General features: G+C 36.5%; 4 protein-coding genes across 4 annotated transcripts; all 4 read right to left on the reverse strand.

The window, feature by feature from the left end:
• Nucleotides 1-5,855: 5,855 nt before the first annotated feature.
• On the reverse strand, nucleotides 5,856-21,127 carry LOC104111278 (pentatricopeptide repeat-containing protein At5g04810, chloroplastic). Its single transcript, XM_070175258.1, is given in 13 exon segments — nucleotides 5,856-6,338; nucleotides 6,340-6,693; nucleotides 6,696-6,746; nucleotides 6,748-6,783; nucleotides 7,224-7,353; nucleotides 7,545-7,840; nucleotides 9,447-9,875; nucleotides 10,652-10,711; nucleotides 11,194-11,347; nucleotides 11,583-11,669; nucleotides 16,847-16,987; nucleotides 17,641-17,768; nucleotides 20,171-21,127. Coding segments are annotated over 13 exon segments (2,859 nt in total). The 5' UTR covers nucleotides 21,071-21,127; the 3' UTR covers nucleotides 5,856-6,245.
• Nucleotides 21,128-25,544: 4,417 nt separating this feature from the next.
• LOC104111288 (small ribosomal subunit protein eS17) lies at nucleotides 25,545-27,585 on the reverse strand. Its single transcript, XM_009620964.4, has 2 exons — nucleotides 27,445-27,585; nucleotides 25,545-26,230 (listed from the first exon to the last, which is right to left on the reverse strand). Exon 2 carries the CDS (start codon nucleotides 26,204-26,206, stop codon nucleotides 25,769-25,771), a length of 438 nt encoding a protein of 145 aa, XP_009619259.1. The 5' UTR covers nucleotides 26,207-26,230; nucleotides 27,445-27,585; the 3' UTR covers nucleotides 25,545-25,768.
• A 703-nt stretch (nucleotides 27,586-28,288) lies between these two features.
• Nucleotides 28,289-33,736, reverse strand: LOC104111295 (pentatricopeptide repeat-containing protein At5g04780, mitochondrial). Its single transcript, XM_009620973.4, has 2 exons — nucleotides 31,297-33,736; nucleotides 28,289-28,978 (listed from the first exon to the last, which is right to left on the reverse strand). The coding sequence occupies exon 1, from the start codon at nucleotides 33,555-33,557 to the stop codon at nucleotides 31,683-31,685; it is 1,875 nt and encodes a 624-aa protein (XP_009619268.1). The 5' UTR covers nucleotides 33,558-33,736; the 3' UTR covers nucleotides 28,289-28,978; nucleotides 31,297-31,682.
• A 26,891-nt stretch (nucleotides 33,737-60,627) lies between these two features.
• LOC138893058 (uncharacterized) lies at nucleotides 60,628-63,301 on the reverse strand. Its single transcript, XM_070176827.1, has 6 exons — nucleotides 63,086-63,301; nucleotides 62,527-62,756; nucleotides 61,826-62,280; nucleotides 61,654-61,711; nucleotides 61,275-61,500; nucleotides 60,628-60,954 (listed from the first exon to the last, which is right to left on the reverse strand). The coding sequence occupies exons 1-6, from the start codon at nucleotides 63,299-63,301 to the stop codon at nucleotides 60,628-60,630; spliced, it is 1,512 nt and encodes a 503-aa protein (XP_070032928.1).
• Between the last annotated feature and the right edge of the window lie 8,788 nt (nucleotides 63,302-72,089).

Consider the following 72,089-nt stretch of genomic DNA (forward strand, 5'->3'; position numbering starts at 1 on the left):
GCAAGATCGAGCTCACAGACAAAAGTCATTGCAATCCCACTAGCGAGAATCTTGGCATAAATTGTGGAAAAACTGATTTATCATGGGTCTCCCACTTGAGTATTTTTTTATTATGCTTAGAGCAAAGTCCCTCTACTATAAAGGGAATGGTTATCATTTATGAAAAAAGGAGTTTTTCGAGGCTTACATTATCATAAAAATACTATATTCTCCCATAGTAAATAGTCGTTTCTTTCAAGTTTCTTAAATTGATTCTACTTGTTGAGTGCTAAGATTCATTTTCTTTACAACCTTATCTATTTCGCATTCTCTGCAATCCATATTTATATTTCTATTTATCCGTATAATTTGTATTAAGTTACGCCACATATCCTTGAAACTACATATAAATTCAACTCTATCCATTTTTCGAGTAAACATATATATAACAATATATAATAACTTTTGGTGCCTAAAAATTTGCTAGGCCTAAAGCAAGTGCTTTCACTTGCTTGGGGTTGAGCCGATGCTAAAACAAGAAACTTATGATTAAGGGTAAGAGAATTTCCAACCACTAACAATTTATCTCCCCCTCCTGTTTTTCTTCTTTCTTTTTTTAAAGAAAAATATTAACTGTAGGGAAAAAGCAAACAATGAACCAATAATGTAACAACTGTCAAGTGTGCATGTTTTAGGACAAATCACTATCAAATTTGTCCCCAACTCCCCATCATACACTAATTAGAGGGTACAATACGTAATACTGACAATTATTCATCATCTTACTATCCACCTACTTTTTTTTATATGAATATAGCTCGACGATTATCATTAGAAAGGTATTTGAGCATGGAGCAAATGCATACAACTGACAAAAGACAAGAAAAGCTAAAGAGAAACATCTTTCAACAAATGTTTGCACATACAGTCGATCATGTGCAATTCCCTCTATTGACATTCAATATCCTTCTTTCTTTTCTTTTTTTTGTTTCCCATAAGATGTACACGTCAGGGTTTGATTAAATTTAGATTTGTACCGAAAAATCCCATATTGAGAGATAAAATGCTTTCTAACAAAGGCAACTCCATACCGAGGGCCAGAGACGGAGTCCGGATTTGAAATTCATGCGTTCAAGATTCTAGTTTGTTTAAGTTATTGGGTTCTAAATTAATAATTTGTACATATTCAATAAAAATTTTAAGATAAATATAGAGTTTGGACCATAACTATTGAATTCAGTCGAACCCGTAATCCATATTCTAGCTGTGTCCCTGCCCAGGGTTCGTGTACCCGAAACCTCTAGTTAATCCACTTTTGTGTTAAAAACTTGTTAAGAAAGACAAGAAGAATGGGGTCCTAAGAGCAGTTATGGAAGTCATTATCATCAGATATTCATGCATGCAAAATAAAGATGATTAAACGCAGAAGAAAACCAACTATGTTAATAAAAGGTTGTCATCATTGAAAAATGGAGTCTAGCCTAGTAATAGTGAATCAACAAGTTTTGTTGCAACGTAAAACACACAGGGTATTTCTTTTAACTAATGGACAAATTAAAATACATGTGCCCCTGCGCCCACCTTCCCTCTTTGACATCATATACTCTGATATAAGTAATTCTCTCTCTTATAGAAGCGTGTAAATTCTCTAATAATTGCCGTTTGGACATCAAATATAATTATTTCAATTTTCAAATCGATTGTAAATATTTGTAGTATTAATTAATTCAACGAGTATCAATTTGATTATCATAAATAGAGTCTTTTCTGAGATGCTAAAAGACTACTATTACAAGATAGGTTAAAGCGACTAGCTTCTATTAGTTGGATTAAATATATGTTTACTTATAAAACGGTACATTTTAAATTTATAACGTGGTTTATAAACAAGCGAATCGATTTAATCCCAAAATGATAAATAAATTAAATAAAATATAAGAATTAGCATTGAAATCGAGATAAATCAACAAATAGCTTGATTGCGGGAGAAGAGCTTCCGAATGTAGTAATAAGAATATCATTAGACAAGAAATAATGTGTTATTGAGCTTAGAATAATGTGTAACATAAATTTGTCAGAAAATTCGTGTCCAATAATGGTTGTTGAAATCACTATTTATAGCTCCACCTAGGGAACAAGGTCCTAGGATCAAACCTCTCTTAAATGACAATTATGGGGCCATTGATGAATGTGTAACGGCAGGCTATGAATGCCAAAATTCTCTGTAATGGATTGTGTATTTAATACTGGAGAATATTCTTCATTGAATGTCATCGGGTGGCAAACATTCGTTTGTCTTCATTAGCGATATTCCCTTCAGGGTTTTCCCGATACTAACCAAAGTTGTTGTCCCCGGTCTTGATTTTCACTTACATCATTTTTCGTCTGTCTCTGGTTCCACGTGTCACTCTATTATTCAAGTATTTAATACGAAGATTTTACCCATATAGATGGAAAATCTAGAGATATATCGTAGGAGATAGAAGTGAGAGCAGCAATAGATTGGAGAATTTCCATCCATTTATTGATTCCTTTGCTACTTGAATTTCAGTTTCCGAACGAATGGTGAGATTTTGAAGTATAACTTGAGAAGTATCTCAGGTGAAATAATGGTTTTCACTCACAAATCTTCAAGTTTTATAAAAATAATTTTCAATTAAAGCTCAGCCGAGCTTCAAATCTCAAATATTCTTTTCCACTTTAATTTCATTTTTTTAACTTCAATCATAGATGTTCCGAACTCCTATTTATGCATGTAATATATGTCTACCTCCATTTAAAAAAAAAAAAAAAAAAAAAAAAGGGAAAAAGGTATGTCTACCTAGCTAGAGAAAGCCCGTGTGAAATTATAAGTTATTAAAAAATTAAGGTAAAAGAAGGAAAACCGTACCCTTGAAGATTGACACTTAATGAAGCAGAAGACAAGAAAATAAATAAATACAAGAAGCATGCATTTTCTTTCATTATAGGAGTATCTAACGTTTGATACTTTCTAATCCATACACATATCTGTTCAACTAGAATATTTGGTTTCTCTTTATTCTATTTGATCTAATATTGATGGAGGTGCTTGTGAATTGTGATATCAAGGGGTATATATCAGGCTAACTAAAACTAAATAAGAAATATGCCAAATATATACACGGACTCTAAAACTTGTCTGACTTTTTCAATTACAGCTTGATTGGATGGTTATTAATTACATATTGTATCGTATCGTATTATTATTTTAAATAAAATATTTATTTTGATTGTTACTTAAATTTTATTGTATCATATCGTTAAATTCGTTATTACGTAACGACGAAAAATGTCATTTTGTGTAACGACCGATTTGGTATGGTCGTATCGTTACCTTGACTTTTTCTCTCATTTCGCTCTTCATTATTATTAAATAATTTTATTTTATCTTTTTCCCTCCTTTATATAATAATTTTATCCGTGTCATAATTTTTTTTTATGATATTGCAGGTTTATTTATCATATTGTTGGTACTTGATATCATGAAACGACGACAAACGATACAATCTATTCAAACATTATATTCATCAAACGATACAGTACAATATAATACAATACGATACGATACATTATGAAACGATATGTAACAACCATCCAAACAAGTTGTTAGACACTTGAACTCATGCTAATACTTATTGAACACCTAAACTCCTCCAAAATGTATCAGTTAAACACATTTTTCTGAGACAGCCAAAACATAAAATGCGAGGATTATATCTAAGTGTCAAGTTCCAACAAGATTTTAGACTATTTTATTGTAGTCTCAATTATTTTTCAATCGATAAGAGGTTTCTCCTGATCCTTCCCTCGTGTGATTAGAAGATTTTCTATTGGAATATTTGATATTCTTATCTTAATAATCTTATTTTTTATGGCAAAAAATGTATGTATATGAACTGTTTTGTCCCCTCTCTACCACTCTTCATGACTAGTAGAAGTACGTGCATTGACAATGGGGTGGGGTACATGGTATATTGACCTTGTATGATTGAAGTTCAATTATAGCTTTAAACTCATGATTTTCAATTAATTAAAAAGATATTGAAAGATTAACCATCATTTCATAATGTCCCCTTATAAAGACGTGCATTATCAAATTCTGATAATCATATATGTTCCGTACTATTAACAATAGAAGTCAATTAGGGGTGGTATAATTAAGAAATCTGAGGTCTTACTTAGCATGCTTTAGGAAAGTAGTACTTATCGGGTAGTTCTTAATTATGAAACGTAATGAGTAATTGTTAGTAATTAATTGAGAAAATAACACTGTATAGGCGCTCTCAAAATAATAGTCGAAAATTTATATTTTTTTGTATATATATACATTATGTATGTTATATACAAAAATTATACAAATTTTATATATTTTTTCGGCTACCGAATATAAATAATTTCTGGCGGGAACTGAAAGTAATAATACTCCTAATTAGTTATGACTATTTCAGGCAAATGTCATACTACTTGTTTTCTCCAAAACTCAATGTCAGTAAGTTAGCATGATTAGTTGTGTTTGTTAGTCCATCAATTCCCTTTTGTTTTGATATAAGTAGAATATAAGGTTGAAAAAGCTTACATGCACATTCATGACTCTAGGAGAAACATTAGGACGTGAAATATTCTTTTTACATAAATTTCTATTATTTAATCATGGTTAGTTAATTTATATTTTGCACTTTGTGATAAATAGAGATCTAAGAAACTAAAATTTTCATAATGCGTATTTACTCTTCAACTGTTGGAATAAAACACCTTAAAACTCGTAGCAACGATTAATGATCTATGGGAAAAAAACATAACGTACTTTTTACTTCTAATACCATCCCATTTCAACAGAAAATACAATCTTTTGAAATATATTTATCTTCTTTTTTACATTCGTGATGTCAAGTGCACCTCGATAAATTACTCGAAATATTCTATTAAAAAAATCACCTAATATTTTTGTCGCAACTAATATTTAAATCTGACACCTCATAATTCTCAACCCTCTTCGTAACCACTGTACTACATCCTTAGTGCAATCAAAGATATCTATCTTTCCAAGAGCAAATTCATTAGTATCTTTTCACTCAATATATCCATGTGACCACCCAAAAGCACCGCACAATTTTTATTATTATTTATTTTAATAATCTTCTGGTATTCAGTATATGCTGACTCGGTTAATTCAGATTCGCATTCATCAAGCACTACAAGATTTATATAGTACACGTTTTCTTAGTTTAGACAAAGGAAATTATTCCTGCATCTAACGTAGTAAAATCCAAGAGGAATATTCAAATTTTTAGTATTTCAATCTGATACCAGAAAACAAGAAGGTGTGCATAGTACCTAGTAGACAATTTAGTACAGCAAGAAATAAAAGGCATTTGGTCTTTGGTTCAGACACCGTCAACAGGGGCTTCTGCTAGTATAGAAGAACATTAAAAGTACAAACAGGCTTCAGACAAAGCAAGTTTCTGGTACCCATAATTTGATGGTTTCCTATTACTGTTTCTGCAAATAACATTTTCAGTTTGGAATGTTGGAAGTTGGAAGTTGGAATCCACTACAGTGATCTATGATAGTACACAGTTAAAAAGCTACGTACAATTTATCCAGCAAAGCTCAGAAGCTGGGAAGAGTCGATAATAATTAAGTATATCGCACCCAACAATCTGACTTAACGGTCAATGAATCATGAGATACCAAAGTTTAAATCCTAGCGAAGACCGAAAAGAAGAAATATTTCAGGTTGAAGACTGAATTCTGCTGGCTACAATGTCTCCAAGATATCTGGTAAAGGGGCATTTGCAATTCCTTGTGCCAAAACAAGAACATAGCGAATTTTTCGATCTTGATCGGGCATCATCCAGAACCAACAATGTTATAGAAAGTTAAAAAAATATCATACATATATGAATTTAGTACTATGATAATCAAATTGCAATTTTAAATAACTAATTTCATCATCTAATATACAACAATGCCGATATTAATCCAACTCCTCTAAGTTGAGATTCAACGAAGACAGTTTTTCATCTGGCTCAAACTTTAGCACACGGCTTCACCTATGAAGCGATAACCCCCTCCCCTCGCATGCATTCCTCACCTTAGGCGATGATGCAACGGCTTTTTATAACACAGGACCCAACTAGTGTCAAAATTCCATTTACATCTGAGACCTCTTTTCTGTATTTTCTACACAAATAGCTCAACCTAATACATATAAACGGATTGGAGTGAGTGCTAATTGAATTTCATCAAGCTACCTTCTGATTACATCGTAGGGGCATTTGTATCATCGTCACCGTCGCTGTCACTGTCAATCTCATACAAAGGACCATCGTCGTGATCACTATCGTTTAACCCTTCGTTATTCCCGGTATCATATGAAGCTGCATTAAGATTTCTGTGGGAATTCCAATCAGGAGGGAAGGTCTTCTGAAGAGCTTCTGTTATATCACCTCCGGTTCTCTCAATCTTCCGCAAGCATCTGGACCAATGAACTGCAGTTCCCATATCAACAGTCAATCCAGATTCCACCATCTCTTCACAAACGCGGTGGATCCCTGTTATTATGTAATCTTCAGCAACTGTGGCTCTTGACAACAGTGATGTCATTAAACAATGATATACGGCTTTGTCCGGCTTCAAACCAGATTTCTTCATCTCTTCAAAGCATTTTAAAGCCTTTTCTGGAAGCGATGCCCGTGCCCAACCGTGTATGAGAGTGGTATAGGTTTTAACATTGGGTTTAACCCCAACCCTTTTCATCTCTTGAATTGTGTTCGTTGCTTTCTGAAACAAAACAAATATTGATTGTAGTCCTTTGACTATTTGAGGAAATAAAAATAAACATTTTTTGGGGCAATGAAAAGCTACCATTAGGCAGAGCATATGATATGACTCAAAGAAACTAAAATCAAATTCCAAGTAGTGTCTGATGCAAATATATGGAGCACGGTAAGCATTATTAGGACCACGGAGTTGGTAACATAATGCTACATGACTCATACATATTTCAGATAGTACTCAATATGTTCCAGAGAAGCATAATGCACATAGTAGACATTAGTAGAAGTTAGTTGTCTTTAAATTCTAAACGCGAACAACCTCAATTGTATAGAACAGTACACAAAGCAACATATGAGATCAACATATCCATTTTCAGGCATTTTAGCAAAGCTGAATTAGCAATATAAATGCAGCCAAAGTTGTATATATCATCACACAGATACCTGCATGTCTCCAGCTTTACAACAAGCATTTACGAAAGAAGTATAGGTATGGATGTCAGGTTCAACCCCTTCTTGCCTCATTTGTTGCATCAAATCAGCAGCCTCCCAAACATCACCTCTTCGAGCCCATCTGCACAGAGTAGGAAAATAGAGCAAATATGACGGGATACAGTCCAAAAGTATACCCATACAGAGGTAAAATACCATCAAATAGAAGAGGGTATATCCGTTAAAGGCAATGTGCTAATCAGCATTTATTCCCCCCTCCTCCCCCCAAACAAAATAGTTGGCAACCACCGACCCAATATGAAGAGGCCATACCCGTCAATTAATATGTTGTACACAAAGGTATTCCTGGGAATTTTTTTGGCATTCATTTCTTTTGTCACTGCCAAAGCACTTTGCATCCTGCCTGATTTACAACATGCCTTGAGCAATGCCTCATATGTATATACATCAAGCTCCAGACCCTCATCTTTAATTCTTGAAAAGTATTCAAAAGCTTTTCCTGTATCACCAAGAGATGCATAACCATCCATAATGGTTGTATATGTACGCTCATTTGGCCTAATTCCTGCAAGCAACATCTCATCTACAACTTCCACAGCTTTGTCCATCTGCATCAAGTTAAATATAAAGCAAACAAATCAAAAGGGTTCTACACAGTGGCGTATGCAGGATTTTTCGTAAGTGGTGTTACACTTTAAAAGTGAACAAATAAACAAAATACTACTAATAACATCCTATAAAAAAAGAACACAACTCCTACAAATCTTTTCGATGAGTTTCGTTTTTTGAAAGGTATTCAAAAGTAACCTCATTAGAAATAATAATAAATACTATTTTTCTATATAAAGTACCTAATAATCACTAAAAGTTCATCATTTATTTGATTTGACAAATCGTTCTTAATCAATTTTATTGGCAAGCAAGAAGATGAAAGGAAAAAGAAAAAGAATAGCACAACAACTAATCATGGAAGTAGCAGCTAGCATCCTTTTCAATTACTGTAAAAAATTATTGTCACTAGAGTTCACAGAAGTGACTCCTGATCGAATGGCTAAAAATTTTGTTAGCTTCTAAGAGGTCAATGGTTCGACCCCTGTTCAACACAATGTAATCTTTTTTTTGTAAATGAGGCACAAAAATTTTGAAATAATAAATGAAGCTTCCAAGCTTCGAACCCACGACCTATACTGGAAGACTGAGGCGCCTGACCGAAAGAGCTACACAATTGTTTGTGTCAAGTGGCGTCACTTTATTTTATTTATCCTCATATTTGTTTCTTCCTTTTAATTAAATATACATATTTAGTATAATTTTCCGACCAAGTGGTGTCACACCTCATATTTGTTTCTTCCTTTTAATTAAATATACATATTTAGTATAATTTTCCGACCAATTTTCCGACCCAGCGGTGTCATGTGACACCACTTGGCCTAAGGTACATCCGCCCCTGGTTCTATGGAAAGAAGTTCAATAGGCCTGAAAATTTTCAAACACGGAAAGAAAGAGGAACAAAGAGGATGTATGTGAAATAAAGGGTGATCCTATTAATCCTTCTAAAAGTACATTTAACATTGTAAGCCATCCAGCAATTCACAAGCGCGTTGTTTTAATAGGACACCAACATCTGCATATTTGGTTAGCCAAATTCAACTTCGGTTCTACAAGATTACCTAACACAAACGTTGCTGACCCTTAACATCCATATTTCATGCTAATAATGTCCACAGTCTGACACGTCTACTCCAGCTATAGATCAGTTTTTTCTGTTTGAATATGTGGAAAGATATTCCAATATGTAGATGCAGCAAGTTTACAAACGAGAGTGACATGTAGAATCAGCAATTTGGCATGTGAATTCATTTGCTAGAATTGATCATTTAGATCTTAGTCTAACTCTGCTAGTTTACTATGCATAACAGGGCGATAAAGCAACTTATTTCCATTTGATTGGTTCTACTCCTTCTAAGTATACTTCTTGGTCAACCCAACCAGGATGGGTAACAGCAGAAAGCTAATGTATTTTCATGTAAATTCAACACTTCGACACTTATCTTGCATTTGGTGGTTCATAATTGGTCTTTTAGGTAGTTACTGAAAACTTCAGTACACGTGCCATGTCCATTGCCCTTTATAGAAAATGGACAGGTAACAGGTCACACACAAACAAGCGCCACCTTTTTAAGTTTATCTACATGCAATGGAACTTAGATTTACCTGACGCTTCTCAACAAGGCCAAGGATTAATGCATTATAAGTCTGAACAGTTGGGATGCACCCACTCCTTCTCATCATATCAAAAACGTCAAGTGCCTTTCTTATTGCTCCAGCTTTAGCAAAGGCATGTATAATCGGCATAAAAGTCCGCGAGGTAGGTCTATGCCTCTCCTTTTTCATTTGCTCAACAATACGTAAAGCACGGTCCATGTTACCCATGCCACAAAATGCTCTGATAATGTTATTATAAAGCACCACATCTGGCTTCAAACCATCTCTTATTACATCCTCAAAAATTGCAAAAGCATTTGCCCAATCTTTCAAATAAATAAAGCCGTTGATCAACATGGAATATGTCTTCATGTTATGCTTTATGCCAGCCAGCTTCATCATTTCACTGACCTCAAAAGCTTTGGAGACTTTGCCCATCTGCAAGGGTTTAAAATCAATTTACAAATTTCAAATGAATGATGAAATTGGTAACAACTCATCAGCAATGTCAAGATACTGTAATTAGTAACTAAAAATGTGCTAAAGTTTTCATCTTGCAAGACTACCATAGGTTTAGTTCATGGAAATAATAAACCATTTTTCTGATAAAGATGGAACAATAAATGATTTAAGATACCAATTTTGGGTGCTGGATTGATACCCAATAATACTTCACTAGACGTTGCCCTTCTTTACTTGAGGAGTTAAAAACCCAGGAAGGTTGTAAAAGTCGTAAAAGTCAGAGAGGAAGCAATTCAAAATTGAGATTATCCATATATCATATGAACACCTGTTATATAAGTCGTGCAAGTGAAGTGTGATACTTTTGGATTTGCAATGTAAAGGAGAAGGCGCTAATACAGCTTATATGACCAAGCAATCCAATTTAGTAACTGAACTCTGACTTGAACACGAGACTCTAGTCTGCAGCACCTTAAGGGAACCAGATGGCTGCTAGAATTTATTGGTTCAGAAATTCCACAAGCTGAGTAGGCCATTTTGTTGAAACATTTGATTTGGAGAAGGCAGATTCTGACGTATTAAGTGGGAAGTCGAAGTCAAAGCTTAACTAAATTATCCTTTTTGCCCATTGCCACTATTTACATGAACTCTGTTACATGTGTTGAACCAAGAATGACATACAAAAGATACGCACAAATCAGATGCTAACAAGGAAAGTTGCAAATATACTAACAATGATGACAATAAGCCACCTTGATATAGAGATTCATTAAACATCCGTAACTGACAACTGAAGGAGCAAATCCACACTCCTGCAAAAAGAAGTTACAGTACCATATTAGATAAGTCAGCAATGCAACAAAAAAAAAATATAAAAAAAGCAGAAAAAGCTGTCCATGACCATTACAAGGTTTCTAATCAAAAGTCTTAATTCCATATTCAAAACACTACCCAGAAAGGCTTTTCCACTTTTTTTCCCTTTTTAAAGCATTTTCGGAAAGGCACTTCATCAAGAAAAAAGAAAAAGAAACAAAAAACTTCTATTTTCTCCTTCAGTATGAAGAGTTTCCTTCACTTACTGAAAGGTTCCAACCAGTTCTCCCTTCTCTTTCTTAATAAAGAAACTACAATAGCTGATGTGTCGTATAATATATGGGGAGAAACCATCTTAAACAGTGACATCATGTAGTCTGTTTGTACGTTGACAATTTCTCACTAAATTCTATGTAGTCGACGGAATAAAAGTTGACCAAGCCATATGTTCAATTCATCTGCGCAGTTACACAAAACTTACTTTAAGTCTATCAAATACAACGAGACATTTATCCTCATTCCCTGCCGAAGTATAACCATCCATCATGATATGATATATATCAATTGGAGCATCAATACCCTCTTCTTCCATCTCCCTAACCAGCTCTTCAGCTCGGTCCATATTGCTTGTTTGGCTGTCAGTTCATTCAAAAACCAAACAGATAATATTAACTCATAATGATATCAAAGAAACGAGCATGAAAAATCATGAAAGCTAAAGAAAGTAGTGGTCAGGAAGTAAAATTTCAGCTAACAGTGAGAATTAGCAAAATGGTTAGCAAGTCTGAAATTGCACGCACAAAATAAGACCATAATGAACTCCAACTTAAAATTGAAAAGCGGAAAGGCCAAAATTCAAAGAAAATATACCAATTAGCATAGATGATGCTTCCATATATAATGGCATTTAAAGTTGGATGCCTCTCTTTAGCCTCCTTAAACCATCGCTCTGCAGCTCTTCCACAAACATGACAGAGAAATGACAGATTAGGAAAAAAGGATTTTAACCAAGTACAGAAATAAAAGTTGAGAGAATTATTTTCTCCAAGAAATTGATAGAACAAAACTAGCTTTGAGCGCGAAGATGGATATATAAAACCAAAGTTACTTTTATCATTTTATGCATCGAAGACATCTTTAGGTACCATATATGGACCTCAAATCGGAGTCTCAGACATGATATTCCAGAATATAATCAAGATCATATTGTAACACAATATCATTTTGTACTATCAGTTTCAAATATTTCATGAGCTACCAACACAATAAAGTAGCAACCATTCTTACAGTTTGAGACAGGGTTCTTATATTTCCCACAGTGTAAGGCATTGAGCAAAGGCAAAACCTAAGGGCTTGTGTGGCTTAGCCAATGTAGCACTTGAAATTGGCTATTGAGTTATTTGAAAATAGACATGTATGATAAGTGTAATTCAAAATCATCTTAACACTTCAAATTCAAATCATTTTACACAACAAGGTGCTATTTGAAAAGCTATTCAATATTTTAGTGAAAACTATATAGCACTGAAAATTTTAAAAAGGTGGCACTTTATGTATTACTAAATTAACTACAACTTCATACTTGAAAATTCAACACGTCTAAAAAATTTTAGTTGGAATCAATTGCCTATTGTACTCAGTACTGCAAAGTTTCATGTAACGACCCGACCGGTCGTTTTGAGAATTAGCGTCCCGCTCGGTAGCTTAAGGTCTCGAGCAGCTTCGTATTATGTGTTATGACTTGAGCGTGTGGTCGAGTTTGGTTTTCGGATGATTCAGGTCAATTTGGAAGAAGGATTCTTGTTTTAGAAGCTTAAGCGGCAAGAGTTCACCGGAATTTGACTTTGGTGTAGACGACTCCAAAATGGCGTTTTGATGATTCCAATAGCTTCGTATGGTATTTTGGACCTAGGTGAGTGTCCGGAATTGGATTTGGAGGTCCATAGGATAATTTGAAGCATTTTGGCAAAAATTGGAAAGTTGAAGTTTTGGAATCTTAAGAGGTTTGACCGGGAGTTAACTTTGTTGATATCGGGCTCGGATTGCGATTCCGAGAGTTGGATTAGCTCTGTTATGTCATTTGAGACTTGCATACAAAATTTGACGTCATTCCGGGTTGATTTGATATGTTTCGGCACGAGTTATGGAAGTTGAAAGATTTGGAAATTCATGTGTTCGATTAGAGGTGCGATTCGTAGTTTCGACGTTGTTTGATGTGATTTGAGGCCTCGAGCAGGTTCGCGTTATGTTATGTAACTTGTTGGCATGTTTTGACGGGGTCCCGGGGGCCTCGGGTGTGTTTCAGATGGGCTACGGGCCCTTTTCTTATGTTTTGGAATGCTGAAGTTCCAGTGTCTGATGTCCTTCTACGTTGTTTGGTGAGTGACCCATTTTCTTATTCGTGTTCACAATGTATGGTTCGCGATCGCGAACGTGTAAATTCTTCTGCATCGCGTTCGCTTTTGATCTTCCGCGTTCGCGTAGAGTTGGCCTTGCTGGGGAGTCCCACTTTGTTCTTCGCGTTCGCGTATGTTGAGGCGGTTCAAAGATCGTGTAGTGCATTCTTGGCAGCTTTTATTTTTCTTCTTCGCGATCGCATACAAATCTTCGCGATCGTGATTCATGTTACCTGGGCAGCAGAATATAATTTCCAAAATCATAGGTTTTGTCCATTTTTCATCTTTTGAGCTAGAGACCTCGAATTTGAGAGATTTTTGAGGGGTTCTTCACGTGTTCGATTGGGGTAAGTGTTCTTTATCCGAAATTTATTATATTTCATGATTCCATTTTTATTTTTATCATTTAATTAGTGGTTTGGACAAGAGTGGGTTGCTCTAGTGGTGAGCACCCTCCACTTCCAACCAAGAGGTTGTAATTTCGAGTCACCCCAAGAGCAAGGTGAGGAATTCTTGGAGGGAGGGAGTCGAAGGTCTATCGGAAACAACCTCTCTACCCCAGGGTAGGGGTAAGGTCTGCGTACAAACTACCTTCCCCAGACCCCACTAGTGAGATTATACTGGATTGTTGTTGTTGTTTAATTAGTGGTTTGAGTTGGGGAAAATGAGGATTTTGAGAAAAACTTTCAAAAATATAAAATGATGATTTGAAGTCGGAAATTTATAATTTTGGTATGGTTGAACTCGTATCGGAATGGGTGTTCGGGTTTTGTGAATTTTACCGGGTTCCGAAGTGCGGGCCCGGGGTTGACTTTTGGGTTGACTTTTTAGTTTTAATTAAAGATCGAAGCTTTATTATCCGGAATTGTTTCATATGAGTTTTATGTATGATTTGAAGTTATTTTGGCTAGATTTGAGCCGCCCGGAGATTGTTTCACTCGAGAAGGTCATTTTAGAGTATCGGTCTAGATTCTTTGAGGTAAATATCTTGCCTAACTTTGTGTGGGGAACTACCCCTTAGGATTTGAGTCATTTGTGCTAATTGTGTCATGTGAAGGCCGTGTACGCGAGGTGACGAGTATGTGCTCGGGCTTACTTGTGGAAATTTGACCGTTTAGGCTCTTAGGTTCTTATGTTCTTTAGATGTGAAGTTGTTTTAGCATGTTAAATCCTCCATTTACTAAATTCACCCTTACGTGTCTTATTTGGAATTAATCGATTCATGCTCTACCCTTGTTGCCAATTAAACTCTTATGTGCCTTAATGGAAGTTGTTGATTCTTTATTTGCCTTGTTGTCTTTCACGTAATTGCTTAACCTTAATTGAAGTTATTATTATCTTTTTCGTAATTGCTTAACCTTAATTGAAGTTATTATTATCTCTTTCGAAATTGGTTAACCTTAATTGAAGTTATTATTATTTCTTCCGTAATTGCTTAGCCTTAATTGAAGTTTTGTTATCCTGTTTATTGTTGACATATTCTTATTTGGGGTCATTGATTCATGCCATCTCTCTTATCGTCGAATTGCACTTTTGTGGAATCATTGTTACACATTATCTCTCCCTTGTTGAGTTATTCTTGTTGAGACACCATTATTCCTTGTTGTGTCTTTCTCTATTAGCTCGTTCTTCCGTTTCTTTGTGTCCTGAAGTCCTTGTGTTGCTTTACTTGTCGTACTCTTGAGTTATCGTTGTTGTTGTTGTAGTACTCAGTGTTGTTGAGCCGAGGTCTATGCTTGGTTGTGGTATTGAAATTGTTTTGAGGAAATGTTGTGGCCTATGGGCACATGTTGTGAAAATCACTTTATTATGTTGTTATGTTTTGGCACACGTGGTATTGTTGAGAGGATTTTGTCAGGGCGTTCGCACGTGAGTTGTCCGTGTTGTTATTATTGATATTTGCACATGCGGCGTGACAAGGCGGGCTATATATACGTGGGTTTGCACATGTGGCGAGACAATGTGGGAATATTATTGTGCGTGTGCGGCGAGACAAGACGGACATTTACTTTATTATTGCGCACGTGGCAAGACAGGGTGGGCTATATCGGGGAATGATTTGTGATGGCCTGGGGGCACTGTTATTGTTGATATTTGTGTAGTGGTGTGCCTACCTTGTGTGAGTTATACCGTGTACATTTTGGGGTGATCGTTTCTTATGTGCCATTCATTGTCTCTACTCTTACTTGTTGACTTGAATTGTGGTAGAAACTCGCACAAGCATACACGTAAATAAATCACCCATATCAGTTTAAGAAGATGAATCCTGATGTTATTGACCATTTACATGTACTCCTGTGTACTTGCCTTCTGTGTGAGTTATCCTGTTGGCACGTGAGTTGTCCGTGCAGTCATGAGTCATTGTTATTGTTGGCACGTGAGTGGTCCGTCGGATATTAGATATTGTCACTCTCTTGGCACGTGAGTCGTCTGTGCGGTTATGAATTGTAATGTGGGCACAAGATGCCAAGTGATTAGAGTTCATGAATTGGGACCCGTGATTTGTGATTATGAGGTTTGGTACCTCGTGTAAATTCTTGAATAAATCTGGTGTAAAAGCAGTTGTCTTAATGAGTTGTTACTTGTTTTCCTTTATTTGGTTCCACCGGACTTGGACTATACTCAGTTTACTCTACAACACTATTACTTGTTTGCTTCTTGTTGCTAATTGTTGTTTCTAGTGTTTCATTGCGAGTATTGTTTTGTCTTCCTTACCATGCTTAGCTTTATATTAACATTGTTTTCCTCGTTCGTTCACCTTCATAATTGTTCAGGTTGATTAGTCCAGTAGGTGTCTTGACTGTCCCTCGTCACTACTCCACCGAGGTTAGTCTTGATACTTACTGGGTACCGAGGTTAGTCTTGATACATATTGGGTACCGCTGTGGTGTACTCATGTTACGCTTTCTGTACATTTTTGTGCAGATCCAGGTATCTCGGAGTTGGTTGATCAATAGCTAGTTGTTCGGGTTTTGCCGTGGAGACTCAAGGTAAACCTGTCGTGTCGTTCGCATGCCTCGGAGTCACCTTCTAATATTGTACATGTACTGTTTATTTCTATTCCGAAACAGTTGTATTTAGGAATTTGTACTACCGGTTTTGAGGTATTATATCATGTTGGAAATGTTGGCTTCATTTAGAATTATTTGGTCTCTGCTAAATAGTTTTGTTGGTTAATTGCTATCATTTAATTCAGTAAGTGTTAGGCTTACCTAGTCCCTAAGACTAGGTGTCATCACGACATCCTACGGAAGGAAATTGGGATCGTGACATTTCAGGTCAGGTATAAACCTAGAAGTACGTCCTACATTCCTATGCTCCAACAAAATACTAGGTAATGCGTTTACGCAACAACAATAACCCAGTAAAATCTCACAAGTGGGGTCTGGGGAGGGTAGTGTGTACGCAGACCTTACCCCTACCCGAGGGGGTAGAGAGGCTGTTTCCGGTAGACCCTCGGCTCAAGAGGTAATGCGTTTACGCACAGTTAATAATTCCATACTTAAAGTTCAGTCAATAAAACTGTTCATTGACGTAAGATTGAGTTTTAACTTACAATCTTCAGTTTTTAGTTTAAAATTTTCAAGGTCAACTACTAAACCAAGATGAACACATAACGTCATATTAATTCAAAGGAAACACGAATTCAAACTATAACATATCTAAAAGCCTTGAAAGAGGAGATTATCAGACTAATGCTAAGCGAACAACAATACTTGAGGTGAGTTGATTGCTCACTCTATATTGCCCTGTTTCGCGAATCCATCAACAAGGATGCTGTAAGTCACCAAACTCATTTCAATTCCTTCATCTTTCATTCTCCTTACACAAGATAGTGCTTCTTCCATGTCTCTAGCTACCGCATAGGCATGGATGAGGCTGCAATATAGACGAAATAGTAAAATTAAAGGAAGTGAAGAACTAATGTTGAGCAGTGAATAAATATAACCAATTGCGTTGAAGGAAAATTTCATTTTTTGAAATAAGAAGAGAAAGAAGATTAACGACAAAGAGGAAGTTATGAAATTGATAAAGGAATTGGAGAACTAGTGTTCAAATCTTTAAACCTTGGGAAAGAGAAAATCTCATAAAGTATTGTTCAATAATAATGAGGATAATTGTTACTTATAACTACAACTAAACTCCAACCCTAGGCAGGACTCATACTTTAAGGTAAGATTTTCTATTCTAGGTAATATTCCAAATAAAATTGTTCAACATTAGAAAAGATATACCTAAAACCAAATATACTAAAATAGCTGAAAATAGAAAAAAGGCTAGACGGTTATTAATAGACTGTAATTCCACCAGGATTACATATCATGGCCACTCGCCCACTCCGTGGCAATAGACAAGAAGAGGAAGAGCAAGAAAAGTGCTGCCTTTGCTTCAGGAAAAAAAATGTCAAAACTGAAATTATGTTGACTTTCAACATATCCGCTCATAAGTGTTGTCGAGGAGGTGATTTCCTGTTAACATCTTGCCCAATTAAACTAATCAAAACTGAGCAACAGTTTAGCACGGGAACTTACTTGGTATATACATGAACCGTTGGCTCTATACCTCGAGCACGCATCTTTTCAAAGGTTTCACGTGCACGATGCATGTCACCACGCCTTCCATAATAGTTCACCATTAAACCAAACTCTTTCCTGGATGGCTACAAAAAGAAGGTATCACTTTCTCTGAAAAAATATGGTTAAAAGCTCTGAAGAAGCATAACTGTACTTCATCCATTTCAAGTATAAATAAGCTAAGTATCTGTCAACGCAAGTATAATCCAGTACTTTCATAGAGGAGAAGCTTATGAGACAAACAATTATAGAATATAGCAAGAATAAAGGTGACTTTTTTGTCAGTAGATAGCCACATTGAAGATAGTAGATAAGCAATAAAAAGATCAAATGAATAAAACAAACTTGCATTGATGGAGAAAAATATAATTTCAAAAATATTAATCCCCGTATCCTAGTTTATACAATACACTTTCTATTATGGGAGTCCAAAATGTTGGACACCATTCTACTTATAATATTACTCTACACAACATTCAACAGTTTCAAGAATAAAATGGCTCGCATGGAGTATCATTTTGATGGGCAAGCGACAACATTGACACAAAAATTAATCGAAAATTTGTTAAAGTGGCTCAATTGTACTACCAGAATATTAAGTCTTAAGACTAATGGAATCCATCAAGTATGATAGTTCCGGCATCAGCTTTCTCATAAATATGCATATAAAGCAGCCTCTATTATCAAACTTACTCAACTAATTATTACCTACTAACAATACCTGTAAAAGAAAAGTGAGGTATTTCTTGAGCTGTCAAACCTTAAAGGCATGTTAGGTGACAAAGAAGATGTGGTAAAGCATATGGGTTGACAGAAGCAATCTGTATAAATCTCAATGAACGTATAATTGGTGAGTTCTCCATCAGTCACAAATTGTTTGTTCCCTTTCATTTTCACAGAGTTTAATAAAAGAGTAGGTCATGACATAATGCTACAGATACTGTTCTAAAATCGTAACCTCATGCAAAAAGATGCAAAAGCCAATAATCTTGTAAAAGAACAAAAAAGCATGAAAGAAGAATTCATCCAAGAAAAGGCACACCACTTTTGGTAACCCAGGAGAGGAAAATGGGACACAAAATGCAGGACATAGCAGTAATTAGTAAGTTTCAATGGAGCAGTATATCTTGCATAAGAAAAAAAACTGAGAAAATCTTTCAAGAGGCAACTGAAAACTAACATACATAATTAAACAAAAAAAAAATAATCATTGCATCAAGCGTTTGGACTTGCTTTAGAACCAAATGTAGCAGTTGCTTAGGAGGTGGTGGATCGCCTAGAAACTTTATATCACTGTGTCTATGTTGGAGATTGAACCCTTATACCTAAAGTTTGCACCAACTTCATTGACCACTAGGCCACATCCTTGGATGCTTATTTTTTACATTGTTCTGAACACCACTACACATTACCGCATCCTTTTGTTCACCAAAAATATTTGGCAAACAGCTCCATACAAGACACTGATAAACAATGTTGTCAAAGGCGCGCTTAAGCCCTGAAGCGAGGCACAAAACATGTTGAGCGTTTCGCCTCGCTAAACGGGCGCTTCATTGTCGTCATCAAGGCTCTCTAAGGCATACTTTTCCTTGATAATGAGTGTAATCCGTTGGAGGCAAAACTAAACAATTTTGATATTTCACTTTATGGCAAGTTTTTTTCAATTTGTTTGTCCATATATTTGTTATTCATGCTTATAATTATTAGTCTTGGACTACACACACATATTTGTATTTTTTTCTCCTTTTGCATCTTTCTTCGTTAAAGCCCAAGCTTTATTTGCACTTTTAAAGCCCCAACGGACCTTAGAGATTTTTTGCTATTTTCGGATAACACTGATCCAATAATAGTTCCCACAGCACAACGACCAAAACGAAAAGACAATTGGACATTCTTTGGAGTCACCAAAATTCAATCAAAAGGGAAAATAAACCCCTTTGTTTTGTAACCTAATAATGGTAGCATCATTAGCATGACGAGCTTCAAAATGATTGTTTGCCGAAATTCCAAGTCTCCGGCACAAGAAAAGAGTCAATCAATAAACTCTCTAAGGCTCAAGAAAATGAAACAAGTTAAAAACATGAACTACCTATGAAACATGCAGCCTCTCTACCTTTACAAAGGTAGGGGTAAGGTCTGAGTACACCCTCCCCTCCCCTCCCCACAATGTGTGATAATACTGGGTATGTTGTTATTGTACCTATGAAACATGTTCACAACCTCCGTCACACTCGCAAAATCTAAAATTTTATAGCTTTGCTAATAGGCCGAAGACTCTCACATCCTCATTTGCAAATTGCAAAACACATTATTATACACATATTTAGCACTAAAAGTGTTTTTAGAACTAATCCTATACCACATAATTAGAATTCCAATTCTTTATCTTACTTCATTGTTTTCTTATAACCTTACTGGAAATACACTTCAAGGTGCTAACATCATTGTAAGCAAATGTAAATTAAGGGCATCTCAGTAAGCATGATACCTTCTTGATTCTCTCGAAAGCACGCACCACGGCCTGCCAATTCTCTGGCTCTGTATCTAGAACTTTCCTCAAATCCCTCCTTGACCCTTCCCTCTCCTCATGCCACTTGGACCTATACTCCATATCATCTTCCCCTTCCACCCACCTCTTCCTTTCCTCGGTTTTCGCCTTCATTCTCCTCCCATCATCCAGTTTAACAGTCAAAACCCTTCCATGAAATTCAACCCCATCAAACTCCACAGCCTTCATTGCCGCCTTTTCAGCAGTTGAGCTCGGGCCCCCATATATCACAAACCCAAATCCCTTATTCATTTCTGTTTCATGATGACCCTTTATTAAAATCACACTCTTTATTGGCCCAAATTGCCTAAAGAACTCTTCAAGTTCCTTCTTTTTAACCCATAATGGTAAATTCCCTATAAAGATTTTACCTTTTTCTCTAAATTCACTACTTTTTTGCATTTCCTCATCATCTGAATAGTCCAAATCACTCTCATTAGGTGCTAACGGCGGCGGAGGTGGTGGGGGTGGGGGTGGGGGTGGTGAGAGTTTATTGGATAACCAAAGTTTGTTAGAGAGGGATGGTGGGGGCGGTGAAGTGGCAGGAGGAGAATTAAGTAGAAGTTTTAAGGGGTTTTTAGTAAATTCAAGATTCTGAGAAAGAGGGTTGTTAAGGGATTTGTTGTTGTTGGTTGTGGGACGGCGGAGGCTGGCGGAGGAGTAGGAGGTGGTGGGTTTATCTGAGGAGTCGTTAGAGGAGGACTTGAGGGAGAGAATGGAAGTGGAAGTGGCGGTGGGGTGGTGTTTCCCGGCGAGAATGGAGGTGGTGAAGGGTGGCGGAGTTGGAGAGTAGTGTGCGGTGGAGGAGAGGGAGAAGATAGTAGTACTATCCATTATCATCTCAACTCCACTTGTTACAGTGTTGAGAGTTTAAAATGTTTTAACATGGTTTGTGTTGGTTCAGGGGCAATTTTGGTAATTTGATTGCCTAATTTAACGACCAAAGACCTCAAAATTAAGTTTAGGTAATTTTAGTTTAAGAAGTTTAAGAAAGAAGATAATAGTAATATTTAGATGGTTTTATTTGTTTTAAGATTTTGATGTTGTACTTTAAACACGTTAAGATTTTAGACGTTGTAAACTTAAATACATTTATAAAAGTTTCTTATTCCTTGTATAAGGAAAAGTGTAGAAAGGTTATTTTTTTAATAAACTAGACGAAAAGATATTTATGTGTGCAATTTTAAACATAATCTTCGACAAATTACGTTTGATGGACCTTTTTATAAATTATTGTTTATATTTAGACCCGGTTAAAAAAGTTTCAAATAATCCGGTACCAAAATTTTAAAACACACTCCTCACCGTTGCAAAAATTTTGAAGCACCACAGATTCTACCGATCAATAAAATTTTCAGTCACAATACTAAAAACTCTTAGTGATCCATTTGGATTTATTGCAAAATCTTGACGCTCACCAAAATTTTTCAATATTGTGGCTGGAAATTCTGACAATGGTAAGGAGTGTTCTAAAATTTTGACGTCGAGTTATTTTTCCAAAAATTATATTACTGGAGTGAAAAAATTCAATAATGACTCCAAAGTTTCCTATTCTTGTCGTTCGCCCCGTATCTCTAGTATTTTTCTTCGGATAATGATTTGATTCGGAGTAACACTTTACCTAGCAGCAACAGTGGATATTTTTCTTCGGATAATATTTTGATTCGGAGTAGGGTCGTCTCAACAAGATTGGAGGCCTAAAACCAAATTTTAGAGATAGGCCATAAGTAAGAGTATCAACGACAAATTTAAAGGTCAGATAAGGACAATCAATTCGATGCAGTATGAAAATAAAAGTAACGAAAGAGAATAAGTCATGATAAAGAGATCTAAAAAGGAGTAGTAGCTATCACAGATAAATAATATAATCGAAGTACAAGAAATAATAGATAGTAGCAGAAATCAAAGGATAAGAAATTATAGAGCAAGATAAGTTGATATAATGATACCGAAAAGCGTTGCATTGCTTCAATATAATGATTGTTTGTTGTAATGCTTTGAAAAAGACAACTTGTAAGTCGTTGTAAGTTGCCGATTGAGAGACTTTTCAGTATTGAGAATACAAATAGTAAAAGAAAAAATGAAAAAGGTAAATATAAATAATAACGTGGTCCCGTATTAGTTGTTAAGATATAATAGAGACAAAAAAAAAATAACTACCCTACCATGTAAGGAAATAATTTATTAAAAATTATTTTGTTCTCTAATTATTACAACGATACTCATATTAAAGTTAATGTCATTTCGCTCCAAAAAATCTTTTTAAATTTAAATGCATACGTATCTTTTTTAATAATACATATACAATACATTTTGAGAAAATTACCCTCTATAGTCCCTCAAAATTTTTATTGCCCATATTTTTGCCCATTGATACAAAATGGCTCTCCGGCCCAAACATATTACATCTAATAGTCCAAAATATCTATTTTGTATATTTATTTGTATAGCGATAATCTATTTTGTATATTTGTTGTATATTGACAGTCTATTTTGTATATTGTTTGTATAGTGACAGTCTATTTAGTATATATTTTATATAGTGACAGTCTATTTAGTATATATTTTGTATAGTGACAGTATATTTTGTATAGTGACAATCTATTGTATATAAATTGTATAGTGGCAGTCTATTTAGTATATTTTTGTATAGTGACTGTCTATTTTGTATATATTTTGTATAGTGATAGTCTATTTAGTATATTTTTTGTATAATGACAGTCTATTTTTGTATATATTTTGTATAGTGACAGTCTATTGCATATAAATTGTATAGTGACAGTCTATTTTGTATATTTTTTGTATAGTGACAGTCTATTTTGTATATATTTTGTAATATACCAATATTCAAATCTATTTTCACCGAAAGAAATACATAAATACTCATATAAATATATACTAATGGTGGGCCTGAAACTATGATTCCTATCCAAATCAACTAATGACATATATGTGAAAATTTATTTAGTAAAAATCAAAGGATTTCCCCAGCAAAGAAAGTTAGCCCAGAAAAGAAAAAAAAAAGCAATAACAGATAGCTTGGGATTTTTATTCAAAGGGTGATTGCCCATCTCTATTTAGCCAATGATTTTCCTTTTCCACTTTTAAAACAAAATCAACATCCCTTAAATTCCTCGATATACGTACTATTATACAGTCATTTCTTCAGCATCAATCAACAACAACATCCAGATCTCTCTTTCTCTGTCTATATTTCTGTGATTTTAGTTCTTTTTTTGGTGCATAACAATTGAGGCAGTGATGATTTTTATCCGGATTCTGGGCTAACTGGATCGGGCATAGAGACTATGCGATCCGTATCTTGGATTGCCGGACGACCGGCGTTTCAAAGGTTTTTACTTTGCATGCAATCGGTGATTTTTTAGCCATGGCGTGGTCGCCTCTCTTTTCCGCGATGTGTCTTTGCAGATCTGAGCCTCTTAGTTAAGTACTTTGAATTGACCTAAAACTTCTTCTTCTTTGAATTTCAACTACTTTTTGTACTTTTAAGTGTTAGCTTATGCATCATACCAAAAGAATAAAGATTTTGAGGAAGATTTAGTTCTTTTGTGGTATGGTTGTGAAACTTTGAGGTCAAAAGTCAAAAGGAGTTGTCGGAGAATCGTCGGAGCAGCGGCTCAAAATAAAATCAAAGATGGAGGAAGAGAGTTCAAACTCTAATTCCAAGTCTTTGGCTGAACAGCGGTAACATCCGCTTGCCAAAGTAGTGGGGGAGTGGCGGTGGTGTCAAGACACTCTTAAGGAGACTAAAGCTGGGGAAACAGCTATGCATATACCTGTGGGCAGATGTATAATTACTTTTGTGCTAACTACTATAATTACTTTTGGGCTATAAAATGTATATAAAATTTTGGCCCAGACGGCTATAAATGAATTTTGCTCCATTTTGAAGGAAAAAAATGAGACCCCAAAAAGTTGGGGCCAATGCGATTGCTTTACCCCTTATAGTCGAGCCACCCATGATTCGGAGTAACACTTTACCTAGCATCAAACACTGTTGCAAAACTTGAAAATAGGTATGTTATCCTTTTTCCGTCAACCTCTTTTTTCTTCCTGCTTTTATTACTATCAAATACAGTGATTCAAATAAAATTCTCTCTCTGGTCCTTGATTATTATTATTATTATTATTATTTTAACTACACTAGCTCAAGGACTGTTTAATTCCGACCACATTCGTCTTATTTTTTTTCATAATTTTAAACAGAACCTCCAAGTTCTAATCTATTTTCTTCTTTCTTCTTTTCTTATGCTCTCATAGTGACAATTCCATAAATTTGCACAAAATTTTCATTGCATTAAGAACCCTTTCAGTAATAGAAGATGGCGTGGACGATTGCACGAGCAATAACTAGGCTGGGATATTATATCATTGGATTAGTAACATAGGGTACGACTAAACAGGATGATTAACACTGACGCTGAAGAAATCCAATGACACAAGGACAACTTGTCAATCAGTAATCCATTTCAAAGTACCATTAAAACCTGTTTGTTCTTGCGTCATTTTACTTCTGCTATATACACATTAACTGGATGTGGAATTTTGAGCACTGCTGTAGAAGTCATGCTTCATCTTTGCCAAAGATACAGTATGTTTGTTGTGTGATTATAACTAAACTCACTTGTGCTTCTTCCCACCAGCAAGAACGCGTTGAATCCCGGGACGGATTTATAGGTTATTTAGCAGGGCACGTGAACTCATGATTTCTCCGTCAACTTACGTATTTTATGTATGTATTTTCTAATATTGGTCTAAAATTATATGGCGGCACACATGCTAAATTGTGCACCAAGATCCGACTCTGGTCCTCTGCTGAAGTCCTGATTGAAAAGCAGCCTTGTTTGGAACTCGGAGACGAATGGGAACCAAGCAAGAACAGCCACGGGTGCAAAGATTAAGCAGATTTCTTTGTTTTTCTTCTTTCTTTTCTTACGTTTTCGTAGAGATAATTCAATAATTTACACAATATTTTCATCGTATAAAGAAAAAACCTTTCAGTATTAGGATTTAGGAGATGGCTTGGAGGAGGGCACGAGCAATAACTAAGTTGGTGGGATAATACATAATACAATATCATTACATTAACATAGGTATTAAACAAGATGCTTAAAACTGGATTCTGAAGAAACCCAATGGAGATTCACAGGAAACAATCAATAATCCATATGGAAGCACTTTTAATCTTTATCCTGTGGATGAAACAGGAGGCAAATCCACTTCTGAAACAAACATAATAGTGGATCAACTAAATATAAGAATGACATTGGACTATGTACTGCAGCAGCAAATGTAATTAAGGAAAATAAATCACATGCATTTAGAACCAAGATTCAGGAACAGTGAGTTTATCATCTCTCAAAACATAAACAAAATGAGGTTGGCATCTAATAATCCTTGAACAGAATAGGGAGATCTAACACATGTAATCTACCAAAAGTTTCAGCGTTTTTTTAAGATTGAAACCTACCAAAATGGTTCAGCTTAGAATTGTTCATGAGGTCTTATAATCTGTTCTTAGTATTTCCTGCCGCCAAAACCACTAGCACCACGACCATAGGTTGGGAGAGCTGCCACTGCCTGTGGTTCTGCAGCCTGCTTGACAACACCGGGAAGGTCAGACATGCCAAGAGCTGAAAGCATGTCAAGGGTCTCCTTGTCGACCTCAATCAAATCAGTCTTAATGGCAGACTCATCAGGAACAAAGTCCATACGTCTCTCACGCTCCTCCTCTTGCAATTTCAGGGAGATGCCTCTAACAGGCCCCTTCTGAATGCGCTTCATAAGGTGGGTGGAGAACCCAGCAATCTTGTTGCGGAGACGCTTTGAAGGAATTATGGCAACTTCCTCCAAGATCTTTTTGTTGGTGTGGAAATCCAAGGTCATCTTTGAGTAGTACCTCTCAATTACCTGTCTAGAAGACTTCTTCACGGTCTTGGTGCGTACACGACCCATCCTTGATTCTTCTTGCTACGAACCCTGTTAAATATATGAAATAAGAAAATCTACTTAAACACAGTTCATAAAAATCAGGATACTGGATCAGATCATTGTGAATCAATTAATATCAATGTACCAAATTAGAGTCAAGCATATCAATCAATCAACTACGCCTCAGTTGCAAACAAAGTTGGCATCAACTAAATGAATAGTTTGTGACTGTTCGCTTTCTATTCGGGCCTAAATAATTCCAATACTTCTTTGCTTGTAAATTATTGTCTTTTAAAGCAAATAAGATCTCTTTAACAGTAGAAGTTCTCTAAATCTCTCACTTGTCCCTACACAGGTGAACAAATCTTTACCTATGAAGCATATACAGCAAGAAATTATCATCAACGAACAAACATGGGTGGGTGTATTTATATAAAAACCAATAAAAATCAAGAAAAGATATAATGAAAAAGTCAAAACCCAAAAAACTCCTATTAGTGGGTTTTACACATCCTTGATAAACTTGTTGATATTCTTAAGCAGCTTTTATAATGCTACACTTTAATTAAAGAGATCAAAAGGAGAATTTCCCTTTACAAGACTGCAACATATTTCCCTTTACAGATCTACATAAAATTTTCAAGTTGAAGCAAATCCTTAATAAACAAGATCCAGTGCATTAGCTCCAGAGTTTATGCACCTTTCCGTATCAGTGCCCAACATATTCACAATGCGCATGCATAATCCAGATCTATTTGCATCACAAACACCTGTTCTTTTAACTGTTCTAAGCTAAAGTTTTAATACTACAAGCATCATTTAACAATCTCAATAATAGCATGTGGAGTGCTACCATATAAGAAGACAATAGCTAATGAACTAACCTCCTCCTATCGTCTTCAAATTAAAAATCTACTAAACTAAAAATTCCTAAACGTATTCGTTTAATCATATTACACATCCAACCCTTCAGTATTAGCCTAAAACAAAATCAGAAACAGGCACACATAGAATACTATGAACACACAACACAACCAAACATTCTCATTTTCTAAAATTAACTATCTTTCTCTTACTTTAGGAATATCAAACAGTCTTTTAACCTAAATAAGATTAAAAAAAATACATATAAACTGAAATAATTAGATACACAAACCGATGAAGCATGTAACAAGAATATGTTCACTAAGAATTCAAAATTGTGATCAAACGATATAGAAAGATGTATAAAATTCCTATAGACTAGGAGTAGAGGAACTTACTTGAAGATTTGGAGCGGAGACGACTCGAGTGCGGCAAGTGAGCAATGTTATGCTTGCAGCGGAAAAAATATAAGAGGGGAAGCTGAAGGGAATTAGGGTTTTAAGTTTCACTTGGACAGCATGGGCTGCTAAAAATTGCTATCTTTTTGGGCCTATTCTTTTGGGCCGCTCGTATGTCATAAAACTTGAAAAAAGAATAAATGGATTTTTGTATTTTATGATCTGATAATAATATAATATTTACAGTTAATATTTTTTGCTTGTAAAAACATAGTTCCGGAAGAAAATACATAGAGTAGTTTTTTTTATAAAAAAATTCAATATAGGAGTAAGAACGAAGCATAACGATTTCAAAATTTACTGATCATATGATGTGTAGAGAATTGATTGATATATATGATGTGCAGTTGAAAATATCACATGTTTTTTTAACTTCTTTTTGTTAATACATGTTTATTAACTTCCACAAAGAGAGTGTATAGTTATGGCAGATAATTCTATTATGATTGTATGAGCGGGTGTGTTTAGTGTGTCTCAGAAAAAAAAAATTATTCACACGGTGTTTATACCAATACTATAAATACTTTGCATGTATTTTATATACATTGGTGTCACTTAAAGTTAGTTTTGGTAAATTAACATGTGTTTGAATATATTATTTTTTATAATTTTAGGAAATAAGAGTTATTTAATACCCATTCATGTAATGTAAGGCATCACTTATGATTCCTAAAAATAAAAAAGGTAACAAATTCAGACATTATAATGGAACTCTTTAAAATTCAAATTAAGGAACCCACCCATGATCAAGAAAAAAAAACATAAAATGTTAAACGATAGCATACAAAAGTAAAATGTGTAATTGTTTGATATTAACCCCTAATGACTTTAACTCGGTGCATGAACAGCATGTAGAATAAAATCTTCCCATACCAGTTATGCTAAAAGAACTGTACATCTTTTTTGGCAATGAAACTTGGTCCTGGAAGGAAGTCCCTCCACATTAGTCCATATATCATATCCTTTCTCCCACTCGGGGGCGGATTTAGAGGGTTCACCGAAAAATTACACTGTATTTATAAGGCAATATGTGTTTTTTACATCTATATATTATCTTTTGAACCCTTTTGACACAGCCCAAAAGCATAGCTTAATGGTCAAGGGGGTTCAAGACCTTTATAAGGTTCAACTAGTGTGTTTTTCACTTTTCTTTTTTGAACATCCTTAGCGGAAATCCTGGCTGCCTCCGCCACTGCTCCCACTTGGCCCTTGCTAGTGATTCAAGTAATGTACGCTGTAGCCCCGTTGCAAATGAAAAATACAAAATTCAGGAAAGTAAATGAGCTTTGCAGCTCCCTTCTAAACCTCCAAAATACTCACCTGAAAATAGTTAGAAAGCAGCATCCAAGAGAATTCTCATGGGATCGTGAAGCATCCATTGTTTACTTGTTTTCACAAGGACAACAGAATTCTAGGTGAGCCGTGATTCATCATCTGCATGGATAACTTTCCTTTGGTGACACTGACACTGACCCTGTAAAACAGGTAGATAAGCACCTTCAGCATTTACTGGAGAGCTTAAAACAGCATACTATTTCATTGAACAAAATTAGTTTCCTACCACTTCCATTTTAAAAAACAAAACTCTTAAATAAATGATACATACATACACCTAAACGTAAAAGTTCATGCATGTAAAGGAAACAACTAGAGACATTCATTCTACTTGTCATTTAAATATATAAGCAAGTGGGATAGCCTTGTTTAGACAAAGCTTATATAAAGTGGATTGTGTTGGTTAGACTTCCATGTTTCCTGATCAAGAAGAAACTTCAAATCAGTAGCTTTCTTTACAAACAAAAAAAGGTTCACCTATTATGATCCTTTTGTGTCTCGTGACTACCATAATTCTTTCACATTTTGTTTTAGAAGAACAAGGGAGGTTCTATAGCCCATTTATATTGTAGGAAATAATAAAAGAGAAAGCTCTCCTGCTGAATCACCTTAAAAATTGGGCCTAGGGTTTATTGGACACACACTCAAGATATGTTTGGTATGACGGATGTTAGGGGCATCCCGAGGGAATTGGTATGACGGAAGTTATTTTTCAGAAAAATAACATCCATAAGAAAGTCATTTTCTAGTGTATGGTCGATACTTCCATCAAATGGGGGAAAATTACTTCCCTCACTTAGAGGCAGAAATCATTTTCCTTACACTCTAGACTTTAATCCATATAACTTGTTTCAACTAACATTTGAACATTATTATTAATCTTAAGTATCAAAAAATTACATCAGAACACTCTCCGATTTTCTATAATATGATTAATCTTTAAGATATATTTGCATTTGGAAAACATTTTCTACTTACCAACCAAACACACAAAACATTTTTCACAAAAATTATTTTCCATATTTTCCCGGAAAACAATTTCCATAGGAAATGACTTCCGTAATGCCAGACACTCTCAAAGAAAAACCAGATTTAAATACTATGGTTCGTAAGTTCATGCATTTGCTTTGTTTAAAAGTTAAGGGTCCAAACAACCTACTCTGCACCACACCGGGGTCATTCTCCCCATTTTTTACTTTTGGTTTTGTTTCATTCCTATACTGGGTATGTTGTTGTTGTTGGTTTTGTTTCATTCCTAATTTCTTTGAATATATCTGTCATTGGCTACTAACAGATATTGCAAATACTTCTACACACAATGCAACACCAAGGAATAGTAATTGCCTTTTGCAAGAAGATATCAATCAACATGCAATCTCACTACATACAACTGACATGAGAAAGTTAAGAATTTGTTATGAATTTTAACTTAACCAAACAAAATGCAGCATCTTGAGAATGAAAAGTATGTTTGACTTTACAAAGTTATGCTTTTGGAACACACAGATCCGTAAAGAAATTAAGTGTTGGTTATGCGTTTGTCTCACCGTCTAGAACCTCAGAAGGTAATTCCAGCCTTCCACTTTACCTTGCTGTATAATGCAGGTGGTCTTACACATTGGACCGACCAGTTCTTTTTCTGACTAACGCAACAAATAGTAACAATAACTGAAGTTGCTTCTGTCAAACTTTAGCTATCTTTTAAGGAAAAGTATTAGTTTTTGATAATCAAAAATACTAATGATAAGAATAAGCAAGTATTTACTGCTGGTTGTTGAGTCCCCTATACGTAAAAAGAGGGGAATCCTCTTAATACAAAAATCCACCATATAAATTATAAATGAGCTGATAAAGTCTAACATGCTCCCCTCCTCATATAATTCTTTAAGTTACACTAGAGCGTCAGCAAACTTAAAAATCTAAATTCTAGAGTATGAGCAGCAGCAGTTTGGCCAAAAATATCTTTGGTTCCTCAAAAATCTAAATTCTTCAGTTGTTCATGTTTTCAGCTCTCTTCCACATCATGCAGGTCGTGTTCTGTTATACCTTTGTAACCTAACTTCACCATATCAACCTGCTACACATTTTCCTTATAAAAAAAAAAATATTTGGTTAAGAATATCTTTGGTTCCTTTCTTTCCATAAAGTCCAACAAACACATGCTGGAATTGTTCTCTATATTCCTCAGCTCCTTAATAAGCTACTTTAAGCTGATGATGGGTTTTTTCCTTTTTCCCATTTATAGGAAAAGGTTCCAAGAAAGTGCTCTTACTGAAAATAAAGGTTGTGCTAAGACAAAACAACTCAAATACTTGATAAGTTATTCGGAAAAGAAAACAAAAAAGGTGTCAGCCAACTAGCTATATTTTACAATTTGGATAATCTAAGAATGAAAAAGATTCTCTCAAAGAAGAGAAAAGTAGAGAATTGTAAACTTATAAGAAAAAGGACACTCACCACACGTCATTGTTGACAAGAGGAATGACGGTGTGCAGGTGCCTTCTTACCCCTGGCTGGATGCCATAAGAATCTGACCTGGTGGTGTTATAAGGTGTACCTGATGGGCTTTGCTCATCATCGTTTTGGGAAAGGAATTGCCCAGAGTCCAGCTTGTTTACATAGTTTGTGATCACATCAAATGCTCAGAGGAAAAACGGATTTTCACCAGCTTCTTATGGTAAAACTATTATGTTGAGATAGCAGATACTCCTAATGCGATATAATACCTCTGATGCTCATACATGTTCATATCTGAAAACCAGATTTTAAACTAGTTTTTCCACCATTCTGAACCAAACATTTGGTTCAGAGAAAGGATCTTAAATCCTAAGCAGTCACATCTTTCACCAAAATTCTCCACATGAACATGATCCATTAGCAAAATGATGAAAACGATTAACATCTCTGACAATTATTTCCCTCCCTGTTACTTTTGAAGCAAACTTCATAAACGAATGACAGTCCCCGCAAATCCTGAGGTTCTTCATAATTCTTATAGGAGCATTTGAAGGCAAACACATCAACCCAAATGTAAAAGCAAGCTTCTCACTATGATGCCTTAGAAGCTCATGTTTTCTGCTCTCTTCCACATCATGCAGGTCATGCTCTGTTTTACCTTTGTAACCTAATTTCTCCATACCTACCAACAACTCATCCAATCTTGAATAAACCTCTATAATGCTCGGATGATTTCTCTCCCCGACCATGAATGTGTGAACCTTGTCTTTTATCTGTATCCAACTCTTGCCTCTTTCTTTCTTCGCTTCACTGTCTTTAAGAAGCTTTCTTGTTGATGCAACATCGCCCCACCTTCTCTTGGAAGCATATATATTTGAAAGCAAGACGTGGTTCCCAGCATTATTAGGCTCGAGCTCAAACAGATGTTTAGCAGCAATTTCAGCCACCTCAACATTTCCATGGACCCTGCAAGATGCCAAGACAGAACCCCACATGGAAGGTGTTGCAGCAAAGGGCATATTTTCTATGAAATCCGTAGCTTCTTCAACCAGGCCTTTTCTACCAAGAATGTCAACCATACATGAATAATGATATACATTGGGAGATATGTTATGCTCTTTCTTCATCTTGTCAAAATATATCCGCCCCTTGTCAACCAAACCCATATGGCCACAAGCAGATAGAACCGAGACATAAGTCACTTCAGTCGGGTAGAATCCCGCTAACTGCATTTTCTCAAACAATGTCATAGCCTCTAAAGGTCGCGCATTTCTAGCAAAGCCAGAAATCATTGAATTCCATATTACAGCATTCTTCGCCTCAGCGTTTGAAAACACAATATAGGCTTCATCAATACATCCACATCTTGCATATAAGTCTACAAGAGAGGAAGCCACGTAAAGATTGGCACCAAAACCAGTTTTCCGGACTATAGCATGCACCTCGTTCCCTTCTAACAAAGCAGCCAATGCAGCACAAGCAGATATAATAGAAGAAAGCGTAAACTGGTTATGCTCGACCCTCGATTTTTGTAGCCTGTGAAAAAACATTATAGCCTCCTCATATAGCTCATTTTGGACATACCCAGCAACCATTGAACTCCAAGTAACATCATTCCTCTCCGGCATGGAATCAAAAACCCGAAAAGCATCATTCATCAACCCGCATTTAGCATAAACATCAAGCAAAGCAGTAGAAACAAAAACATTTGATTCCAGTGATACCTTCAGTGCAAAAGCATGCAATTGTTTGCTTTCGAAAACAGCAAATTTGGCAGCACAAGCACAAAGAACACCTGAAACTGTGAACCCACTAAACTGCGTCCCTTCCCTTTGCATTTGAACGAAAAGATGGAGAACTTCTTCTCCATCTTTTTTCTGGATATACGAACCCATCAAGGTGTTCCAAGAAACAAGAGTTCTATGAGGCATTTCGTCGAACACTTTACGAGCAAAATCAACAATGCCGCATTTTGAGTACATATTTATGAGCATGTTTGTTGTCAATGTATCTGCTTCATATCCAAGCTTTATGATCTGGGAATGCACACATTGTCCATTCATTGCAGCTCTTTCCTTTGCGCATTCTTGTACTGTGCGGTGCAAAAAGGGTAGAATATTTGTATCTTTGCATTTCCAAACGCTGTCGAATTCTTCTTCCTCAGCTGCTTTCTGAAGTGTAGCATCTGCGACTGAGGATAGATTTCTCCTTTGAGCATAAAAATACGAACTGAAAATCTTGCATCTTTGCAAGGCTTTCATTTCATGCCTTTAACCAAAGAGCTCAAAGCATACCTGGAGTACCAAGTACTCATACGAGGAGAAAGAATCAGACGAAATACTTCATTTCCACTAATTAAATCAAATAATTTAAGTCAAATTACTAAATAGCCCTTCAAACTTGGCACATACACCTGTACTTGGCAAAAGTTGGGGTGGTCATGGTTCGCTATGGTGTCACTAATTGATTCACTTAGATGATTGCGAGTACATTGCTTAAATGGTCACTTAACTATTCAAAATTATCTTGTAAAGTTATCTTTCATTCGTTTGTATCAGAAAAGTCATTTAACTATACATATAGCACTCAGAACGTCACTCAACCAGATTTCTCAAATTTTTGATTGTCGAATACCTATTTTACGCTATAAATTATGAACTTTTATCTTGTTCTTCTTTTTCTTCTTCTTCTTCTAAATTTTTTAAATATTATATATTTTTTCTCTTTTTAATCAACATTATGAACCTACCTATAGAACAAATAAATTTTATTTAAAAATAATTAAAATATTATTTTTCTAGCATATATAATGTCGAAATAATAATATAATTGAGCGTAATTATGAAGAATATATAATGTATATTATAAAAGCACCTTTATTTTATATAATTATTTTCTATAGTACGTGCATGGAGTATATATTTAAAAAAAAAATTTCTTTCATTCTCAATTGTTTAAATAGATTTTTGAGTTTTTGTTGTTAATATCAAAATTATTATTTTGAACAAAATGGTCAAATAAAATTTCTACTAATTTTATTGTTCCAAAGTTATATATGCTTAAATACTATTTTTATTTTTTCTTATTTATAAATAAAATTTATTTATTCCAAGTTTAGTCCATAATATAAATTAAACAGAGAAAAAAATTATAATATTAAAAAGCTAAAAAATAAAAAAAGAAGATAAAAGTTGATAATTTAGAGGGTAAAATAGGTATTTGACGATCAAAAGTTTGAGAAATCTAGTTGAGTGATATTGGCATAGTTAAGTAACTTTGTTGTTACAAACGAAAGAAAAATGACTTTAGTAGATAATTTAGGATAGTTGAGTGATCATCTTAGTAATAAACTCATGGTATGGCTTAAGCCTAACTGATTAGCTTATTCAAATTTTGTATTTGTATTAAAAAGTTTACTAAATACATACATTCAGAACACAAAGTTACTAATACATGATATTCCTATCCCAGAATTTAAAACTCATAAAGTTCAAATTCTAACTCCTTATGTTAGGGGCATATGTGTTTAGGAGACGTAAACATCTACACATTTGCCAAGTAGAGGATTCTATTTGTTCGATAGTTAAATTTGAGTGTCTAACTAACAAATTGTGCTAAGTTGAAGGACCTATCTAGTAATTTAGACATTATTTTAAGTTTATGACTTAACCCTTCGGTATCAATTTATATGAGTAGAGTTCGACTGATAAGGGTTTAAAAAAAGACTTTTAAAATTCATAATCTTAAAGATATTATGGCATATTTGGTGTCATAATCATTAAAAATAAAATAAAAAATTTGAAGTTAAGTTGATTTCAAATGTAAAAAGATGTCACTTTTTTAAAAAATGAACCAAAAAAATATGCTACAAAAAATAAAATGAAAGATATAAAATTATAATTAATTGATAAACGTGTATGTACATAATATATGTAATCAGAACTTCCCTTTTGTCCTTAATTTGACAGCCCATTCGAGGGCCCCCATTTAACGCATTGTTGCAGTGTATAAATTGCAAGTTTAGCCATTTTCGAACCAACTTATGATATACCCAACTCAAGTTGCAAAAATCTATATATGAAGTTAAAACATTCACTGAAGTTTGATACATTGCTCGTGCAAGAAACTTCAGGCGAAGAAGAAGAAGAAGGAGGAGGAGGTGAAAAGGATTTTTTTAAAATTTTTTTTTTCTTACACTAGCTATCAGTTAAATATTTCGCAAACACTAATTAAAGGTTAACGAGAACGTACAAATAGGCTTTCCCATGAAATGTTTGTCATTTTTAATATATCATGCTTCACTTTGATAAGAACTGTAATAAATATTTGAAATTTTATAGTGCTTTTGAAATTGTAAGATTTACATTGTTCGTAGAATCATTACGGAAAGGATGATTTAAGGTAAGTTGTTTTGACTCTAATCTATGAGTTGAAGGTTTAAATCACGTTAGTATATACAGTCGAAACTGATATCGGTTTTCGTACGACTGATCGAGATGGGAACATAATGGACCGAAGAAAGTTTTTATAATATCGAGACGAGATCCGAAGAAGGCACAAACGAACTTCAAGTTTTAGGGACAAGTCAAATACCGAGCTCGAAGTCATTATCGAGCTCGGGTCTGAATCAAATTATGATGAGATGCGATGGAATCGAGCTTAAAGGCCAGAGGCCAACCAATACCGAGCCCAAGTCATTACCGGACCCCGAGTCGGCATCGAGCTCAAACCCGTATCGAGCTCTAAAACTGGAAACCGACCAATACCGATCAATACCGAGTCCGATCAAGATCGAGCTCATAGACAAGAGTCGTTGCAGCCGCACTAAGGGAGAGAATCTCGGCGGGAATTAGGAAAAAAATGATTTATCATGGGTTCTCCACTATGTATTTTTTATTATATCTAAAGTAGGATCCCCCCACTATAAAAGGGATGGCTATATTTCTGTAAAGGGATCAAGTTTTGCATACATTGTAACTCAGATATCATACACTCCCATATTGAGGAATTATCCTTTTTAGATTCATAGATTGATTCATCTTGCTTAATCCATAAATCATCCTCTTTTCAACTTTGCTTATTTTTCATTCTTTACGGTCAATATTCGATATTTCAATTTACTCTTACGATTTGTGTCAAGTTATACCACATACCCTTGAACTACGTACAAATTCAACTCTGTCCGTTTTTCGGGTAAACAGTTTGGCGCCCACCGTGGGGCTAAGGATAATAGTGATTATTTGATATGAATCTGCAAAAACACACCATTTTACGCTTATTTTCGGAAGTGTCTTTAATTTCGGATTAGCAACGACGAGCTCTCAAATTAAATGGCCTTACCTATCGACAACAAATTTGGCCTTCAAGGTGAGAACAACAACTTGACGCACAGGGCCGGAATGCCACTTGTCGACGCCGTTGGAGCTCGAGTCGAAGTACCATTAGATGTTAATTCGGATGTGGCCATTGAGGCAAACCTACGTTATGAACCTGAAAATAGCATTCATGGTAGTACTCGATCTGCAGCTCGAGAAACCCATAACGTTGAGGAAAACAGAATTAGCTTGCGTATGATTTTCGAAATATTGCAAGCTCAACAGGTAGCGATAGCTCAGTTACAGAGTCAAACATAGGTACCGAGCAGGCCGGAGCCCAGTCTACCCCGAGAAATCACCTACAGAACCGAGCCAGCAATAATAAGATCAAATGAGCAAGAGTCGGGGACTAATTTCGAAATTGCTAAGATACTCGAGGAACTCACAAAACGGATCGAAGCAAACGATAAAAAAATGGAAACATATAACTCTAGGGTCGATCAGATCTCGGGGGCACCACCAGTGTTGAAAGGGTTGGATTCCAAAAGATTTGTACAAAAGCCTTTTCCACCAAGTGCATCTCCAAAACCGATCCCCAGAAAATTCCACATGCCCGAGATTCCTAAATATAATGGTATGACCGACCCCAATGAACACGTCACCTCTTACACATGTGCCATCAAGGGTAACGATTTAGAAGACGATGAAATCGAATTTGTGCTGTTGAAAAAATTCGGAGAGACCCTCTCGAAGGGAGCAATGATTTGGTATCATAACCTACCACCAAACTCCATTGACTCATACGCCATGTTAGCAGACTCTTTCGTAAAGGCACATGCAAGAGCGATAAAGGTCACAATGAGGAAGTCGAACCTTTTCAAGGTAAGGCAAATGGATAATGAAATGCTGAGAGATTTCGTGTCCCGATTTCAAATAGAACGTATGGAATTGCCACCGGTCACAGATGATTGGGCCGTTCAAGCTTTCACCCAAGGATTGAACGAGCGGAGTTCGGTAACATCACGTCGGCTAAAACAAAATTTGATCTAATATCCAGCTGTAACTTGGGTAGATATGCACAATCGATATCAATCGAAGATCAGGGTCGAGGACGACTAATTAGGAGCCCCTTCCGGTTCCGTACATCCAAACAGGTCGATAGTTAAAAACTAGAGGGATGTCACCAGGGATTTAAGGTAGAACAGAGACCGATATCAACCATATACCGCAGATCGAATGAACAATGGTTCAAAATGCAATTCAGCCCGGAACAATCGAAGAAGTGATCGAGGACAGAATTCTCAGGGACTTATGGGCAAAAGTGGTTTTGATAAGTATGTCGATCCCACATAAGCACCTCGGTTATCGGAATATAACTTTAGCATCGATGCATTGGACATTGTGTCAGCAATTGGAAGGATCAAAGATACTAGGTGGCCTAGACCCATACAAACCGATCTTTCCAGAAGAAACCCGAATTTGATGTGCAAGTATCATGTCACGCATGGTCACAAGACCAAAGATTGTAGGAAATTAAGGGAAGAGGCAGCTCGTCTATTCAATGAGGGCCACATTCGAGAGTTCCTCAACGTTCGAGCTAAGAATCATTTCAGAGAAAGGGACGCCAACAGGAAAAACAAATAGGAGAAACCCCAACATGCCATTCATATGATCGTCGGTGGGTTCGACATTCCACATGGACCCATATTCAAACGCACTAAGGTATCAATCACTAGAAAAAAACGAGCCCCAGATTATGTGCCCGAAGGCACTTTATCGTTCAACAATGAAAAAGCAGAAGGCATTTCTCAGCCCCACAATGACGCTCCGGTAATTTCTATCTTATTAAATAAAGTACAAGTTAAGCGTGTTTGAGTGGATCCAGGCATCCCGGCAAATATCATCCGATCAAGGGTCATGGAGCAGCTCGGCATACAAAATCAAATTGTGCCCGCAATTCGGGTCTTAAAGGGCTTCAATATGGCGAGTGAAATAACTAAAGGGGAGATTACTTTACCGGTGAACGTGGCCGTAACCATTCAAGCTACCAATTTCCAAGTAATCGAGGGTGACATGAGGTACAATGCCTTGCTAGGAAGGCCTTGGATCCACAATATGAGGTAAGTCCCTTCGACTCTCCATCAGATGATGAAATTCCCAATGTCGGACGGTGTAAAAACAGTATACGGGGAGCAGCATGCTGCAAAGGAAATGTTTGCGGTCGATTAGGTAACACCGATATCAACACTATCAACCTCGAAAAGGTTGAACATCGAAAGTAAACAAGAAGTTAAATAGCAATCACAGCCACCGACTTCGACCGAATCGAGGAAGTAGGAGGTAGAAGGAGAAGAGGAGGATTTTCTGACCCCTCGAAGTTTTATCGTTCTTGAAGATTCTGATGCCACCAAATCAACAGTCGAAGAGCTGGAGAAGGTTATATTGATCGAGTACCTGCCCGAGCGAAAGGTATACCTGGGAACATGATTAACCCCCGAACTCAGGAAAACGCTTATTCAATTTCTTATTGATAATATAGATTGTTTTGCTTGGTCCAATTTAGACATAATAGGGATCCCACCGTATATAACGACGCATCAGCTAAGTCTGGACCCTAGGTTCAAACCAGTGAAGAAAAAGAGAAGACCCCGGTCCAAGGTAAAGCACACATTCATAAAGAACGAGGTAACCAAACTTCTCAAAATAGGGTCTATTCGGAAAGTGAAATATCTCGAATGGTTAGCCAATGTAGTTGTAGTCCCTAAAAAAGGGAACAAACTTAGAATGTGTGTAGATTATAAGGATCTAAACAAGGCGTTACCCAAAGATTCTTTTTCGCTGCCTAACATCGATCGCATGATCGATGCCACGGCCGTCCACGAGATCCTTACTTTTCTCGATGCATATTCCGGGTATAATCAAATCCAAATGAACCCGGAGGACCGAAAAAAAACTTCATTTATCACCAAGTATGGAACATATTATTATAATGTAATGCCCTTCGGGCTAAAAAGATACAGGAGCTACTTACCAACGCCTAGTAAATAAAATGTTCGAAGAGAAAATAGGTAAACCGATGGAAGTTTATATTGATGACATGCTAGTTAAGTCCTTGCGCGCAGAGGACCATTTGGCTCATTTGCAGGAAATGCTCGAAATCTTTAGGAAATACAACATGAAGCTCAACCCCGAGAAATGTGCTTTCGGGGTCGGTTCGGGAAAGTTCTTTGGCTTCATGGTATCAAATCGGAGAATCGAGATCAACCCCGATAAAATCAAGGCCATCGAAGACATCACCATCGTAGATAGTGTAAAAGTCGTGTAGAGGATAACCAGAAGGATAACTGCCTTAGGCCGATTCATTTTGAAGTCGTCGGATCATGGCCACCGATTTTTCTCTTTACTAAAAAAGAAGAATGATTTCGCCTGGACCCCAAAATGCCAACATGCATTAGAGGAATTGAAGCAATACCTATCGAGCCCACCGCTTCTTCACACTCCGAAGGCAGGGGAGAAACTTTACTTGTACTTAGCGGTATCGAAAATAGCGGTAAGTGGTGTCCTAGTTCGAGAAGAGAAAGGTACGTAATTTTCCGTTTATTATGTAAGTCGAACCTTAGGGGATGCAGAAACTAGATATCCATACTTAGAGAAATTGACACTTGCACTGATAAGCGCCTCTAGAAAGTTAAGACCATACTTTCAATGTCACCCCATATGCGTATTAACCACTTACCCACTTCGTAATATTTTGCACAAGCCTGAACTATCAGGCCGATTGGCCAAATGGGCCGTCGAACTCAGTGGGTACGATATCGAATATAAACCTCGGACGACCATCAAGTCTCAAATTTTAGCGAACTTCGTGGCCGATTTCACGCCAACCCTCATACCCGAAGTTGAAAAAGAACTCTTGTTGAGATCGGGTACATCATCGGGGGTGTGGACACTTTTCATAGATGGTGCTTCGAACGTGAAGGGGTCCGGGCTAGGCATAGTTTTAAAGCCGCCCACGGGTAGCACTATTAGGCAATCCATCAAAACTACTAGGTCGACTAACAACGAGGCCGAGTATGAGGCCATGATTGCAGGTCTCGAACTAGCTAAAAGCTTAGAAGCAGAAGTCATTGAAGCCAAGTGTGACTCTTTACTGGTGGTAAATCAAGTAAACAAAACCTTCAAAGTTCGAGAGGGTAGAATGCAAAGGTATTTGGACAAACTACAGGTAACTTTGCACCGTTTAAAAGAATGGACTTTACAACAAGTACCTCGAGAACAAAACAGTGAGGCCGATGCACTTGCAAATTTGGGGTCATCAGTCGAGGAAGACGAGATCAGCTCGGGGACTGTCGTTCAACTCTCGAGATCTGTGATCGAGGAAGGTCATGCCGAGATAAACTCTACAAGCTTAACGTGGGATTGGAGGAATAAGTATATTGAATACTTGGAGAACGAAAAGCTCCCATCGGACCCTAAATATTCGAGGGCCCTACGAACCAAAGCTGCTCGATTCACATTGATTACAGATGGAACATTTTACCGAAGGACATTCGATGGACCATTGGCAGTATGCTTAGGACCAGGAGACACCGACTACATCCTACGTGAGATTCACGAAGGCACTTGTGGAGATCATTTCGGTGCCGATTCATTAGTCCAAAAAATAATCAGAGTAGGATATTATTGGATCGATATGGAGAAAGATGCAAAAGAGTTTGTTCAAAAATATGATAAATTTCAAAGGTTTGCACGTTTGATCCATCAGCCCGGAGAGCAACTTCACTCAGTCCTATCCCCATGTCCATTCATGAAATGGGGAATGGATATTGCCGGCCCTATGCCATCGACCCCAAGTAAAGCTAAGTTCATTTTATTTATGACTGACTATTTCTCTAAATGGGTTGAAGCACAGACGTTCTACAAAGTAAGAGAGAAAGAGGTTATAGACTTCATCTGAGATCATATCGTATGTCGATTTGGAATACCCGCCGAAATAGTGTGTGACAATGGAAAATAATTTATCAGCAGCAAAGTGACAAAATTCCTCGAAGACCATAAAATAAAAAGGATATTATCAACACCGTATCATCCTAGTGGGAACGGACAGGCCGAATCGACGAACATGACTATCATTCAAAACCTAAAGAAAAGGTTGAACGACGTTAAGGGAAAATAGAGAGAAATTCTACCCGAAGTTCTTTGGGCATATCGAACAACATCAAAATCCAGTACGGGGGCAACCCTGTTCTCCTTAGTATATGACTCTGAAGCCTTGATTCCTGTCGAAGTCGGGGAACCCAGTGCCAGGTTTTGATATACAACATAAGAGTCAAATCACGAGGCTATGAATACTAGCCTTTAATTATTAGATGAAAAATGAGAAGCCTCTCTCATCCAATTGGCCGCCCAAAAGCAGCGGATCGAAAGATACTATAATCGAAGAACCAATCTTCTCCATTTTAAAAACGGGAACTTAGTGCTAAAGAAAGTCACCCTCATCACCCGAAATCCAAATGAAGGAAAACTGGGTCCAAACTAGGAAGGACTGTATCGGGTACTCGAAAACGTCGGTAAAGGATCCTACAAGCTCGGTATTATAAACGATAAACAACAACCATGCAATTAGAATGTGTCTCACCTAAAACGATACTACTGCTAAGGTACGACCCTCCCATGTTCGTTTATATTTCGAGACTAACCCTTGCAGGAGTTCGATCAGGAACAAGGATGGATTATTCAACACGAAGCCTTAGGTATGAAAGCACGCGTTGCACTCTTTTTTCCTTAGACCGGTTTTATCCCAAATGGGTTTTTCGGCAAGATTTTTAATGAGGCAACCATTGATCGTGCTAACTCATAACAATTCAACAGTATTCGAGGCCTCTTTATAGTAAACCTCGAATATTGGGGGGAATTACCCTCGAATATATCAAGTTCGATTATCAAAGTTCAATTATCAGAATATATCAAGTTCGATTATCAAGTTTGAAGCAAGAAAGTTACTTCATGACAACAGGGTTTTGATATGAAAAATTGTAAAAGGCAAATAGTCAAAACGAACCATGCTCATGTAGTTTGCTCGATCCTTGGTACAGAACATAAACACATGTATAATGACATAAAGAGAATTTCTTACCGATATCTCAGAATCCATCCTCTATTTCGTGATCTATTTTGCAAGAAGGCTGAAGGGCCGACCATTACCCCATAAATCTGGGACTGCCAACCGAAAAATCAACGATATCAAGTCCCACTAAGCCTACGGGCTACACTACTTCGAGTTCGAGCAATCACACACTCAACCACTAAGCCTACGGGCTACGTCATTTCGAGTTTGAGCAATCACTCGCTCGACCACAAAGCCTACTGGCTACATCATTTCGAGTTCATGCAAGTACTCACTCGACTACTAAGCCTACGGGCTACCTTTCTTTGAGTTCAAGCAAAGCACTCACTCGACTATAAAGCCTACATGCTACCTTACTTCGAGTTCGATCAATCACTCACTCGACTATAAAGGCTACGTGCTACCTTTCTTCGAGTTCGAGCAAAGCACTCACTCGACTATAATGCCTACGGGCTACCTTTCTTCGAGTTCGATCAAAGCACTCACTCGACTATAAAGCCTATGGGCTACATTACTTCGAGTTCGAGCAAAGCACTCACTCGACTATTAAGCCTATGGGCTACCTTTCTTTGAGTTTGAGCAAAGCACTCACTCAACTATAAAGCCTACGAGATACCTTTCTTCGAGTTCGAGCAATCACTCACTCAACTATAAAGCCTACGAGATACCTTTCTTCGAGTTCGAGCAATCACTCACTCGACTATTAAGCCTACATGCTACCTTACTTCAAGTTTGCAAATCACTTATTCGACCTCGAAGCCTACAGGCTATATTATTTCGGGTTCGAGCAATCACTCACTCGACTACTAAGCCTACGGACTACCTTATTTCGAGTTTGAACAAACACTCACTCGGTTATAAAGGCTACAAGGTCCGAATTCGATCAAATTGCCTAAAGTCTTATGAAAATCTTCATAAGGCATGAATGAAACAAAATCCTCACAAGGTAGAGAATAAAATAGAGGAAAGTCGGGAAAAGAAAAGATCTTTATATATATATATATATATATATATATATATATACAAGAGTGTTTACAACGTCCGAACAGGACCTAACACAAAAAACCAAAATGGAAACTAAGGGCTAAGTTTCTTGGTTATCTCTAGGGGTGGTCTCTTCTCATCGGGCTCCTCCCCGCTCTCGGACCCACTCTTGCTTCCATAATCGTCATCGTCATTGGAATCCAAGGCTTCAACATCGGCTTCGAGCTCTTTGCCCTTTTTATCTCTTCGGTGAGATCGAAACCTCAAGCATGGATCTCCTCGAGGGTCTTAATCCGAGATCGACATTTAGCAAGTTCAGCAACCCAATGTGCTCGAGTGTTAGCGGTCTCGACTGCCTCTCTTGCTTGAAACAGAGCAGCTTCAACATCGGCCCGATAAACGGCTATGAATACATCTGCATTGGCCTTTGTTTTTTCGGCATAAAATTTGGCCTTAGAAAGTTTGAAGGCCAACCGAGCCTCGAGCTCCTCTATTTTTCTTGATTGAACCGAGCTCTTCTCCTTAATTCTTTGAAGTTGGTTTTCGGCCGATGATAATTGGGCTCGAGCAATTTCTTTTTCTGCGGCAAGACGGTCCATGCCATCTTTCCATCCCAAGGTCTCTGCCCTTATCATATCGACCTCCTCACGAAGCTTCCCAATCACCTCAAGCTTCTGCTGCAGCTGTGAGATCAAAATATTAGCCATCGTTCCAGAATTGAGCCCATGGGTTTTTAAGATTACCATTACCTGCTCGGTCAGGTCAGTCTAATCTTGTTGAGCCTTGATCAATTCAACTCGGAGGTCCTTAATTTCTTCTTCCCTTTGTTTGAAGAGGAATCTAAAGGCGTTCCTCTCCTCCGTGACTCGTCGGAGGTCGGCCTCGTATTGATGCAGCTCAGCTCGAGACCGAGAACATGCTTCTCGATGAACCGATGCGACCTATGAAGAAAGAAGAAAAGAAGTTAGAAAAGAATAGCAAACATGAAAGTGGTATCAACGATGGGAGTTATAGCTTACCCGATTTAAAGCTTGTTGCACTTCACATAAAAGGCCTGACACATCACTAGGGCCAGCAACATCCTCGACACCAGTAAACAAATCATAGAAGGGGTCCTCCCCTTCATGAGACCGGTTTATATCTAGGGCCCCCAAATCTTGGGCTTCCCGAATCGCCCCTTCAGAAAAAGCAGGGAGAGTGGGCGAGTCTCCGATTACTATTGCCCCAAGCGACTCGCTTGGGGCGTTCTCCTCAGTTCGGAAAGCTTCAAGACCGGACCCTATAGATATACCCACCGTTTGTTGACTTCGGTGGGAAGCATCCTCGATCTCTAACAATTCAGGGACTCTGCCCGAATCTTTCTCCGATACCACCTCAGTTCGAGGCGGAGACACACAAACCACCATCGATCCAGCTGCCTTTGAGGCATCAATGATTTTTTTCACTCGGGCCATTAACACGGACATGTCGTCTTCTTCTTCCTCGTCTTCATCCCTTGGATGCCGAACTGATTCTTCGGTTAAAGGGATGATATTCTTCCTCGGCATATGAGCCGTCCTCATCTTCGGTTTTGGATCTTTGGAAGTAGAGGCCCTTTTTATCTTATTATCCTTCACCGATTTTGGAACAAAGGTCGAAGCCTCTTTCTCGCCGGACGGGAGCCTCAAAACCGCATCTTTGACCAGGCCTACACACAATAAAATTGATTAAGTATATGGAAAATGCTTCGTTCGAACTATCCAAGATACGAGAAAAGGGCTTACCTTGATTTTTAGCCTCCCATCGGCCCTTTGACAAATCACGCCATGAGTGCTCGGCGTATGTAGAGGTCGAAGCCAGGTCCCGTACCTAGTTCTTAAAGTCAGGAACTGCATTGGGCATCCAAGGAGCCGCTGCATCACAAAAGGGGATATCAGTAAGAAAGAAACGAAGGAACAAAATAGTAGGAGATAACAACAGAGTTACACTTACGCTTCATGTTCCACTTCTCGGAAAATGGCATCTTCTCGGTCGGTATTAGGTTTGAAGTCTTAATTTGAACGAACCTACCCATCCAACCTCTATCCTTGTCCTCGTCTATACTCGAGAACATAACCTTGGTGGCCCGACACTGAAGTTTTATTAACTCGCCTCGAAAAAGGCAGGGGCTGTACAATCGAATGGGGTGGTCTAAGGTGAAAGGCATCCCCTCGATCTTGTTCACGAATAAGCGGATCAGAATAACGATCCGCCAAAATGAAGGGTGGATTTGGCCTAGGGTTATTCGGTATTGGCGACAAAAATCAATGACGACAAGGTTGGGGGGCCCCAGTGTGAAAGGGTAAGTATACACATTTAAAAACCCTTTTACATAAGTAATGATATCTTCTTCGGGATCCGGGATTATCACTTCTATTTTCTCCCAGTTACAGTCTTTCCTCAACTGCCCGAGGTGCCTCTCGGTTATCGAGTACATATACCTCAATATTGGCTCGCATCGACCGGGAACTAACAAACCTTTATCGACCTTAAAATTGGAGGTAAGAACACATGCCCCGGGAACACACTCCTTAGGCTGTGGCTCTACCGGTGTTTTGTTAACGGCAGGTTGTGAAGAAGAAGCTTTTTCTTTTTGAGGAACGGTTTTAGATGTTTTCGCCATTTTTGATTTAGAGATGGAAAAAAGAAAGAGATGACGAAGATGTGGTGTTTCGAAGAAAGATTTTGCAGTGAAAATCACAGAAGAAAGATATTTGCAGAAAAATTACAAAGACTTATAGATGAACTCAGAAAATACGAGAAAGAACTTGGCAAATTTGGAGATTGAAGATGTAAAAGTGATAAATGGTAAAAGGAGGGGCTATTTATAGATTGAGCAATGGCGGTTCAATATCAGCGGTGGCCGACCACCGTCTGACACGCATTAAATACCTTGATAAACTGAACCAACGGTACAACTATCACGTACGTCATGGTCGGGCTCGATGCAAACGTAAGTGTACATCTAATCGAGCCATTGGAAAATCATATCGTTTTTCGCCACATCCTTTCCGAGAAACGAGGGGACTATCTGTATACGGTCGAAACTGATTTCGGCCTTTGTACGACTGATCTAGATAGGAACATAATAGACCGAAGAAAGTCTTCATAATATCGAGATGGGATCCGAAGAAGGCACAAACGAGTTTCAAGTTTTAGGGACAGGTCAAATACCGAGCTCGAAGTCATTATCGAGCTCGGGTCTGAATTGAATTATGATGAGATGTTATGGAATCGAGCTTAAAGGCCCGAGGCCAACCAATACCGAGTCCAAGTCATTATCGGACCCTGATTCGGCATCGAGCTCAAACCCGCATCGAGCTCTAAAACTGGAAACTGACCAATACCGATCAATACCGAGTCCGATCAAGATCGAGCTCATAGACAAGAGTCGTTGCAACCGCACTAAGGGAGAGAATCTCAGCGCGAATTAGGAAAAAGTTGATTTATCATGGGTTCTCCACTATGTATTTTTTATTATATCTAAAGTAGGATCCCCCCACTATAAAGGGATGGCTATATTTCTGTAAAGGGATCAAGTTTTGCATACATTGTAACTCAGATATCATACACTCCCATATTGAGGAATTATCATTTTTTAGCTTCATAGATTGATTCATCTTGCTTAATCCATAAATCATCCTCTTTTCAACTTGACTTATTTTTCATTCTTTACGGTCAATATTCGATATTTCTATTTACTCTTACGATTTGTGTCAAGTTATACCACATACCCTTAGAACTACGTACAAATTCAACTATGTCCGTTTTTCGAGTAAACAGTTAGACGTAAGAATTGGTGGGAAATAAAATACTACAAATATTTCCACATAAATACTGAATTATAAATTATGTTTCCGTAGCGTCTAAGTAAAAATTTAAAATTTACAAACAATTTCCTTCATACACCATAATTTTAGAGTGCATAAAGAAATTGTGTGGTTAAAGCTTTTTAAAGATATTAAGGGAATATTTACTTTTAAATCAGAAGGTTTAAAACATGGCATGATGTATAAGCAATAGAGATCTTTACATAAATAGCAATCCAAATTGACTATTTACTTTTTCTAACATATATATATATATATAAATTATGCTGTAATTATATATGATTATATGTATATTATATAAATTCTTCTAAATAAATTTTATTTGAGTTGCCTGTCCCATTTAACCGACACCCACTTTTTCTAAAGGTGCACAGGCTAATCAATTGCAGTGTTCTCTCTCTTCATTCTTTTGCCCTAGCCTTGTCAAACGCCATTTATTCCCTTTCTTCTTTCATTCTTCAACGAAGCCAATTCTTAAGGAACCAACATGGTTTCGCCAAATTAAAAATCATCTTAAGCAAATCTCATCAGTTCTTAAAATAAAGAGTCTATTAAGTTTTTGAAAAGCTTTCTCTTTTGGAAGTTTTTTCAGAACTACATACTGTGGCGGTTGTTTTAAGGGTTTTGTGAAGGTTTATGACTAGTTTAATGTGGCGGTTGTTTTAAGGGTTTTGTGAAGGTTTATGACTAGTTTAAAGTGTACAACATGAGAGGAATAGGAAGAGCTAAACTTCAAATCTCAATTATAAGAACTTCATATAATGATTTTGAAGTTGTACTTTGAAGTGATAAGAACTTCATATCTGATTCTGATGTTGCATTTTGAAACGATTAAAACTTCATGTCTGATTCTGAACTCTAAATTTGTAACTTCATATGTAAATTCAGAAGTGATCACACACGAATTCTGAAGGATGAATTAACGCAAATAGCCGCTCACCTAATCTATTAAACTAAAAATAGCTAACGAATGTATAAAATATGTATAATCTATGTATACCGCCTAGAAAAAGTATATTGATTTTGCCTGGCTATTTGTCCCAGTCTGAAGTATGTTTTGAAGTGGATAATTGCAATAAGAAAATTCAACTTCGGGTACATCTTAAACAGTGGCGTCATTTTTATCTTCATATATAGTATTTGAAACTTTATTACCCTCTACTCAAGTTTTAATTTAATTACATAGGCATATACAATTTACCAATTATATATATTTTAGGAATTTAATGAGAATCAGTTAACTCCTATAATCTCGTTAACGTACATAACCCACTCCCCCCCCATATTTCTCTGTCCATACCCCCCACGATCCTGATACTCTCTCCCTCCATTAACGCTCTCTTCCATTTTTGTTCAAATTTTTTTATAATTTCTCTCAAACTTTCTGATTTCTCTCTGAAAATCCTACTAAATCAGTAACCGCTTAAAATTTTCCTTCCCGTACGATGAAGAAGAAAGGATTTCCGAAAAATAGCCCTAAAAATGCTAATGTTTGAGATATTCCTACTTTTGATTTGGGTGTTTTCTCACAAGATTTACCCAAAAAATAGTGAAATCGACACATGGACAACCAGAGACAAAGTCCAAGCTTTTCCCTCGTGAAGTTAGGGCAGAAACTCGAACAAAACTCAAGCATGACAGGGATGCTAGTGAAGCTTCGACATCTGCTAAATCAGTAAAGCAGAAGGGCAAAGAAGTTGCTCGTGATGATGATTTTGTCGAAGGAGAAGTTATCCCCAAACCTGCAAAGAATCAAAGTTTCTCCTATTGTCAAACCTTCAAAAAAGAAGAAGGTTAAAGAATCTCTTTAAACCATACCCCAAAAGTCATTGGAGAAGGTAAATTTTAGTATTTACAATTTTTGTTATTTTTTTAAGTTACAAAATCTGTTTTCATTCTCATGATTATACCTATTTTTTGTTTTTCTGTATTTGTAAAATTTTTGTCTACATTGTGTATATTTGTTGTTGGTTTTTAACTTTTCTACATTTCCTTAGAAATTGTAGATTTCTTGTATATTATTCAAATAATTTTGTTAGGGAATGTACTACATGATTTAGTTGGTTTTATTGGTTATTATTTGCTCTATTTGTAGATGTTAGTTTCATTTTCTCTAAACAAATTTTATATATTATGTCTAGTTGTTACTTTCTAATTTCTTGCTCTAAACATAATTTTGTAAGTGCATTTGTAGCTTTAATGTAGTCAGTTGTTATATATGTTTACTAATTTTGTAACTTATTTGTGTGCAATGTATTAATGTTTTTCTGACTGTAGCTAAAGTATAGTAGAATTGTGATTATTTTGTTTTTTTGTCTTTAAACAAGTTTTATTAATTTACTATTTCTTTTGGTGCAAAATCGAACATTTTTTGCACCACATGATGTTGATTATGGATTCACTAGGTTCCAGCCATTATCTGACCCTGTTGTTCCTGTCTAAATCAAGGTGTTATTGTCTGAAAATGGGTTAAAGTTGTTTAAGAAGACATGTTTTGGGCGCTTTCTTTCCCTGTCCAAAATATGTATCCATAATCAAATAATTCACCTTCTCATAAAGTATGAATTGAATGCCCAGTTCTCATTTTTTTACAACAAAGATAAAGGGTGAGAGGCTGAATTTTTGGTTGAGGGAGTTTGCCCTCATCACTGGCCTTAGATGTTTTATAGAAGTAACGGACTTTGGTTACACAACTAAGTATGACAGTAAAACAATGAAGAGCTATTTTCCGAACAAGTAAAAAGTTGAGAAGCCGTACTTGAAACAAATTGTAACCGGCCGTAGTTAGGTGAATGATGAGGATGCAGTCAAGTTGAGTATTCTGTATCTGATAAAATTCTCCCTTTGTCCTTTAGAGAAAGATAATGGTTTGATAGACCATTTAGGTTCTATTTGGTAGACTCGGGGCAGTATGCGAATTTCGCATGGGGTATCGAAGCTTATACATAATTGCTTCTGTCTGATAGGCATAAGCTGAACCCTTTTGTACATTTTTATCTCATTCGAGATTTTTTACTCGTTATGCAAATCTGGTTGTATGAGTGTTGCTCTACAGTCAACACTGATATAGCTACAAGGGTTGGTAATTTGATCCTCCACATACTTAACTGGACAGCTAGTAAGGACAAGATATGGATTTTTGCATTGGAAGAGAGGATGATCAAACTATCATGGATCAAGGCACATGTTTTTCACTTCTATACAGACAATATAAAAATAAATTATCTACATATTTTATACATGGTGACTACCCTCACATTTTTATTTCACTCAGTTCACTAACATGATTGAAGCCCCAGGAGAGTTTTCTAGAATGACTTTGCCAGGTAAAATTGAATACATCCTTGAAGAAGCTGAAACAAAGGCCGAGCATCCGACAGATGCTCCATCTCCATCTGGACATAAGCAGGCAATGTGAATAGATGACAAGAAAGATATTGTGAAACACCTAAAAAAAATTAAGAAAATATTTTGATAAGGTAACATCTTAAGATAATCCTAGCTGGTTTCTTTAATTTATGTTATGCAAATTATTTCTTTAACTCTTTCTATTTTAATACGTAGGTCGGTTCAGACCTTGGATTGTTCAAGAAAGAGGTATACCTAGTTCTTGATTTTTAGTCTTCTTTATATATCTGTAAGCCTTTAATTGGCAGATACATTATAACCATTTTTTGTTCTTCAGTTTTTTCAAGAATTAGGTAGCATTCGACTGCTACTCAATGATTCCATCAAGTCTGTGTTACAGGCAATAAAAAGTCAACAAAATACTAACATTGATGCTAAGGTATCATTCGAAATATATTCATTTTAGACAATAATTTTTACTATGTTTATGTTTATATTAGCATTCATAAAGTATATAGCCTAACAAATTCTGCTTGCAGTTTACTAACAATTCTACGAGAAATGATGAGCATTACAAAGAAAAGAACAAACAATAGAATCCTGACAATAGTGCTAAACCAATGTTGGGCAGTAGCAGTAAAACAAGTATTTTAACAATATTAACATAATTTGATGACAAATAATCTATATTATATTTACATATATCTACATTATATCTACATATAGCCTAAATTACCAACAAATAATCTATATTATATTTCCAATTGTTATCTTAGATATAGGACACATGTCTGACATTCAAAATGAGGAGAATGTTCCAATATCATGTCATGTAGGTGTTGACTTATCTTCCCAATTTCAAGGGGTATTGGAGGAAGAAACTGTAGGTATGATTTAGTACATTTTATCTACATATTTCACAATACATATTACATCTCACATACAGACCAAAATTTCAACAAATTAACTACAATTAAATTACAATTTATCTACAATGTCGTTTCTGTTTACTATAAATGATCTACGATTTTATTAAGTTGTACACATTTATTGTAACAGAGAAGGAAACTATGCATGTGGACTCTCCAAAATAGGATACAAAAGTTGGCATACAAGGAGAGCATTTATATGAGGAGAAGGAAACTATGCATTTGCAGTCTCACATTCAAGAAGAAAATGTTATACAACAAGGAGACAATTGCAATGAAGATTTCAGTGGTATTATATATGACAATATAATTGTAGGAAAAAAATAACAACTTTCATATAAGTTTCAATTTTCCCAAAAGAATTGATACAACCAACATACAATGTTGTTCTTTTGTTTTAAATTTTGTAGGTGAACCAGTCGACTACATCAATGTAGGTGATTCAGACAATGACTCTAGGTATGGAAAAAGGGCAGTAACACTTGATGATTTTGAGCTGCTAGAGAACTTCTCACAGATTGTTAAGTTCGGCAAGGTTAATGAAGATGAAACAACCCATGTGCATCAAGGAAGGACAAGGGTTCCTAGAAAGCATGACAGATCCCCCTTTCTCCCTTATTTCAATTCTGGGGGAAGCACTTCTGTTGGACCTCCTCCAATTTTTAACATCAAGCATCCATTTACTGGGGTTATTGGGGATGATGTTGATCCTGACTTGTTGAAAGAATTCAATAAGTGGATATATTTAGGTACCGACACGGTTTTAAAGAGGTTATATTATATAATTTTTTCGTATTATCGAGTGCATACAATTTATGGATTTCCAATTGAAACTACATAATAATTGTACTTGCTATGTCTTTAAATAGGAGGAAGGTGCCTTATACTTTAAAAGATAACCAGCTCAAGTCCTGGTTTGATCTTGGAGTGGAGAATGTTGATAAAAAAGACTGATTTTATACTTTGGCATATCCCGGGCAAGTCCTCAACAACACGATACACACATACCATGGCAAACTTTAATGATTAATTATAGTATTCTGTTCTTTTAGAAATCTGTAGATATTTTGTTTGAAAATTATAGTTAAATTGTATAAAGCATTGAGAAATAATGATGTAACGATCTGACCGGTCGTTTTGAGAGTTGTATCCCCATTTCCCCATTTACTGCTCAATTTATACTTTATATTTGTTATGTGACTTGCCGGGGTGATTAGTTTGTGTCCGGTGAGGTTTTAGGAATGAATTGAAACACTTAGTTCCAAGGTTTAAAGCTTAAGTTTAAATAGTGACCGGATGTCGACTTATGTGTAAACGACCCCAGAATAGAGTATGGATGATTCCAATAGCTCCGTATGGTGATTTTGGACTTAGAAGTGAGTCCGAATTTTGTTTTGGAAGTCCGTAGTGGAATTTGGCTTGAAATGGCGAAAGTTGAATTTTTGGGAAGTTTAATCGGGGATTTGACTTTTTGATATCGGGGTCGAAATCCAATTCTGAAAATTTTCATAGCTCTATTATGTTATTTATGACTTGTGTGAAAAATTTGAGGTCAATCGAACTTGATTTGTTAGGCCTCGACATCAAATGTAGAAGTTGGAAATTCTTAAGTTCCTTAACCTTGAATTTGGGTATGATTCGTGGTTTTATGGTTGTTTTATGTGATTTAAGGTTTCAACTAAGTTCGTATGATATTTTAGTAATTGTTTGTGTATTTGGTTGAGGTCCCTAGGGCTTCGGGTAAGATTCAGATGGTTAATAGATCAAGAATTGAAGTTGGGAGACTGGTGAAGTTGAGTTTGTTGGGTTTTGGCTGATCTGGTTTTCGTAAAAAATAGAGGTAAAAAATCGAGGTCAGGCAATCGAGTTGAGGAAATAGATGTTAGCAAATCGAGGTCAGGAAATCGAGGGCACGAAATCAAGGTCAGGAAATCGAGGGCAGCGCCTCGATAGAGACTTTAAGTTATAAAACGAGGGATTCGTCCCATTTTCTATTTTTGACAAATTGGAGTTTTGGGAGAGGTGATTTTTGAGAGATTATCAAGGAAAAACATTGGGGTAAGTGATTCTAACTCGGATTTGGTCAATATACACGAATATATCATTGTTTTCATCATTTAATTAATGTTTTGAGATGGAAATTTGTCGAAAATTTAAGAAATCTCATAAAATGAATTTTTGAGATTTCAGTGTCGATTCGGAGTCGGATTTGAATTAAACTAGTATGGTTGAACTCGTAATTGAATGTGTTGTCGGATTTTATGAGTTTCGTCAGATTCCGAGATGTGGGCCCCACGAACAATTTTTGAGTTAAATTTCGGATTTTGTTAGAAAAATTATATTTTCATATGAAATTTATTCCTATAATTTGTATTGATTGAATCGAATTAATTATGACTAAATTCGAGCCGACTGGAGTCAAAAAATCGAGGAAAAGGCATACTACTTGACTGATTGAGTGTGGTTTGAGATAAGTGACTTGTCTAACCTTGTGTGTAGGAAATTCCCCTTAGGATTGGTATTGATATGAAAATGTTGATGTGTTGAAAGTTGTGTACACGAGGTGACGAGTGTGTACACAGGCTAAATGTGAAAGATTATGTCTTTAAATTGTATAAAGCACTGTTGCATATTAATTAAATTATTTTATTCTGTTATATTCATCATCATTAATATATTTTCGTATTTTAAATTTGTCTCACCTATTCCTGCTAAGTGTTTTACCTATTTAGTTGAAACTCTGTTTCTTTTGTTTTGTGCATTACTTGAAGGATGGATTTCTTAATATAATATTATTAAAAATGAAATGTTTTACATTTAAAAATTTGATATTTAGACAAGGTGTTAAATTTGTAAAATATTATTTTTGCTAAATATTTTATGAGATTTTCGTACTCATAGCCGTGAGCTCTTTATTGTGGAAAAATATTGTTGTTGATTTATTTTGGCACTTGAGGTGCAAATTGTGATATATTGTGATATTGATACGCATGCGGTGGTATAAGGTCTGGGTGTTGAAATGCATGCGGTGAGATAAGGGTGGCTTGATACGCGTGGCTAGTAGGGGAACTACTAGAAGTTATGCGGTGTGATAAGGGTGGCTAAAACGCGGGATGCCATTTCTGGAAAAAAATATTTTCTTTAAACTTTAATGTGAAGGCTCCCGCGGTGATATAATAAAATGAGATATTGTGCATTTATTTATGATTTGGGACTACGAGGCGGTACCTCGGGAGTGCCCTTGTTGATATTTCTTTATGGCTGCATTGTCTTTGGTTATTTTTGGTGTTTTCCTTAAAGTTGTAAATTTTTATTTTTCTTTCGCGTGGTGTTAATTACCCTTATTCTGTGTAATTAAATTATGGCATACTACTTACTTGATTTATCCCCCTTGTCATTATTATTATTATATTGTTAAACTTTTCTCCCTGCCTTTTATTATTCCAGTAGGGCCTGACCTGACCTCGTCACTACTCTACCGAGGTTAGGCTTGGCACTTACTGGGTACCGCTGTGGTGTATTCATACTAAGCTTCTGCACATCTCTTTGTGCAGATCCAGGTACATCTTATCAGACCAGACATCCGTAAATTAGCCATACGAGGAGACTTCAATGTATATCTGCCAGCGTCCGCAGACTCCGTAGTCCCCTTCTATCCTTATTATGTTGTTTCTTTATTTTATTTAGACTAAGATATATAGAGATATTTAGGATAAATCCTTGGAAGCTTGTGACTTATTTCTATCAGATTTTGGGAGTTGTAATTATGTGAATTTGCAGATTTATTTATTTCAGATTTCTATTGTTATTTCGCATTGATAGGCTTACATAATCTTAGAGACTAGGTGCCATCACGACATCATACTGAGGGAATTTGGGGTCGTAACAAATGAAATATGTTTTTTGTGCAGCACATTGATGTTATTTTATACTATTTGAGGAAGAGAGGAAAGTATGGTCCTAAAAATAAAACACGATTTACAACCACTAACTGTATCTTCAAGATTAGAATTGAACAAATTTATGAGAGGTACATTAATGCTCATGACGATAAGAAACTTGATGTTGTCAAACCCCAGGACGTCGTATCAGAATACATATTGGGGTACCGATTACTTGCAAATGTTGCATGGGACAAATTTGATTTTGTGATTATGCCCATAAACATTGTGGAGAAATTTCATTGGTTGTTGGTTGTGATTGACATTATCGATAGGGTTCTATATGTTTATGATTATATGGTCTCTTCACAAAATCACAAACTTGTTGAATCTGTTGTTTCCAAGTTTGCTATAATGATCCCCCTCTACTTGTGTTACGACCCAAAATCTAACTAGTCGTGATGACACCTAACCCAACCCGCTAGGTAAGCCAACTTTCAATTATCCAATTCCAATAACAATTATTAAAGCAATTTAAGTGAATAAAGATCTTAATATTATACATCTCCCAAGAACTGGTAGTACAAATTATGAGCTTCTAAGAATATAGTATACAAAGCGGAAATGAAATAAATACATAGTCTGTTTGAATAATACATAAACAGAGCTTTTATAAATCTAAGGCTACCATGAACAAGATACAGCTACAACAGGAACGCAGGTACATCTTCAAATCCTGCAACCATCGAGCACAACAACAACAACAGTCAATATCTACACGCAATGTGCAGAAGTGTAGTATCAGTACAACCGACCCCATGTACTGAGTAAGTAACAAACCTAGCCTTAGGTTGAAAGTAGTGATGATCTTCTACCAAGGTCGGGTCCAAAACCATTAATCCACAACAATTAATAATGATATAAAGCATATAATACCAGAAGTAATTCAGAGATAAAATGCTCAGTCACATCATGATTTCAACAATAATAGTTATTCCTTTCAAGTAAATCAGTAAAATTCCAAATCTTTTGCCAAGTTGCTAAAAATATGAATAATTTGAGAACATTAATTTTTCCAAAATCCTTTCAATAATAAATAAAATATCTCATTTTCTTTCCCAGATAACCAGTGTAAAACAAATGCATCACTATGCCTATCTGTCAACATGTGTGAGAAATCATGAATAATGTGATACTGTACAGCATGAGGAAAACACATCTCTATGCATATATGTCATGTGTGCATGTCAATGCAATGTATCTCAGAGATTACACTCATGTACTCACACACTCTCAGAGTACTCATTCTCATTGTCTCGCATTCTCTCTCACTGTGCTTAGCACACTCAATCACTCTGTGCTATACAATACTGTTGCGGCGTGCAGCCTGATCCCTATTTATAGTCGACTGCGCTCACTGGGGGTGTATACATACTCATGAGGGGCTCCTTCAGCCCAAGCGCTATAAGTACAGACAACTCACGTGCTATAATATCATATTTGGATCCGCACGGACAACTCACGTGCTGCACGGACAACTTACGTGCTATAATATTATCTGAATCCACACGACCAACTCATGTGCTGCACGACCAATTCACGTGTAATAGTATAATATATGTATCCGCACGTCCAACTCACGTGCAATAGTATAACATATATAAAGCCAACATGGCCTGTTGTGGCGTACAATCCGACCCCAAAAAAGACATATCTTCACAATCAGGCCATCGACCTCCCTCAATCATCATTCTTTCCGGTCTCTTTCTTATGGGCTCACAATGTCATGAGAATAGCCCAAAATGATGATATGATGTATCGATAAATAACACCAGAGGCTGAGATATGATGTGTAATGACATGAATATGACTGAGTATAAATTTTCAATTTAAAATAAATAATTCACAGCAATATGACCTATGCGGGTCCCAATAATACTGGCACATAGCCTCAACATGATTTTTATTATGCTTTTCAGCTCAGTTTGTTTAACACATAAAACTGCTTGGAAAATGTCAAGATTATTTAACTACAAAATTCCACAAAAATAATTATGTTACAATTTCTATAGTGCACGCCCACACACCCGTCACATAGTATATGCGTCACCTCCCAACAATTCACATAATACATATATTCAGGGTTCATACCCTCAGCTCCAAGATTAGAAGAGTTACTTACCTCGAACAAGCCAAATCCAATGTCGAGCAAGCTAAGCAATGCTCCAGAAATTCCATTCTGCGCGTATCAACTTCCAAATGGCTCGAATCTAGTCACAATTAATTTGATTCAACTGACAAAAATTATAGGAATTAATTCCATACCAGAATATTAATATTTTCCAAAAATCCGAAATTACGTCCCAAAAATCACATGTGAGGCCCATATCTCGGAATCCGATAAAACTCATAAAATCCGAACCCCCATTTAACCACGAGTCCAACCATACAAAAATTACTCAAATCCGACCACAACTTGGCATTCAAATCCTCAATTTAAACTAAGAGGGTTTTCAATTTTTTCCAACTTAATTCACCAATTAAATGATAAAAACAACCATGGATTCGGGCAATTTAACCAATATTGAGTAAAGAACACTTACCCCGTTGTTTCCTCTTGAAAAACTCCCGAAAACCGCCTCTTCCCGAGCTCAAATCCGTTTCAGAACTTAAACTCTCTGTCTAGACCTCTCTTCTTCGCGAACGCGACAGGTCTCTCGCGTTCGCGAAGAACAATTCGACTGCCCACAAATTTAACCTTTCGCGAACGTGACTGTGGCAAACCTTACACTTTGCGAACACGACCACAGCTTCGCGAACACGAAGCTTTACCAGCTCAGACCTTCACGAATGCGAACGCCACCTCGTGAATGCGTAGAACAAGGACCCGGGGTTCCCCAATAGCCTCACTCCTCTTTACGAACACGGCACCTCTCACGCGTTCGCGATGCGCACACATACCATACCTTCGTGTTTGCGTCCTCCTCTTCGCGGACGTGAAGAACAAAATCTCACACTCAGAAAACACTCTTCGCGAATGCGAGGGCCCACTCGCGAACGCGAAAGAGAAAATTGGAAAAATGCTGCAATAGATATCAATAATCTCCCACAAAAGTCACCCGAGCCCCTCGGGACCTCAACCAAATATACCAACAAGTCCTATAACTTCATACAGACTTAGTCGAACCCTCAAATCACCTCAAACAATGCTAAAACCATGAATTACACCCCAATTCAAGCCTAATGAACTTTGAAATTTCTAGTTTCTACAAACGACTCCGGAATCTATAAATTCACGTCCGATTGACCTCAAATTTTGCACACAAGTCATAAATGACATAACGAAGGTATTCAAATTTTCAGAATCGAATTCCAACCACGATATCAAAAAGTCAGCCCCGGTCAAACTTCCCAAAAATTAAACTTTCGGCATTTCAAACCTAATTCCACTACGGACCTCCAAATAATTTTTCGGACACGTTCCTAAGTCTAAAATCACCATACGGAGCTATTGAAATCACCAGAAGTAAATTCCGAGGTCGTTTATACATAAGTCGACATCCAATCACTATTTTAACTTAAGCTTTAAACCTTGGAACTAAGTGTTCCAATTAATTCCAAAACCTCACCAGACCCGAACCAATTGCCCCGACAAGTCACACAACAACTGTAAAGCCCAATTTGAGCAGTAAATGGGGAAACAAGGTTGTAATACTCAAAACGACCACCCGGGTCGTTACAACTTGTCATGCACATGCTTCTATGACAAGCGTCCAGACATCAACTGCAAGAACATAAAGGCATACATTGAAAAAGGTGTTACTGACCCTCTTGGCATTCAGTAGTTGGTCAGTGAGATACCCAACAAAAAGAAGGATCATTGTATGTGCTGCTTTTCCTTCTATTTAACCAATTGTATTTTACATTGAATGCTAAATCTTTTGCCCTATTAGTTTTTGCACTGACTGTGCTTTATACGTGGCGGCATTTGCAGAATATGTCAGTATTTGAGAGCTATCGATTTAAAAAAAAGACCTTTCTGATATTGATAAACACCGTAGATGCTATGGAACGCTCATTTGGGATTATGCTAGGAAAAAAGCAAGAGCTTGGTGCAATTAGTGAAAGTGAGGTGATTGGCAGATTAGCAAGAAGAAAAGATGCACCAGCTGTGAACGAGAGAACACAAGTCCGGAAAAAGAAGAATTAATTGCCCTATTCAGTAGAAAAGTTGTAGTTAAAGTGTTTAGTTGTAGCTGGATTGTAGTAAAGTTGTAGGCAAATTGTTTATTAAGAAAAAGACAGTTGTAATTTATTTGTAGTAGATTTGTGCTACAGTTGTTTTACCTTTTGTTTTGTTATATTGTCCAGAATTCTACTATTTAGAATAGAAAACATATGTGGCTTTTTTTGGTTGAAAATATTTAGTACTTGATCTCGATATTGGTACTATATAATTTCTTTACAATATAACTACAATTATGTCTACAACTACTAAACAAAAATACATAATCTATTCAATTTTAGCAGTGTTGTTAGGAAATGTTGAAAAGTAATAAATAAACACAGTATTTGAACAAAACAACTACAAACCAATTGCGTTAAGAGTTGAAATTTGTTTAGCAAACATTCATTATAGGAGACAGTCTCTATTCAAATTAGCAACACAATTACACCACAACTATAATTCTCCATAACAGAACAAATAAAACTTCATATGTCTTAAAGGACAGATTATCATCAACAATACTCAGTAAAAAACATTTCTTTAAATTATATCAATTTTTATTTCCTTTTGGGAGCATTCCTACAAGATCTTTTGTTACGCCCTTCTAGTCCGCAGTTGCCACATGAAACCTTGTACTTCTTTGCATTTACTTCATCATATGGTTTGTATCTTTATTTTTGAGGTCTCCCTGACTGCCTTTTCCCAGTATGTGGCATTACAACTTCTTCAGTTATATGTTGTGACACATTCCATTTGCTTTCATCAGGCAGCGGATCTACTGGTATTTCATAAGTATGCAGAAGGTTCTCCCTCGTGTAATAAGGAGAACAATAGTTTTCATAAGACTCGTTCCTGTGAATTAACGCCGCCAAAGCATGTGGACAAGGAAGTTCATCAAGCTGGAATTGTCCATAACTACATCTCTTGTTTTGAAGAAAAATAATGAAGCGCTTCACACCATCTATCACAGTATGGATGTAATCTGTTGAAACCCTCACCTACAATTTCATTACAAACACACAACAAGTTGTCAGCAATAGATACAAAATAAAATAACTACAATTATATAACAACATTTCTACAATTATCAGTATATATTTAGTTTGATGGAATCAATGATCTGATGTTATTCGCCATAACTTACTCTCATCTTTTGCGATAATGTCCTGTTTTCCTCCAACTCTTTATTGTATTTTTCCCCAAGTTATGTGAACGTACCATTTGTATTCAATAACTTTTTATTAGTTCAACGTTCAAGAAGAGTCCTCATGTACTCTAATAGTTCTACTATGTGCATCTCTATTGCATCTTTGGTTACCGCATTCAAGGACTCTGCAATATTTGATGTCATCGTCCATGTTCTGTTCACCGTAGCATGTACCCGAGACCATCTGTGATAGCCAATATCGTATAAGTATGCTTTAACACGTGTGTCGATCTCTTCAATCTTTGATATTCTTTCATTAAATTCATCAAGCGTGTATGATCGTGCCGTGGCAAAGTACAATTCACTTAACTTTAGATGACCTTTCTTGAACTTTGACCTTATATTTTTCCAAATATGCCATATGCAATCATAATGTGGCATTCCGGTATAAACAGTAGATGTTGCCTTCAATATACTCTCATTCCGGTCCGAAACAACACACATATTTGGTTTTTCACCATATGCATGTTTGAATTGCTAAAAAAACCACCTCCATGAGGCGTCATTTTCTGCATCAACAACAACGTATGCTAGTGGTAATATGCTACCTATGACATAGGTAGCAAAAAGAAATTCAATTTCTGTAATAATACTTGAAAATATTAAAAATACAGTCTTAAAAATAACTTTATAATAATATTTTTACAATTAATCTACATTACATGCTGCATCCATTGTGCTACCTGTTAGCATGATTTCCCTGTATGCCGATTTCAAGAAGGTGCAATCAACTACTACAACTGGCCTACAATGCTCCCAACCCTTGATGGACGTACTAAGTGCAACAAATGTATACAAGAAACAATCATCTTCAGTCTTCTGCAATTTCACTACCGATCCCGGATAAGTCTTCTCCAGAATATACAAATAACTCGGCAAACGACTGTAGGAATCAGCAGGATGACCTCTCAAAAATTCCAAAGCCTTTTCCTTTCCTTTCCAAGCTTGCATGTATGTTAAGTTCATACCATGATCCGACAATATGTCAGTTTGTATGTCTTTTATTGTGTATATTGTCTTAGGATCTGCATATTTTGGCATCACCATGCTGCCAACTACTATGGTAGTAGATTTGCGTTGTATATATGCGTTGTCCATTAGAGAGCATGTGTGCAAGCTGTTAAATTTTCGAACCTTGAACAATGCTAATTCATTTATGCTGGAGGACTTGAAGTGCCACGTACAATTGTCCCCAACACATACGAGGCAGTAGCAACAGAATAAAAACAATTCAAAAAATGTTATGCAAATTGTAGCTACAGAATACGAGGCTATTTATGCACAACAATTTGTTTTAAATAATTTATATACAAAACACTATAACTTATACACAATATGAATTTGACAAATAAAATGTTCATACCTTCTTGCACTAGACCTTTTCACCCTAAATTGAAACTTATTCATGTCAGAATAGTGCTTCATTGCACTGACAATTATTTGCTTGTCTTGGTAAACTTGGCCTACTTCAATAACATTTGGCGTATGTTCTGTTATGATGATACTTTCATATTCCACAATTGCCGAAGATGTTTGCATATCAATCAACTTCACTGTTCCTGATACTTCTCCAATTGTGTTATAATTGCTTGACTATTGTACCACGTTAGTATTATGATAATCAGATGAACTTGCACTCAATTAAAAAATTCAGACCTCTGTATATTCATGTGTTTAGTATTTGACAGAATACTTGTAGAGACATAACAATTGAACTACATTTATTATGTAGTATTATTGTAGATAATTTATAGTAAAATTGTAGAACACTTGAAATTGAAAAACATCAGCATTGAAACACAAAGCAAATCTTCAATCGTGCTCGCATTCAACATACTGCATTTCAAATTGAAATCACGCATTGTTATACACAACAGATACATTCCTAAGTTTTTGTTTTCCTTTTTCGTCTCCATATGCACTCGAACTCCCACATCGTTCCGAATTTCCATTGGAGGGCAACATTCTTTGACAGTGTATTTGATTTCGATGATTTTTGCGGAGGTATCAGTCATTAGATGCTCTGCAATTGCGGAATTCAATTGACTATAATTTGAATCTTCATTGACTACAATTTCATCAACATCAAAATCTTTGTATCCCCCGACGCTATCCCAACGATCATTAAGCTGAAGCATAATCGCTAATTTTGATATTATGTCGCGAAATTCAATTCATTGTAGCTAATTGTTTGCAATTGTTTTCTTCAAAACCTTTGTTTATGGAAAACCAGAGGAAACCAGAGAAAACTAGAGAATAGAAGGATACTACAGATATGTTGCCTTGATTATGGTGCGATGATAACTAGAGAAAATCTGCGTAATAGAAGAGTTCTACAAATATGTTGCCTTGATTATGGTGCGATGATTGCGTCAGTAAAATCTCTAATTGAAATATAAGCGATCCCAAAATCCTGCGTCTAAATAAGGAAGATTACCGCAGAAAGGAGTCTAGTTTAAGCAAATGTATATTTTTTGTAGCTAAAACGTGTTTAGGTATGGTAAATACCAAAACTTGAACATTTTTGGTAATAGGATTTCAAATAGTGTATAGGAACGAACAATCGGGTATTTGTGCTCTTCCCCCGGTTAGGCTACTTGGGCCTATTAAATTTTGTTCTGCTGGCTGCCAGACAAAATGGACCGGCCCATAATATTGAATTTTATGATAACTGGGTTAGAAGCCCAGTTATCGTTATATGGTTATAATGGGCCGTCAAATAAGTCATACGAATTGCTTTGCTAGACAAATAAATTCAGGCTTTTGCCCTCTAGCATTAACCTTTTCATGGCCTTTTTGAATTTGTACATCATTATTGGTGAATAGATAGGATCTTTTTATGTTATTGTTTAAGTTTTGATCTCATTTAAAAATGTTTTGCAAAAATAATTTGCACTAGAATTTGGAAGCAAAATCCTAAAGGATCGTGAGAATTTGGCTACTAATCCCGTTTTGGCCACAAATCCTGACAGATTATTATAACATATTGTGCTTAAATTTCACCATGTCAAAATGACTAGTACAAATTGAGACACCGTTTAAAGGAGAATACTGACTCACATGGGCGAATTCACAGTATAGCTATAGTTTTAGTCGAATTCAGTAATTTTGATGTTGAGATGTGTTGACTTTGTATACCATTTCATTGTAAATAAACGATCCTATCATAGATTCATTGGGGTTTTAAAATTTTATAAATATGATAAGAATGAAAACAACAACCTTAGTCGCCATCTTTATATTTGATTTACTTGTAAGTTTTATTGGGTACGCCTTATATACCGTTTTTGGGCAACCTTACCTTCTATATATGTCTAAAAAATTTACAAAATATCCATAAATATTAAATTTCAAACATAATTATTACCACTTGAGATTGTGTCCTAAACTCGCAAACCTATAAAGTTCAAAGCTGAAACATAAGTTTGACAAACTCACACTTCAATTCTTTACAATCTCCTATCATTTGTCATGTCCATTATCCTACAACGCCCTTTTATTAATCTTGTCGAGTCATAGATTTCTCGTCTAACTTCTAATTTTTATGTAGTATGTCGACATTCAAACCAATACAAATTGTTGTTTCAAAAAGATAATTAAGAAATGCTCGTCTAAAAAAATTTAAGAAATTTTCGTTTTAAAAAAATAAAATTAAGATGTTCAAATTAGGCAGAAGTGAATCTAGAGTTTAGAATCAGTAAGTTTAGAATGAATATGATTTTATTTGAAATTGCTTTTACATACTTTTACATAATTCTAACTGAAAGCAATAAATTCAGTTGATGCATAAAACTTCCTCTATATCCGTCTTTAATCAAATGGATCTGATTAAAATAACCGAACACTTAAAGATGTAAGAATCCACAAATGAGTAGACATGTACCAAATTCAAAAGGCCGCACGTTTTATAATTAGTTGTATTTGACAATCTAAAGTTGTACCAAAATGGAAAAAATTAGGTAAGTGCTTATTAGTGTGCGTGATTCTAAAAATCTCAGTAGACCACTAAATGGAGGTAAAGTTGAAAGGCACTTGCGTTTTTCCACAGGCTACAGTAGCCTAAACGGGCAATTATATATGAGAAATAAAGATTAGTGACCATATTCACCATAATTATTGTTTATTAATTCAAGAATTTTGTTTTCTTATATGTCTTCCTTTGTTTATATAATGCGAAAGAGAAAGAACAGGGATAACATCAATAATAAAAGAAGAAATACCCGCAAGGGTGGCCGAGTTGGTTAAGCAGGTCTTCCAAATGCGATGCTTTCTCGGTCGAGCTCATTGCACGGTACTTGCCTAGAGCAATTTACTTCTCCAATATGATTTGCGAGATATTATACTAGAGCGGAATTTACCCAAAACACACCCAAAGAATAGCGGCGGCAAATTCTCTAGTCTTTATTAAAAAAAGAAGAAATTTGTCCATCATTTCCCTTCCACAATCCAACAAATACACTTAATAGTGACAGTTGATTTACTTTGCTCAATTCTTTTATCCAAATTAAAGGCTATAGCATCACAAGTGTTGCTTTCATAAGCCTTTCTCTTCAAGATGAACATGGAAATCTTGATAAGCTAGATTTGATAACTACATTTATATGAAATTTTATTTTTTCTTTGGATGGTGTGTTCGAGCTAACTTACATGCATTGTATTGTTTCATTGGATGTCTATTACATCTTATCAGAACGAAAATCAAGTAGTTCTGGCAGTTAAAATTTAAATAGACGAAAACATATTACCTACTAATAATTATTGTCTCTATTAGAATTCGAACTTTGGTTTTTATGTTTTTAGTCACTTTATTGACTATACAGGTACTTCTCTTTGTACAATTCAATATATGAGAGTTACACTTAACAAGTGGTTCAAGAAGGGGAGCCTTGGCGTAGCTAGTAAAGTTGTTGCCATGTGACGAGTAAGTCACGCGTTTGAGCCGTGGAAACAACCTCTTATAGGAATATAGGGCAATGATGCGTACAATAGACCCTTGTGGTTCATCCATGCCACGCCCTGAACCTGGGCCTAGACGTAACACGGCACCCGGTGCCTGACTACTTATGATCGAGAAACCAATTGGCTGGTAGAATCAACATGTGATATCATAACATATTGAATGCGGAAGATAAACTAACACATGCTGATATACTGAAATATATATATATATACGTAGCCAACATTACTTACCATGAAAAGTTTACGACTCTGTCTAACTGTTATTCTAGTCTATGAAGCCTCAATTAAAGTACTGAAAACATTAACTGTCTATAAATACTGAAAGATTGTAAAATTATGATAATGCCCCGAAAGAACTGGGGCTCACCAAATAATTGGTACGAGAATCCTAGCACTCTAAATCGTCAATCTGTAAATTGTTATCGGCATCGTAAGATGCATATCCCGGGCGAAAAGAACGTCAGAATATTTGAATTGTACTGGTATGTAAATCAACTGAAAGAAAGAACTATAAATACTGAAACTGATAACTGAACTGAACAAAGAAAGTAAGGATATGAATACTCCCTCTTCTGAATGATGAACCGCCTGTTTATCTGAATAAATAATTTGTAGCCTCAGACCCAATATATATGCGCACAAACTTCGACCTCGGGCCTAAGTATACGTACATAACTGTAGCTGCAAGCCCAAAGATACATAAAGCATAAACTGCGGCCTCGGGCCCAATGATGCATAAAGCATAAACTGCGGCCTGAGGCCCAATTACAAATGTCCAATATTCAGGAATTTAAAATCAGGAACTGAGACTTATACTGCAATACATGATACTAAATTACTGAACCATACTGAGTTACATGATACTGGAATGCTGAATAGAACTAGAATAAGACATGTATTCATGAACTGATTATGAGAACTGAAGCATCAACTGTTTATGACATGCTGAGTAATCTAGACCGAGACTCATGAGAATCAAACACAAGTCTATATTGATTACGCACTGATCTCACAACTTTTGGAATGAAAGTCATGAACGAATTATGAATCTAGAGAAAAGAAGTTCAACAACTATTCAAGGAACTAAGGTTAACTATATTTCTGAGACAATTAGTAACGTTGTAAAGGAAACATAGTGTAGGGACAATCATTAACATTCCCAAATGTAGAGAGAGATAGACTCACATACCTTGACTTTGGCCTTTTTAAGCGTAACACAATGTTCGTCGCCACTTTCAATGATAATCTATGGCAATATATATCAAGAGGAACCAATATTAGCACTAATGCTCATGTTTTAGTCACTTAAATATTTTATCAAACACCTTATAGGCATAAAGCCTCATAGCCCTTTTCAATGGTGTTTTCTTCACCCAATTCTCATTCTACTACTTTTAGGTAATCCCAACTAGATGTAACTAACACCATTTCTTATCACCCAAATGTTTACAACAATCTTAAATCAATAATCCAAAACTCTAGCATAGTTCATATGATTCTCTTTATCAAACCCACTTACTATTCTCTCAAGAACTCATCAATTCATAGTTATAAATGATTAGGGAATAGAAGCCTTGCCTTTTTTGAAGTTCAATCCTCTTGAATTCGAGTTCTAGGGTTTTTTTTTCTCAACAATGATATCTTGATCGAATATCTAATGATTTGAAGGGTTTACCCATGTTAATAAGGTGTTGGAGAATTAAAATTAACTTAGAATCATTATTAGAACTTACCTTGAATGATGGAGGAAAGAAGTTGTGTTCTTGAGAGCTTCCCTTTCTAGAGCAATTTACGTGTTTGGGGTGTAGGGAACGAGTCAGGGCTTAAATAAGTGTGCATGTCCAAAATTGAGGAGAAAATATAAGTGGCTCGGATAGACATCGTCAGCGCAGGTAGGGGTGAGCATAAAATCCGAAAAACCGAATTTCGAACCGGACCGAATTAGTTCGGTATTTCAGTATTAGTTCATTCAATATTTCGGTACTATTTCAGTATATGAATTTCGGTTCTTCGGCATTTCGGTACAGTTCTCAGTATGAAAGTTTTGATATATCGGTATACCGAAATACCGAATTATACAAGTGCACCTTCCTTCATTACGCAACCCAAATTATCAATTTCTAGCCCAAAATTTCAGCTTATTAGTTCTCACCCCTAGCTAGTAGCCCACTAAGAGTAAGCCCAACACCCCAACCTAATGATAGTTTAGGCTTTCTTGGAATTTAGCTGATTGCTTTCAGCAGCACACTGGAAGGCCCCCTATGCTTAATTGTGATGCAAAATTCAATTACTAAGTGCTCGAAAAAATAGATAATGATGTGATTTCTATTATAAATTTATTAGAAGCAAAGGACACATTCTGTTGCTATGCTCATGCAGTAATTTTTATTAGAAATTATTAGAAGGAATTGCTCACATTCTGTTGTTGTTATGCTCATTTATCATGTTATAAGAAATTTTCTAATGAATTAGAGTTCAGTAGTTCCTCACTGTTTAGTTTTACAAAGACTTGGTACGGTACCGAAATCGTACCGAACCATACAAGAAGATACTGAACCGTACTGAACTACTTTGGTATGATATTTGGTACGCACAATTGATATGCCTAATACCGAAGTACCGAACTGTAGTTTTTAAATATTGTATCGAAGTACCAAACGCCCACCCCTAAGCGCAGGGCATCATCAGAGGCTCCAAAATAACAGTGTAAGGCGCCATCAGAGGAAACAAAACTACACGGCCTTGCATCGTCAGGGGTGCTAAGGTTAGTACTCTGGATAGTGCCTTGCACTGTCCAAGGCTATGAGTATTTATGGCCTTGCACTGTCTAAGGCTTTGAGTTTTCATGACCTTGCACTGTCTAAGGCTGTAAGACAAACCTTCCATAAATTTAGTCGATCCTATCGAATCTTATGCACCTCACTCTCCGTCTTGATTCTAAAATAACTATTTCCACCCATACTTATCCTGATAGGACTTCACCTGTCTACACTATCACATTAATACTTATTTAATACATCCAGACCTAATCTTAATTTTCGGAGTATTACATGCCCTTCCCTTGATCCCGTACATGACAAGAGTTTAGTGCACTGAGCTGCCCTTTTTATAATTAACAATTGGTTGAAACTAGTAACAAGCATATCTTTCTCCGAAAATATCCACCATAATTCTTGTCTCATTAGCAAGTACTTTATTTGACTTTGGGGAGAATATGTTAGGAGAAAAAATAACATCATTTTGCATAAGGATTTTATCCTTTTTTATTTCTTTCAAAAAAGCCATGGGACTGTAAAAGGTTATGGGACTGTTGGGACAAGTGGATAAAATTGGCACCTCCATTGTCTATCATCCAAATATTATCACAAATAGTCCTAAATCAATCACAAAAATCATTACCAATATAGATACAAGATTCAACAAGTATCATTCGCATATCTTTGACTAAGATTAGTAAGACGGTCATGGAAAACATGATATTCCACTCATAAATTCCTCATCCAAGCCTTCTTTCTGGTGGATATACAAAAGGCGATTTGCTATTAACCTCATTCACTCAATTTCCCCATTCTCACTTCCATCTCAAAATAGTAAACGATTTTTTTTCTCTTCATGTTATTATTCGTAGCCTTTTAATTTTTGACCCTTGCTTTTACCGTAATTAGTTAATTCTTAGTCCATAGGAAATAATTTGGAATTGTATATTGTTTACCTGAAAAGTTGGATAGAGTTAAATTTGTGTATGATTCTAAGGATATGTGATATAATTTGATGCAAATCGTATAGAAAAATAGAAATGCGTGTATTCTTGACTATGAGATTGAGAATAGTGAGAAGAAGAATGAATAAGATAAAGGGAAATAAACACAAGGGGATATCTTTCAATATGAGAAGAAATCTTTTGTTACAATGTGTCTCTGCTTACAATCCACCCCCTATAGTAGAGGGATTTTACTTTATATACAATAAAAAATACGTAGTGGAGAGCCCATGGTGTATTGTCTTTTCCCTACTTCCCGCCAGGATTCTCTCCCTTAGTGCGGCTGTAACGGCCTTGTCTGTGAGCTTCGATACCGACTCGAACTCGATATCGGGTCGAGCCATTGGCTTTGACTCGAGCTCGATCCTGACTCGGAGTCTTGATATTCGGGATGGGTGTTGGTCGGTCTGTGCATCTCCGACAACCTTTTGCCTCGTGGTTAGATTTGGTCATGGGCCCGATAATGATACCGAACTGATCCTTGATCGGACTTGGAGCTCAAATCCTGAAGCTCTTTCTTCGGACTCGACCTGACCTTACGTAGATACCTTTCAATCAAAGTATTGCCGTATCGATCAGTCCGTACGACTGACTCAATCGGTTATGACCGTACACAGATAGTCCCCTCGTTTCTCAAAAAAAGATGTGGCGAGAAATGATATGATTTCCCAACAGCTCGATCAGATATATACTGATGTTTACATCGTTCCCGACCATGACGTATGTGATAGCTGTCCCATCGGTTCAGTTTTACCAAGGCATTTAATGTGTCAGACGGTGGTAGGCCACCTCTGATATTGAACCGTCATTGCTTCAATCTGTAAATAGCCTTTTCTTCCATCATTTATACTTTTACATCTTCAATCTTCCAAATTTTCTAAGTTCCTTTTCGTCTTTTCTGAGTTTTCTGCCTGTAAATCTGTGAGTTTTACTGCAAACTCTTTCTTAAAACACCAAATGCTTCCGTTCTTTGTTCACAAAATTTTAAATGGCAAAAACGTCTAAAACTGTTCCTCAAAAAGAGACCGCTTCTTCATCTCGACATGCTGGTGGCGAGGATTTGGAAGAGCCCCGCCCTGAGGAATTCGTTCCGATAGGGTGTTCGACTGTAGGCGATTTTAAAATTGAAAAGCCTTCTCTGATACCGGGTCGGTGTGAGCCGATGTCGAGGTATTGATGTTCAATTACCGAAAAAGTTCTCGATAAAGTCATTCAAGAATGTAACTGGGATAATAAACTCGTAGTAATTCCATCGCCTGATGAATCAATTACTACCCAAGTCAAAGGGTTCCTAAGTGTTTACACTTATCCTTTCATGTTGGGACCTTTAGACCCTGTCATCGTTACCTTTTATAAGAGGTACAATGTGACCCTCGGCCAAATTCACCCTTCCTTTTAGAGGATAGTGATTCTACTTCGATTTTTCTCGACCAAGGTCGATGGGCGTATCTTCACCCTCTATCATCTTATGCGCCTTTACAGTCCCCGACTTTATCGAGGAGGGTTGATCAAGCTTGCTCACCGAGCAACCAAAGCGCCATTCTCGAGCATAGACGAGACCCGAGATCGGGGTTGGATGGGCTGTTTTGTTCGAATCAAAACCTCGGACCTGATCCCTGCCGATGACTTGCCATTTCCCGAGAAATGGAATATGAGCCGTGAGTGAACGTTTCTCTTTGCCCGTTTTGATTTTGTGATTGCCTTTTATTTTATTGATCCATTTTTCTTTCCTTATCACAGTTGTAACTCGAATGCCAAAACCGATCCCGGATCTTAGACAATGGGTCAAAAGTCTGGTGTTGCAAAGACCGTATTCGTAGCGTGCTTGGGTCGAATTATCAAAGGGTCGATGGGAGGCCCGCAGTCATAGTAAATCTTTGTCAATTTATCTCTTCATCGGTTTGTATGGTAAATCTCCCTCTTCCCTTTTGTAGGACTCGGGAAAGATGTAGTCATGTGGCCCCCATCTGGTGGCAAAGAAGTTCCTGTCCTGAAGCAGGTAAAAGAAAGGAAGAGAAAAGACGTATCGGGCTCCCTGAGCTCAGAAGAGATGAAACCGGCTAAGAGACCTCGAAAGCCGAAGGGGGGCTCTGGTGTTATGTCTTTGGAAGTGGCCCGCCATTTAGGGGATGAGCCCGAAGAAGGAGAGGAGAATTTAGCGTGCGTACGGGCTAATGTTGTGATTCAACAGTCTTCCAATTTGGTGG

The sequence above is a fragment of the Nicotiana tomentosiformis genome, chromosome 5, assembly GCF_000390325.3.
Source record: "Nicotiana tomentosiformis chromosome 5, ASM39032v3, whole genome shotgun sequence".
NCBI classification, from domain to species: domain Eukaryota; kingdom Viridiplantae; phylum Streptophyta; class Magnoliopsida; order Solanales; family Solanaceae; genus Nicotiana; species Nicotiana tomentosiformis.

Bases quoted from the DNA above. Each gene is read 5' to 3' on its own strand.
- LOC104111288 (XM_009620964.4), bottom strand. From the start codon at position 26,206: ATGGGTCGTGTACGCACCAAGACCGTGAAGAAGTCTTCTAGACAGGTA.
- LOC104111295 (XM_009620973.4), bottom strand. From the start codon at position 33,557: ATGAAAGCCTTGCAAAGATGCAAGATTTTCAGTTCGTATTTTTATGCT.
- LOC138893058 (XM_070176827.1), bottom strand. From the start codon at position 63,301: ATGCTTCAGCTTAATGATCGTTGGGATAGCGTCGGGGGATACAAAGAT. The intron at 61,712-61,825 runs GTAATGTAGATT...CCTATGTCATAG, and splicing joins TAGCACAATGGATGCAGCAT to GTAGCATATTACCACTAGCA. The intron at 60,955-61,274 runs GTAACCAAAGAT...ATGAAATTGTAG, and splicing joins TTGCAGAGTCCTTGAATGCG to GTGAGGGTTTCAACAGATTA.